We start from the raw sequence: 69,085 nt of genomic DNA, 5'->3' as shown, positions 1-69,085 counted from the left end.
TCTTCAGGCCCCCTTCACCACAGGAGAGGAGTCAGGGATCTCCCCAGTGCTGGAACAGAACCAACAGGCTTTTGTAAATCTGTAAACTCACCAGGCTAGACTTCGGGTCCCAGGAAGTGTCCTTGAAACCCTCATGCTGCCTGGATACAGCAAAGATGTGTGCAGGGTTTTCATTCCGCTGTCCCTGGAAATCTTTCCCTCTGCCCCCGTGCTCTTCCTGTTGTCTCCTGCTGTTCTTCCCCGCTGAACCAGCCAGTTCTTTTGCTTTGTATGTGTTCGCATGCTCAGCCCATCCCAAGAGATAAACTAACAAAGAGATTCATTCCATGGGGCTAGCCTGGGCCTGCTTGGGGTTGCGGGAGTGGATGGGCAAAGCTGCAGCTCCTTGACAGAGCTGCTGTTCCAGAAACTGTCCCAATAGAGGTTGGATTGGAGCCTGTCACCCACACCACCCAACTTAACTCTGACTAGGCTGGAGCTGGTAACCCAGGACAGGTTATATTTCTACCTGTTAGGTAACTGGTTGTGTCAGCTCTGTGGAACAGAGGCAGTAGTGATTGTTCCCTCTGTTGGACGTGTGACAAAAGTCAAGACCTAGAGAGTTCGGTGGTTTTGCCAAAGTCTGTAACAAGTCGAAGCGGAGCTGGTCACCGACTTCACTAGACACAGTTGATGCCTCCTTCCCAACCAGCCTAAACATCAGGTTCGTGTGCATGAGAGATTGCTGGGAAGCTAGCGGCAGGCAGGGGTGTTCAGAGGTGGGAGCGTGCCCAAAGAACGGGGCGGTGGATGGTAGCCAGCTACACAGCAAAGGATATAGGAGCCAGATGACTAGAGTGTCCTGAAGCTTACAGCGTCTCTCACTGTACATCATGAGGTTATGAGTCACCACTAGAACTCGGCCTGTTCAACTTCCACCTAACCCATGAGCCATGGGTCCCCTGGGACTCATGACCAGCTCCAGACCTGGCCCATCTAAATGGCTCAGGATTAGTGTCTAGAGCTGTTCCGTCCTCTTGGAAGCTTGCCCAGGAGGGAGCGGATCTCCAGGAAGTCAAGGCTCAGCCCAGCATCATCAGAGGGCATCCCAGTCTCGCTCTTAATTGCCATCGAGGTGGTCAGGACAGCAGCCACCGACTGGCCCAAGAAGAACCTCCCAGCCTGTCATGTGGCTTCCTTTGGCTTCCCACACCCTGGTCCTTGCTCAGGTCTACTCTGTCCCAAGTATGAAGTAAGTGTATACAGCTCATCTTCTATAAGCCTTGTTACCCAGTCTTCCTTGGGGCTAGAACTATGGCAGGTAACCGCCAATCAGAGGTATTAGAAGCATAAGGCAGAAGGCCATCTGGTCTCCTCACCTGACCCTCAGCTCCCACAATACGATTCCTATCATTGATCTGTGGAACCCCTGATACTCAAACCTGATAGAGAAGGAGGCTCAGGGCCAACCTTTGCCCCACAACCTGCCCACCTTCCTCCACACCTGGTACTAGTATAAACAAGGGCACCCAAAGATAACATCCCTAACCCCCATGGTACATGTATCCAGCTCACTCCCCAGTCAGGCCTACGAGCACCTATCCATCTTTCCCAGGGCCGCTGGCAATCAAATGCCATTTGAAGGGACAGGAATCCCCTCCAGCCAGTCTCAGTCCTCGATGGGGCCCCTCCCAAGTCACTGCAAACACTCTGGCATCTGCCTGGGCCTGCAGAACCTGGCCCTGGGACCTTGAGGCCAGACCAACGCGGTGGACCATGCGTCACTGGGTGGTTTTGTTTTAAATGACTCTGATGCATAGCAAATGAATTTGCCTTCCCCGAAAACCCCTACTCTTTCTTTTTAACAGCAGATGATTTTGTCATTGAGCCTTTCTACTCTATGAAGCAACGGTGTTTCCTACACCGTGAGGCAGAAAGGTGCACAAAACTGTGACTATGTATCTATTTTCTCATGTGGTGGAAACCTTGGGCTGCTGACATGAGGGCAGGCAAGCCCTGGCTCCTATAATCATCACCATCTGTGGCCTGGTCCTGAACAGTCACCGGCCAGTCCTTGTTCATGTGAGGAGGACACATGTCTCCAGGGTCCATGTGAGAATGGCTGGAGTTAATGGCCACACCCCAAATGCCCCAGACAGGTCTTGCCTACGTCCTCAGAAATACGCATCAGACCCTTAGCATCCAAACAATCTGGTCTACTACAAAGCTCTCTACTGATAAGAGCCGCAAGGGCTCAGAGTCAGAGTGTCTTCTGAGACACCAAGCCTGGGTTAGCCTCATCGCAGTAATGCAGAAACATGGATAAGCTGTCCCTAGTCAGAACGACATAGAAAATGAAACTGTGGAGAGCCAGTTACAGGACTGGGGAGGTGGCTCAGTGGGTAGATAGATGCCTGTTGTGCAAACGTGAGGTCCTGAGTTCAAATCTCCAGAACCCATGAAAAGCCAGATGCTGTAGAGCTGGTAACTATGATCTCAGAACTTCTGCAGAGATGGGAGGTGAGGACAGGCGACTCCAGAAGCTGGTGGGTCAGCTAGCCCTGTGCGTGTATACAGAAGTAAACAAGAGACGCCCTGCGTCAAACAAGATGGAAGATGTTTGTCCTTTGATCTCCATATGTATGCACACGCATGACCACACTTGTGCACATGAACATGTGCACACACATACAAACACACACACACAGTTTAAAAAGGAAGTCCTGCTTAAAGCTACAGAACTCAGCACTCAATCCAAGCCCCGCCTTCATGCACAAGTCTCTGAGTGCCCGTGTACACCGCACAGACATATGTAGATATTGCACGTATACACACACATGGACACACGTGTTCAAATCCACATACATGCTCATCAATAATCTACCTGTTGTCACACTCAGTGAGCTCATCTGCATGTGTGAAAGAGAGACAGGCAAGCCGGTAGAGACAGAGAGAGACAAAGAGACAGATGGGCACATACCCACACAGAGAGACAGAGAGAGACACAATCAGACACACACATGAGATAGAGAGACACAGAGAGAGTCACATACAGAGAGACAGAGAGAGGGAGACAGAGAAAGACACACAGACACACACACACAAGAGAGAGACAGAGACAGGGAGTCACACACACACATACAGAGAAAGAAACAGAGAGAGAGAGAGTCAGACATACACATGAGAGAGTCACCTGAGAGGGTCACAGAGAGTTAACACACACACACATGCACACGCACACATGCACGTTCAGAGAGACAGAGACAGAGAGAGGGAGACGGTGACACAGACACACACACACACAGAGAGAGAGAGAGAGAGAGAGAGAGAGAGAGAGAGAGAGAGGGAGCTATCAGAGGAGATCCTCTCCTTTGTTCTGTGCAGAGAGACGACCTTCTGATTTCGTGAGAGTAGAATCATAGCCTCCCTTCTGCTTCCTGTTAAACACAACTGGAGTGCTGTCTTAATTACTAGCAGACATCTCTCTCTCTCTCCCTCTCTTTCTCTCTCTCTCTCAGACAGAATTTCACTGTGTAACTCTAGTTGCCTTGGAACGCCTATGTAGATCAGTAGATCAGGGTGCCCTTGAACTCAGAGATCAACCTGCCTGCCTCTGCCTCCTGATTACCGGCACGCTCCACCATGCCGGGCCTGAAACCATTTCTTGGTCTAGCTAATCAATAATAATAATAACAATACTCTATACTACTAAGTCAGTTAAATACATGGGACCTTAGAGCAGCTGCTTGGCTGTCGAGGACCCAGACCCTGCCCCTTTTCCTCACTAGGAAAGGAACACACAGACTGAATAGAAAACATCTTCACGGCCCAAGTCTGCAGCAATCCTGTGCCTGATGAAAGCGGAAACTGGATAGACCCCTCCTGCATAAACACACAAAGTGGATACATGGTCTTGCATCTGTCTTTCCCTTTAAAATGATGCTCTTACAAACGCTTCTTGAGTTATAGCCCTAAAACACCACCTTCTAAGAACAGCGGTGTTAAATCAGCTGCCTCTTCAAAAGTCGGTTGTCACGAATCAACAAACACGCACAGGACAGCATGTCAAACACGAGAATGGAAAGAAAAACTAAAAGCACCCAGTACCGCAGAAGTGCTCACCCTTTCCCACCCCAGGGGCTCAGGAGAGTTTCTGGTCCCGCCTCTGCAGCTTGTCTTCACCCTCAGAAGCCAAGGCCGCCAAAGATGCTGACCGGCTTCCCGGATATAATCTTGAGCTCTCTTTCTCCCGTTATACTGTTTGTTTATGTCCTCATAATCCACTGAACCAGTCAGTGAGAGGTTAATGAAAATTTAAAAAAAACTTTATTCAGAGGATGAACACATGGGAAACATCCAACGGCTGCCTGCCGGCTGTGCTCTGCTCAGTCCCAGACACCTGGATCCACCATGGAGTCTGAGCAATGACCTTCAGGTAGAGCTCCTGCCCAGTACCCTTCTTCCCACAGACCTGGTGGGACCTGGGTTAGGCTGTGAGACCCAATGGTAGGTAGCACAAGGCCCAAAATGCTTTCCCAACGCTGACCAGCAGGGGACTTGAGAGTTCTTAAGCACTTTTGCACAAGTCCTGGGAAGTGGTCGTTTGTTTGGATTTTGTTCCTTGGTTTGAGACACTACTAACTCTGTGGCACACGGTAGCCTTAAACTCACAGCAATCCTCCTGCCTCGGGCCTTGCAAGTACTGAGATTATAGATGTGATATTCGGCACACTTTAGTTGTTATGAGACTTGACTGTGGGCCTATGCCCTAGAAGTCTTCATTTTTGGTCCTTTCTTACTTCAAGGACCAGCACTTTCCTTCCTCAGGAAGTCATGTTGCAGAGCCCACCAGCAAGCTTAAACCCGGGCACCACAAAGGCCTGAGAGTTTTCCCCAAAGTCAGAAGCTGCTTAGTCAGCTCTTTGTTGATACCCCACCCTCGCTTTCTGGTCACCTCTTACGTGTTTATGTAATATCAGGATCCAGATTCTCCTGGAGGGGCTTGGAGGGAACATAGACTTGGGGTTCCACAGGCTATGTCTGAAAAGAGTCCCTATCGAGCCTGGAGGCCACGTCCCACACTGAGGAGAGGCCTTGCTCGCCCAGCCTCTCTGAATACATGGAGTCCTTCACTATGTGATTCTGGAAAGTATGTGTCGTGGGGGAGAGAAACTTAGATCTTTAAAAACTACAGAAATTTAAAAAAAAAATCCCTCCTTTGAGTCATAGTCTTTCTGAGCACACATCCTCCTGTGTCCCCTGAAATCTTTTGGTGCCTTAAAAAGAAAAGCAGAATCTACCAGAGACTATGCTGTGGAATGCACTGCTGTGCCACCATAAAGCCAGGGGATGCTTCATACATGGGGTGCCTTAAAAGAAGCTACTGGCTATAGCAAGGGAAGCCTGGTTTATAAGCCAAGAAATGAGCCTTTCACTGTCTGGAAGAAGGTTTATCTATTCATATCGAGCATTTCCGATCAGCCTGCTTTTGTTCAACCTTGGTTGTAAACGTTAACCAGGCCTACTTCTCTCCCAGACTCTGCGGAGCACAGATCATCCCCATCACCCTGGCTGCAAGCTCCCCACATCCAAAGAGGTCAAAGCCAAGGCCTGTGCCACACGGAGCCCGCTGAGCCTTCCATGGTCCAGATGAACCTCCACATAGAGCCGTTCTCTATATCTGTGAGTTCTGCCCTCGGGGTCAGCAGGAGACTCGGGTCCGAGAGGGGACTTGTGGTGGGTCACTGTACAATGCTGCCAACGAGGCCAACGAGGGGCTTCTGTTGGAGATGGACTGTGAACGCAGTATGCAGCGACCATGTCCTCTACTGGACTTTTAAATCTGCAAAGCTACCGGAGGCTGGTTAAGTCATCTTTGGAGATGGCAGATGGCCCCTCAGTGCACCGAGTTTGGCCGGCATGGGGACTGATCCAAACCCACAGTCTCTGCCAGGGCAGAGACCGGGGCGACTCCTTCGCCCACAGGCATTGGCTCGCTGTAGATAGGGGGATCGCGGGGCGGGGAAGTCGCTAATCCGCCTTAGTGGAAGCGAAACACCGTGGACTCAGGAACCTGCAGAGGAAAATAAGAAAGAAAGGGAATCCCCAGCTGGGAAAAGCCGCCCTGGACATGCGCGTCGAACACCAGCGAAGCGTTGAAAGGAGGGGGTAGGCTGGAGGAGGCGGCGAGCAGAGAGGAGCCCAGCGTGCCCGGCACGGGCTTAGGGATCCCCGGTGCTTCGGCCCCTGAGGCTGGCTTTGGTCTCACGGCCAAGATGCTGTCGATGCTGAAACTCTTTGACTTGGAATCTTTAGGGGAGTCGCTGGGGGCGGGGCGCAGAGGGGACCCCAGACGGTGTACTGGGCGCTCGAGCTGGCCGCTCGCCACCGCTCCTGCGCCCTGGACTTTGCGGTCCGCGTCGGGGTCCTGAGGCTCAGGGCCCGGCCAGGGAAGGAGCACGGGCCGCGCTGTGTCTACCACCGGGGATTGGGAGCGATCCGGCGCGCGCGTCGGGCGTGCAGTGGCCAGGACTGGGGACCCTACATCGCAGCCCACTTCGGTCTCCGGCGGTTCGACCCGGGTGCGCTTGGCCTCCGGGGAACCCGCGGCGGGCTTGGGCTTCCTCTTCCTGCGCCGGTAATTGCCGTTCTCGAACATGTCCAAGCAGCGGGGGTCCAGGGTCCAGTAGCTACCCTTGCCCGGCCGCCCCTTCTCACGTGGCACCTTCACGAAGCACTCGTTGAGCGACAGGTTGTGGCGGATGCTGTTCTGCCAGCCTTGGCGGTTGTCGTGATAGAACGGGAAGCGATCCATGATGAACTGGTAAATGCCGTTTAGGGTGACCCTTTGCTCGGGAGCGTCCTGGATCGCCATAGCTATAAGCGCGATGTAGCTGTAGGGCGGCTTCTGCGGAGGCTCGATGCGGCCCGGGCCGGCCAGTGCAGCCGCAGGGGCGAAGGCCAGGGGCAGCCCGGGCCTCTCGGGGCTGTACACGTACAACAGCGGCGAGGCTGCCAGAGCGGCCAGCGGGGGACTGAAGAGGTGGCTCATGGCGACAGCAGCCTCTACACTCCACCGGGGAGTTCTAGGGACTTTGCCCCGAGCCAGGGCCCTCCTGGGGAGCCCTCCGTGCGTCTGCCCTGCGATCTGCCGCTCTCCCCAGCCGCTGCGCGTTCTGTCCCTTCTTCATGGCTTTAAAAATGTTAAATAATTGTTGTAAGTTTGCTATTATGTGTTGACTTAGCGCTGGAAAATAAATTGTCTATGATAAACAGTCCTTGTGTTCTCAGCCCACCCACATTAATTAAAATTTCATTGCTGAAAATCTCCCAGCTCTTCCCTCCACGTGTCTTTTTGATACCAGCCAATCGGTTTCGGGGCTAGTCTTCATTTGTTTATAGAATTAGTCTGTTGATAAGTCCGCCCACCCAAGTTGAATCAAGCTGTGTTTATTTGGAAAAATTTCCGGGCACCCAATATATAAACGCACTGATCTGATGTTTGAAATACCACGTCCACCCCTTGACGCTGTAAGCACACAGTCAGCGAGGCAGGATGTGGAGGGACGGGTGGCTCTCCCCAAGCTGGATCTGCTAAGCCAGAAAGGAGGGATGGAGATGGGGGGGGGAAGCAAAGGGGTACACTGTAATCTGGTCTTGGGGATCCTCCCACAAAAGATCTTTTATTTCCCCGAGCTTAATTGGCACGGTAGTGACAGCACCCTTCTCTGCATTTCGGGAGCTGGGAAGACACTAGACACACACCCCCACAAGGAGATGAGCACTCCCTAGGGGACTACTGTCCCAGAGGCCCCACCTAACGGGGCTCCAGGAGACTCAAAGGAGGGGATCTTAAGACCCCGCTTTTTCGGGGGGGGGGGGAAGCAGCAGACAGCTCTGGAAAGCCGAGGATGAGCAGAGTATCTGGTCCCTACCTCCCTATCTCAGACGAAGAACACAAAACAACTCCCCCTTAGAAAGTGGGGAGAGGAGAGGAAACAAGGTCCGGCTAAGGTTGGAGCAAGGCACGCCATAAAGAGGGGGAGGGTGGCAGCTGGCGAGGAGCTGGTGTTCGTGAATGTGGGTCTTTAGCTCCATATTCTGTACTTTCCTGTTTATAACAAGGAGGGGGGTTACAACAGCTTTACAAGTGTGCACAGCTGCTCCGTGATTACATTAAGCATTTGTAAAGCCTGAATACTGGTCCCCCCTCCCACCCAGGGGTGTAAGCATCCCCCACCCATCTTGTTTTACATTTAGCCACGTCAAGCTTTGAATCCAAACTCCTGAATGATGCTCATTCCAAAAGGGGCACCTCTCCAAGTGGCTCCCCTCCAGCCGGGTAGGAATCCAGGTTAACCTTGCGTGACCAGTCTATTCATGACTCTGCGCGCCAGTATTCTTTGAAAGAAAGTAGAAACTGTGTCAAGATCTGGGATAGTAGCTAACCGCCCCCCCCCCACCTCCTTAATTCTTTGTCAAAGAAGAAGGAAGTGTTTGGCGGTGTAGTGAGTAAAGAAATAGTCTCTGCCACCCACTGGATGGGAAAGACACACTGAGGCTTGGACCAGCCGCTAGTATTCATATGGCCTCTGAATGTGGACAAGTGGAGTCTTGACATTCCCACTCCAAAGGAAGGAATCGAGAATATAGCCTTCATGTTTACGCTGTCCTAGCATCCCACCACCGCAAAGAAGCCAGCAAGGAACCGGAAAAGTTTCACTCCTGCTTGGAAAAACAAAAACAAACAAACAAAAAGACAAACCGATTTCGGAGAAAGGTGAGCCCTCCCCATTCCATTTCCCTCTATGAGTTCAGCACGCAGCTCTGGTTACTGGCCTAGGTCCTGGGGGAAGACTGGCGCCCAGAAGGTCGGAGTGTGTTTCTCTCGGACCCCGGTCTTTCACCCGGAATACCCCTTTAATTCTGGGATGGAAGATGTGAGCAACCTCACCCTTGCAGCCGGTTCCCTCGCTTCTGCATCCCCTTTAACAGATCCAGACCCAGAATAAGCCGCTGTCACTGTAAACCTCCCTCCCTCACCTCCGCAGTCCCCGCCAATCCCAGAGCTCTCCAAGACCCCAAGTCTAGCGGGCACCTTCGACCCGTCCGAAAGGCGCACCCCGCTGCGCTGTTGGGGCACCTCTTCCAAACCCTAAGGCAAATCTGAGCTGGATTCTCAAGAAAAACACCGCCCACTTTAGGCGTGGGCCGGTTGCCGGCGGAGACACGCCCGGCAGGTGGGCGGGGCACAGACCGTAAAGGGGGAAAAGTCCAGCGGACTTGCACTAGCAGTTTGGAGGCGTAAGGCCTGCAGTTGGCAGCGTCTGCGGGAGACTGGAGTCGGTGCACCCGGTGCACCCGGTGCACTCCGGGGGCAGTCTGAAGCCTGGGCTCTCAGGTGACACTGAGCCTAACTTAGTCCTAGAGGGCCTGCTCTGGGGCGACCCTCGCGTAGAGGCATGGTCCAGCCTTTCCGGGGACTGCAACGCAGAGGACGGGAGTCCTCGAGTCTAGGAGCGGATGCGCCCTCGTGCGGAAGCTTAGTCTTCTGAACGCTGACCTGGTTGGGTGGGAGAGCCTAGGAGGAGTGGGTGTCGCAGAGAAAAAAAGGGGTTCCAAGCAGGTTTCTTAAGCGTTCAACCACCCCCGCGCGCACACACGCGCGCACACACACACACACACAAACACACACAGCCCGCTAAGCCCTCTATGTACTGGGCAGTCAGTTGGAGACAGCTACCTCCCTCCTTGGAGAAGAACCCCATGCTTCTCCAAACCAGACGCCAGCAGAAATGGGCAGTGGTTTCTGCGTGAGATGAGGACAGCCAAAGTCCGCCATTGCCGAAACAAAGGGGATTTTCGCTCCCGGAGATTATGAGGAGGAGACAGGCCCCTCAAAACCCAGCATGAGAGCCAGGATCTTCTCCCACTGCCCCTGGGCACACCCAGAACAAAGCAGGCTTCCAAATGAAGGGACGACTGTACTCTTTTTTTTTTTTTCTATTCTGGAGCACCGGGCCTACCTATGATCTCACCTACTGTGCTATGTTTGGGGTGGGGAGTCGGACTAGTCACCTTAATGACAACCTAAAACCCATTAGAGACACTAGGGTGGTGTTGGCAGCAGCAGCTGTAGAATCTGATTTCAGAGCGAGAGCAGAATGTGGGGGTGGGGTCGGCCTGCCTCTCTGGCCTTTAGGTAGTTCACAGCTCACTGGGCCTTGGGCATTTGCTAGCACCTACTATGTGAAGCCACCTCCTTTCTCCCACGGGTATACTTGGTGACATTGATAATAATTGACACACATGGGAGATCTTTATGCTCTCCCGGCACTCTCTATGAGAGCACAGACAAACGCAGACAGACAGTCCCTATTCTATCTATTGCATTAATAACTTTTAAAGACTTATTTTATAGACGGGTGATGCACATCTTCCATCTGAGCACTCGGGAGGCAGAGGCAGGCTTGTCTCAGTTAGTTTGAAGCTAGCCCCGTCTACACAGAGAAACCCTGTATGGGGGTGTCCCCTGTATGGGGGACAGAGCATCATGACTAAAGCTTATTGAGCACCACTGAGTGCTGTGGAATTGTGTGATATGCTTGTATTAAATCATTTCACCCCTAAAACGATAAGAAGCCTTGAGCAGCTTGCCACAGCTACTCCGGAAGCTGAGGCAGGATGATCCCAAGTTCAAGGTCTACCTGGGCGTCAGTGAGTTGATAGCAAGTTGGGCCACCTCAGTGAGACACTGTCTCAAAATTTTAAAAAGGGGGGGGGATTAGGGGGGGGGGTGTCACTCAGCTGCTAGAACGTTTGCCTAGAACTCAGGAAGGCGACATAAACCAGATAAACCAGACATGCCGGGCCTATGCCAGCAATCCCAGCATCTGAGGGGTAGAAGCCGGAGGATCAGAAGTTCAGAGTCCATCCTCAGCTACATGGTGAGTTTGAGGTCAACCTAGGGTACATGAAGTCCTGTCTCAAAAAGGAGGGTCTGGGGCTGGAGAGATGCCTCAGTGTTTAAGAGCACTTGTTCTGAAGGAGTCTGGCTTTCAGCATCGCCATGGGAGGAAGGGGCGTGCTCACAAGCACCTGTAACTAGTTCCAAGGACAGAACAGAAAAATAATAAATGATGTTTTAAATAAAGAGGTCTTAGGGAGAGTAATGTGACACGCACACACACACTCACATGCGCACACAGACATACATACACACACAAAAAAATAAAGGAGGAACAGTTGTTATTCCCATTTTTTTTTCAGACTATGAAACTGAGGCTTGTCGTGTTAACTTATCTCAGTTCTCCCACAGAGACTTGTCCCAAAGACAGAGACAAAATCATATTATAACAGCCACCCTGTAGGTGGCACGCAGGACTCCTGTGGAGAGATCCCTCCTAACCCTCGAAGCTGATGTGAAAGATAAACCTGGAGAATCCACCCATTGCACAGAACATGAAACTGAGGCTAAGCCACAGAGAACTCCCCAGCTAGTGACGACCAAAAAGGAATCGGGAGTCACAGTTTGTCCTCAAAGGTGGAGACGGTGAGGCCCGGGTGCTCAGGTGACCTCTGGAGGGTGAGGAAGAGCAGAGAGGGAAGGAATGGGAGAAGTATGCAGCCCTGGTGGTGAGAGCCTCAGAGCACCCCTAAATCCTCACTGGAAGGCTTTCCACTCTTCCGCTCTTCTCCCTCCCCTTTGGAAAAGGCTGAGCGGTGTCCCCCCTCCCCCTTCTCCCGCCTCACTCTCCCTAGGGTGCACAGACCTAAGTGGGGCCTTTAGAAAAGAGAGGCTGGATCTGGTCAGCTGATGCTACGTGGGGCCCAGAGCGCAGAGCAGGATTTTCCAAATGACATATTTATTTATAGAGCACCTTGTTCGCAGCAAGGATGGGACTGTTCCCAAGGAGGCTCCGGGGCGCGTCCACTACCCCACCGCGAAGCCATCCAGATAGGCAAGATAGATGGCCGCATCCCTTCTCCGAGCGCCAACGGAGTTAAGAGTTGGAACTGTCCCCACCCCCACCCCAATGACAACACTATTTCACAGTCCTAAGAAATATCACCTAAGAAACTGTTCCCAGAGAATGGAATGAAGTTAAGACGTTTATGGAGCCTGGAATGTTGCTGGGGCTTCAACTGCAGACAGACTGCCCGGGAGGCAGAGCGCCTGAGGAGGAGCCAGGCACCCTGGGCTGGAAAGCCGTGGCTGTCTGGCGGCCATCTAGGCTCCTCCGCAGCAGTGGCCAGAGGCTGAGGTCCGAAACCACAAGGCCATACTTCCGTGACAGACAAGGCAGGTCAAAATCTCCCACTACAGGGCTCTACCTCTTTGTAACTCCGCTACTGCCCCTCCCGGCTCGGCTCTATACACTCTCCCGCGGCCCCAGGATGAATTTGTCTTAGGAAGACAAACAGACCCTCAAAAGACAAGGCTCCAAAGTAGAACAATACCCATGGCATGTCTTTCTGTGGTCATCCCTGCACAGGGGTGTTGAAAGGAAGGCTGACTCAAGGTAAAGGTACGCGGTGACATCTTCCCAGACACTGTCCCCGATGAAGGCCGGTGGCCGCCAGCCTCCTAATACTCTGGAAGCATGCTACCATGCTACCGGCTTCTTTGCATGCCTGTCTCAAAAGAGCAAACATTTCAAAGGCGTTGGCAGTGGAGGGTAGGCAAAGAAGACGGGCAGGGAATGCTTCTCAGTTTGGGAAAGGATTTCAAATATTTGGGGCTGGATGGCTCTCCGGGACAGATGGCACTCTGTGGTTCTGACCCAGTCCGCCACCCCACCTGAATCAGACTTTAGATGTCTCCATTCCTAGCTGAGCCACCCACTGACCCATCTTCGGGCCACACCTGTCGGTGGGAGTGTTCAGTGGCAGGTGGCACAGCAGTAGGGGTCCGTATGGGGGGAGCCCTGCAGGCTGGGAGATCCCAGTGCCTTCTCAAGACCCTAGTCCTTGTGCCGCCTGTGAAGCATTTTCTACACATCTTTATTCATACTTGTCTGTTTGGGTTTGCAACAAAGTTGGAGATTCCTGCCCCACCCCCACCTTTAGATTTGGGAGCGAGAACAAGGATGAAGGAGAAGACAGCAGCCAACAGACCTCTTTGGCAGGGAGGGCGCTGGAAACTCCTTTCTGCCATGTTCACCAGCTTTTCCCAGATCCAGGCAGGAGGGCCACAGGAGAGAGGACCTTGAAGGGGCCATGAGGCAAGTACTGGTATCCCCCAGATGGACCCTTCCTTTTCAACTCCTTCTAACTTTTGGTCTTCATTTACGTCAGTAAAACGAGGGTAAGACTGATGAACAGGTCAGTCTCAGGATCCCTGGTGGTGCCCAGGTGACAAGGGTCCGTGCTTTGAGATGTAGGAGTTGAATTCCCAGTTGGACACATCCTGGACCAAAGTCATCCTCAATTTCTTCATTTGCCGGAATCAGCAGGCCACCTGAGCCAGAGAGCGAGGGTTGTGGCTGCAGATCCAAGCTGGTTTGGGGAGAGGTCCCGGTAGGGACTCTGCTGGCAGGCATTTCTTGAAAACTTCAGCCTAAGAAGGCAATGATGGACCAGAGGGTCAGGTGTGGAGGGCTATCGTTGAAAGTGAACCGTGTTTGATCAGTGTCCCTGGTTAAGGCCAGCCGGGATAAACCCAAGTGAAGGTTTCCGCCAGTGTCTCTGGGTTTGCTTTCATTTTTATCTCTGCAGTTTTATCATATCTTTGCCCGGCCGCATCGGCTTCTTGAGTGCTGGTTATCAGACAAGGCTGTGTTTGGGTAGAGATCAGAATCACTCAGGCAGAGAGTTGGACGGCTTGGGCTGGGCACTCCAGGACTTCCATCTCGGAAACTCCTTGCCCCGATTTCCTGGAATGCCCCGGATTGGATTTGCCAGGGACAGAGCAACCTGAGATAGACCCGTATACGGCCAAGAACAACCTGTGTGCCCACAGAAGTTTTAGTCGAAAAATTATCCAGCGTTCAATAGTGGGTGTTAAAACCCCAATACTGTGACCCCACCATGCCTCCTTGCTGCTGGCAACATTGCTGGGGTGGGGGTGAGGGATTCTGAGTTTATCGGAAGTAGAGATGAAGCCCCTAGTCCTAAGGTGCAGAAGGCTGGGCCGAGCAGAACTGCTAGCATTGAGCTCCGTGCAAACCTTAGGAATCTGACCTTCTGGTAACTATCCTTTTCCTCAACTGCCCCATGGAAGCAACACCCTAGACCAACTTTTCCCAGGGCTGTATTTTTCACACCGCTGCTCTGGGGAGACCTGGGAAGAAGCCTCTAACATAACCTGTGTTCCAAGACAAGACCTTGTGTAGGGCCTGTTGGGGGGGGCTTCTCTCTAGCTACCTGCTCCAGAATGGTCCTCGTTAAAAAGCCACCTCTTTTCTTTCCCTGGGCCAGTCACAAGGCACCAGGAGTTCTGAATCTTAAGATGGGGGCAAGCTTTTAGGGAGGCCCCTAAAACATCTGGGAAAGGGGAGAGCCAGCTGGCTCAGAAGCAACTCACTTCTCATGGGGCAAGGCAAGAGGTTTGAAGAGAGCCATGCAAAATGAAACCAGAGTTGGGAGGGACCAGAGATCTGACCCCTTTCTAAGCTATCTGCTCTGCTCAGGAACCAAGATATACCTGGCCTGGGCCCTTCCTCTGCCTGCCTCCTCCATGGCACCCCAGTCCAGCCCACAGTCTCCCCACTTTATGGAGGATAATGAAGCATGGGCCATGTTCTGGCATCGCAGGTTGAAAGATTGTCTTACATATACGGGAGCATTACCAGGATTTAAACCTCCCCTAATTCTATTTCAAAACAGCACAGATACAAAACTTGCAGTTTTAACAGTAACACGATATACGTGTTACAGTGGCCACCGCTGAGCTAAGCAGAGGACCTGCAAAGTCCCAGAGGACCTGCAAAGTCCCCCCCCTTCCTGGTTAACATGTTCTGTGCAGAAAGAACTCTCATGAACAGTACATGTTATGGACTGGGGTGGGAATCGGTGATCTGCCCAGAGTCCAACACACAGGCCTGCAAGGAAGTTGTATCTTTCAGGGAGCAGATAGGTAAGAGAGGGACAGCCCCCCCCCCCAGGTACATTTAGCAAGGTTTGTCCCGATTTGCCTTCCTTTTCTTTTTTTTTTTATTTTAAGAAATGAGATATCAGAATCAAAAAGAAAAATAATCTCCCTGTTATTCAGCATGCTGAAAACCAGAGCCATTTTGGTGCTAAAATACCACATGCTCTTGAGCAGTTTGTCTTTCCACCGCACTGGGGTAAATATTTAAAGCCCAAATTGAGAAATAAATCGGACTGAAATTCACTTCTAATCTGATCCCAAAGCTAGCCATTAAATACCAGAGACCAACACTCTCTGCTTGTTGCTGGCACACTTAAAACCCCAACAGGAGCAAGAAGTCCGCATCTAAGGAAATGGAGGGAGCGCAGGAGTCACCCAGGCTCCCGCTACGTTGAGGTTAGCAAGCTGCAACCCGTTTGTCCTTTCTCTGTTTCTCCCCTAAAGAGAGGACAGCTGGACACAGAGATAGAGTGACACCATTTTGTTTTGACAATTGGCAACAGTTTTCTGCATCCCACAAAGCATTTCGTTAACAGGCCAGCTCGCTGCCCTCAGGCAACCCTGTCCGTGTGTGTGGAGAGAGAACAGTTTCTCAGATTGCCTTGAGCAGGAAAAAAAAAAAAAAAAAACAAGGATGGGATATTTCAACAAATCAAGAGCCCTTTCTATTAGTAAATTAGAGCTCCATTGTCCTGTACATGCACCCTTGTACCAGGTCACCTGCACCATAAAAATAATCACAACTGGGTTTACTACATCTTCCCTTTTAAAATTCAAGAACACAAAGACACTGTCCAAACTTTTGGGCAGAAAAACAACATGGGTTTATTTTAAGGTAAATACAACACTGAGATCACATAAGACAAACACAGACGAAAGTTGAAATTTTAAAGTCTTTTTGTGTGTTTTAGGAATACTCCAGATGGCGTCTACTGTACAAAGCCATGCACTTCCTAAATTCAAAGTATCCAATACTTAATTCCGTTATCCAACAACAACAACAAAAAAATAAATAAATTATTTTCTTGTTTTGTAAAAGATCTACAGTTGGGGAAAAAAAACTATGTTTTATCATGGTACTGTGGGGAGAAAAGACCCACACAGGTTTCTTGAATTCAATTTGGCAGTAACGGTTGGGCAAGATGAAACCTTATCCAGTGGACACAACTTTAAATATTATATTAAAGGCTCTGAGTAACATCAAAATAGCCTGGTTACAAATCCGCACTCGTTTACAGAAGGCACCTTATCCGGAGAGACCTCTTGCGCCCGTGGAGAGTCTCCACAGAAGTCATTAGGGGTCCCTGTGGGGTTTGGTCCATAAACTAATCCATTAAAGCCCCAAGGGGAGCGGGCGCAGCATCCGGGTAGGGGAAGGGGACTTTTTTTTTAAATCGGTATTTCGTTTTGCTGGGCTGTATCCCCCTTAGAGGGACTCGCTGAGATCTCAAACTGAGCTGCGGATAAGTTACCTGCGAGTTGCACGGAGCTCTCTGCTCCCGGGTCTGAGAGAGGGGCGCGTTCCGTCGCTTTCTGCGGCTCCGTCGAAGAAGGTCCCATGGGGAGGCGAAGCCGGTGCGGGCCTGGGGCTGGAGCGGACTGGACGCTTCAGTATTTGGTGCAGTCGTAGGAGTAGGGAGCTGCATGGCGGTAGAGGGACGGCGTAGCTCGGTAGGGCAGCTGACAGCTCGCATTGCTCACCTGGGACTCCCCGAGGGTCGAGTTGTCCAGTCCTAGCCGGTGTGAGTTGAACATCTCCCGGACATTGGGGAAAGTTTGCTGTTGGGTCGCGAACGTGTGGCCGGGGAGGTGGCTCAGGTCCCCGCCGTGGTTCAGATACCAGGAGGTGGCCTGGGTGGCGGGCTGCGGCGCGGGAGGGGGTTGCGGGGCGGGCGGTGGCGCCTGCGGGTGGAGGTGACCGTGATGCTGGTGGTGGTGGCCCGAGGCCCCCAACGCGCCCTCCTGACCTGCTGCGAGGTTGAGGGCGCCGAGCGGGGAGCCGGGGCCGCTCGGGTGGTCCGACAGAGCCTCGTCCAGCGCCGGCGGAACGCACACGTGCGCTGGCCTCTCGGCCCCGGTGTACAGGCTCATGGCCCGCATGCTGCACTGGTAGCCCGCGGAGCCCGCAGCCTCCAGACCCTGTGCGCACGGCTGCGCGTAAGCGGCGGGTGGCGCTGCGGCGTATGGCAGCGCCAGCGGCGGCACCACCAGGCCAGCGCGCGCGGCCGCTGGGCTCAGGTCGCCGCCCGGAGGCGACGTGCGCAGTGTCATGATGGTCTCCACGCTGAAGCCGGGCAGCCCGTTGGGTGCCGCGGCATGGTGCTCTGGCAGCGAGCCATCTGGGGAGCCGGCGGGTGTGGAGGCTGCGCTACGGGGGCTGGCTTGCAGCGCGCCCTCGGGGCTCAGCGTCTCCACCTTGGTGATGACCGGCAGCGCGGGTGACGCCGCCTCGCTCTTGACCACCACTTTCTTCTCGGCCTCCTTGGGCCCGTCAGCTACCGGGGTCCCTGTCGGGGCACCCTTGGCCGCGGCCGGGGGCGGCTCCTTGAGATGGGCCCGCTCCTCCTTGTCCTTGGGCACGTCCTTCTTCTTGAAGCGCCGCCGCCGCCGCAGGAAGCTGCCGTTCTCGAACATGTTGTAGGAGTCCGGGTCGAGCGTCCAGTAGCTACCCTTGCCCGGCTTCTTGTCGTCCCGCGGCACCTTCACGAAGCACTCATTGAGCGACAGGTTGTGGCGGATGCTGTTCTGCCAGCCCTGCTTGTTCTCGCGGTAGAAGGGAAAACGGTCCATGATGAACTGGTAGATGCCGTTCAGGGTGATTTTCTTCTCGGGCGCGTTCTGGATCGCCATGGTGATGAGCGCAATGTAGCTGTAGGGCGGCTTCACCAGGTCCTTGGGCGCCGCGGGCTGGTGGTGGTAGGGCGCGTAGGAGCGGCCCATGCCGGCGCCGTACTGCTCCGGGTGGCCGGAGTAGACGCCCATGGGACTGGCCATGCCGCCGTAGCTGCCCGCCGCCCGGTAGTAATTTTGCTCGCTCAAGTAGGGTACCACTCCCAGAGCGTTGGGGTCCGACACCGAGTAGCGCGCCTGCATGCTGCGTCCCAGACGCCCGGCCTCCGCCTGCGCGCACCGACTGCGGCCCGCGGCGAGCGAGGCCCGGAGCAGGAGAGCAGGAAGGGAAGGAGCGATGCGAGCAGCCCCAGCTCGGGGCAGCCTCGCAAGCCACGCGCGGAAGACGCCGGCGCTCGGGTTCAGCCGACCGGGCGGATCAGCATCCTGAAGGGCGCACCCCGGGCGGCCCCGCTGGCCGCGCGCTCTCGCCCCGGCGGGTGGCAGCCCTGAGCTGGCGGCACAGACGCCACGCGCGACCGTGGAGAGAGACCAGCCCTTCCGAATGCTAGAAAAGAAGACAGCGGATCTCGGGGCCCCACCAGGAGAACGGCAGCCCGAAGCGTCAGCGAGCTGGGGTCCGGAGAGGCTGCGCGGCCGAGCCCGGAAAAAGAAGCAAAGTCCCTTTTAGGGATTGGGAAAAGTTTCAAAAGTCTTCTGGCTCAAAGCGAGTTTTTACTTTCTTCAGGCCGCGCCCCCTCCAGGAAGTTTGCACCAATCATCTGGCAGCTCAGGGAAGGATGGCGCCAATCAGAACGAGGAGCGCCTGAATCCGTCGGCTCTAAGACCCAGTTGCTCTTAGCCAGCTCGCCCCCCACTTCCCAACCCCAGCTCAAGTTAACTTGAGGACTTTTAAAAATGAGTTACATCTTATTAAATTTTATTTTATTATCACATTTTGTTTAACGAGACCACGTGTCCGGAGCAAAAAATAAAAACCTATTCCTTTGCAAAATAAGAAAGAGGTTTAGTTTAAAATATAAAATCGAATTGATGATGTTGGGCAGAGATCTGCCTCCCGAGACCTTGTAAGTAGGAAAGAGCCTGAAGATTGTTTTTCTCATTAATGGGTGAAGAGGCTAGAATAATTAGATTTCTTAATTATCGGGGGCCTAGTTGTAATGGGTTCCGAGCAAACGGACGGAGCGTGCACAGTCTGTGATAAATAACCCACAAGACGCTTCCAGGTCGGAGTGTTGAAGAACCCACAAAGGAGGCCGGGTGGTAGAATTCGGTTCCTCTCTCTTTCACGACGGGAAGGAAGGCTTGGTGGGAAAGCCAAGCCGGGAAGGTAACACCTAAGGAGCAATTGATCCTCCTGTCTTCGCTGAGGCTTAGGTGATGGATCTACGTCCTCCAGCCCATTTCGTGGGGTTCGGGAAAGCGCAGGGACCCAACGGTTGCTTTCCTGGGCTCCTCTCCCGCATAGAGGGCTAGCCTCCCGTGCCATCCATCCCGGCTTCTCTCCCTTCTCCCCACCTACGAAAGCGCTCCCCGAAGGTTTGGACAAGGCAGCCAGCCTCCCCTCCCCCGGGAGCTGGTGTCCCTGTTCGCCGTGGGAAGCCCCAGGCCTGCTCTCCACCCCAGTTTCGCCACTGGAGACGCAAAGGATCGCCACACAGTGTAGCCTCCGACCCGCTTTCCTAGTCGGTGCTGGGCCCAGCGCAGATCCCACTCCGCGGCCAGCATCTCTGGGAGCCTGTAAATTGACTATATTTCAGGCTGTGTGTTTTACTGAGTTTTCATAAGGTCAGCTGAGGAGCAAGGGCTCCTTAGAGGGCCTGGTAACTGAAGGATTTTTTTTTTTCCGTTGCCAGCCTTGACGCACAGCGACACCGAGTTCCCCGACCTTCAAGCGTGCTCCTTCCCTCTAGGAATCCCGGGGACAGTTTGTTTATTTGTGGACTGGTTATTTATTCCTTCAACACCTCCAATCGTCATCGGATCCCTGCTCGGCCGCTTCTTCAGAAGCACTGAGACGGCCCTACGGAAAGGCTCTGTGCCTCGCAGAACCTTCTGGAAGTTGTTGGTCCGGTTGGGTAGGGAAGAAGGCGACAGATAAAACATTTGTTTCAGTCTTTCTCTTCCTCCGACTCCCCCCACCCCCACCCCTCGTTAGATTTTTCGGCAAAAGGCTGTGAGAGATTAGAACTCACTTTTTCAGCTCTGACTTTAGTGGCATTACACGACTTCTCATCGAAACAGCAAAATAAGTATTTATGTGTATTATCTTTGACTCGATGACCAGAAATTAAAGGACAGGGCTGCACAGGACCCCGTGACCTGGATGGAGGATCTTGGGAAACACACTTTTGTGGCTGTTCTGAATTTTTTTTTTTTGGACTAATTCCTTTCCCCCTTTAAGCTGCAAAATAAGGCTTCCCGGGTGCAGGTCGGGTGCAGATCTGGGTAGGGGGTTAAGCCTTCTCCTCTACTCTCAGGGACCCAGTAAGAGTTATTGTTCCAATGGTCCTTAGTGTATTTTCATTACCCCCCTCCTTTTTAAAAAAAAAATACTGTGACAGAAAACGTCTTGCCCCTCATGAAATTCGTGGCAAGTAGTGTTGAATTTTTCTCACGATGTCGCTAAAAATTCCACTCATTGATCAAGAAACACCCCCCCCCCCGAGGCTTGCTGGAGGGGCACAAATTAAGCTGCTTTTATGAGGTAGGTGTGTGTGTGTGTGTGTGTGTGTGTCCCCGTGTTAAACAGCTTTATCAAAACACAGGGCAGAAACCGAACGCTTCGGACTATGAAATCTAAATTGGCAAAGGCCGCTTTCTGCCTCCATATGCCCAGATCGAAACCAGTGTCTTCTTAAAAGAACTTTGGTTTAATTCTCAGATGGATCGACCCTCGCCTCCTCTCCGAAAGAAAGGGTGAGGGCTCCGGGAGAGGCTCAGAGAAGTCGTAGCGATGTTCCTTCGCTCTGGACCTGGGCTTCGGGCTTCTGTGGAGCACTGAGAGATGTTTGTTCCGGTTTCTAAAACAACACTTTGCACACACACACCTGGACTTGGCAGGAACCAGGTCCGGCTCCGGCAGCCTGCAGAGGCCTCGGCTCTCTAAGACTTGCTACATTCTTGCTTATTGCCTGTTCCTTCTCTTCCTTGTCTTGTTGTCAACGAGTCGAAGGCAAATCAGACCCCAGAGAGCCCTGTGTGTTTGTCAAATAATAAGCGATGAAAAGGGCCGGGAGGTGCCTCCCCCGCTTCCCGCCGGCCCTTCTTCCTCGGCAGGCGCCACGGCTTCATCACCTGGAGGCGCCTGGCGAATACTCCGTGGGTGATGGTGCCATCTTGAGGCCGGTTGTGGAGCTACAACGGAAAAGGCGGGGGGCGGGGAGCGGGGAGGAGCGAGGACAGCCAGACAGGTTTGGTTCTAATGAAGGTGCTGACACCTTGTGGACGCCACGACGCCTTGCACTGCAAGAGTAAAGCCTGCGGAAACCCAGAAAGAAGGCAAGCTTGGCTTACAAAAAGCCATTTTCCGAATGAAGGGGCTCTGAGCTCGAGCGTGGCAAACATGGCTCTGGCAAGCCTTACCCTTCTCTCTCATTCCCTCAGCCTGGCTAAAAACCGTTGGATTACATTCCTAAAGCTAGCCCCGAAGGTCTATTTTCTTATTTGGCCACTTCCTCCTCCTGAGGCTGACTACCAAGGTCCAGATATCAAAGTTTTGAAGTCCTGAAGTCAGAAGTTCCTCTTGCTTCACGTAATTAACATGCCCGGTCAAAACATACCACAGCATCCTGGCCCGTTCTAACACAGGATCCCCCCCTTCTCTTCTTTAAAGTTATACCTGCAAGGTCACTGGCTCCTGTTTCTCTGCCAGAGACAAAAAAGCAGCCAGTTTAACCTTTCTTCTCCACCCATTAAAGAATTTCTTTGTGAAAACAGGTGTTTGGGTGTGGTTTGTACCTAATCCGGGGTCTAGGAGGGCGCCCCCCACTGGCAGGGTCTCTTTCACTGAAGCTTTGCCATGTGTTGAGGCTGAGAGACAGAAACATCTTTGAGATTTCTAGCAGTTTCGAGAGAAGCAAGGAGGTTCTTCCACATGGCTGGCTAGAAGGCTGGATTCACCCCACCGGGTTGTTGAACAAATTGGCTACTACTTGCAGAGGTGTGTTGTGAGTGCGAGTTGGGAAGTTGAGCCGAGAGCTGTTCAGATATGTGATGAAAGGTCAGGTCTGGAGACTTCTGCCTTCCAGGCCCAGCCTGGACCAAGGCAGACAAGCCAGAAGCGATTTTGTTCTCAACTCTCTGTTCAGAATCCTCTGGGTCTGGGAGATGCCTTCAGTTTTAGGAACCAGATAGCAGAAGAGTCCCAGGTTCCCAAAGGCTTCTTGAAAACTGACCTGTGGGTTAGACATGGGCAGAGAAACCCACTTCTCTTAGAGACAGGCTCTCACTATGTAGATCAGGCTGGCTTGGAACTCACAGAGATACACCTGGTTTTGTTTTCTGAGTGCTGGGATTAAACGTGCACACCACGCCCCAGCATCAGAGCTATTGGTTGATTTATTGGTTGATGAATTGAGATAGCATTTCTCTGTGTCTGTGTGGCCCTTGTTGTTCTGGAACTCTCTGTAGACCAGGCTGGTCTCAAACTTAGAGCTCTGCCTGCTTCTGTCTCCTGAGTGCTGGAACTAAAGGTGTACACTACCACCGCCTGGCCACAGAGCTACTTTTTTTTTTCTTAAAGATTTATTTATTCCATGTATGTGAGTACACTGTTGCCCAGTAGAGGGCGTCAGATCCCATTACAGATGGCTGTGAGCCACCATGTGGCTGCTGGGAATTGAACCCAGGACCTCTGGAAAAACCTGTTATCAGGACAAATGTCTCGGTCCTTGATGGATCCTAACCCAGTTTAGTGAGAATTTTCCAGAAGTTGCCACGGTAAAGGAACTGATGAGGATAGGAGTTGCAAAGGACAAGAAAGAGCCCAGAGACTCCATGCCATGCTTGATGCTATGGGGCAGAAAGCTAACAAAGGGCAGGTCTGAGGGAATCAGAATCCAGAGTGTGCCCTGGACAGCCATCTTCCCCAGGTTAAGATTCCTGAGTGAGATAGGAACTGTGCTCAGGTAAGAACAGGTCCTGCCTGTAGCAAGCGCATGTCAAAATATTTAGGGCTGATGTCACAGCCTCTGCAACTTTTAAAATATTTGAAAGGGGTTGTGCCATCGAGCAGAGCAACTGCCAGGCACACGCTGCCCCGTTTTCCATCCCAGCACTACAGAAGAAGACAGGGAGAGAGGAAAGAGAGAAGGAAGAGGGGAGAAAAGGGATGAAGGAACAAAGGGAGGAAGGGGAGGGAGGGGGAGGAAAGGGGAGGGAGAGGGAGGAAAGGGGAGGGAGAGGGAGGAAAGGGGAGGGGGAAGTAAGTATTCAACCAAAGATGGGTGGGATTTTAGCCTGTTTTCCAGCCTGTGATACTCTGACAAAAGAAATTTCAGCACACAGTTCCTCAATTTGCAGAAGCGGTGGCAGTGGCAGCGTGGGGGAGGGGGTACAGGGACAGGGCAGGAGCTGCACACTGTAGCCACAGTGAAGGGAGCCAGGACACCCATGGGTGCTGGTGTTCATCTCTGCTTCACACAGTCCAGGATCCCTGGGAATGTGATGCCCACAGGGTTGGGGTCCCCCCCGAATTAATGCCTCCAAGATAATCTCCACAGACAAGCTCACAGCCCCCTCTCCTAAGTGAGCCTAGAGTCTGTCAACTGACAGACAACACTAAGTATCACAGCTGGCAGGAGTAGGAAGCCGAGCCTCATAAATGTAGCAAAATGTAACAAGATGGGGGCTTTTAAAACTTAGGGCCTCCCTTGTAGCAGCCCTGCGATTTTTCTGCATGTTAGGAAATTTTCAAAATCAAAATATCATTATAACTCTGAAAATAGAACAGAAATATAAGAGAGAGAGAGAGCAGTCAGTGAGCTGAGAATGTTCAAGAACCTTCCAGCATCCCCTCTCCCACTGTTCTGGGATTTTTTTAAAACTCTAGCCATGAATAGTTGTGTCGTTGTGAACCCCTGTGACTCACCCTCCAGGCTAAATGGGCTTCTGTGGGAGCCTGCAGACCCTGACTGGAAGGTCAGAAAAGAGAAAGGTGCTGAGGTAGACATTTTGATCTGGGATTCAAAGCCTCTAGATTGAGGATTCCTAGCTCTGAGGATGAGCCACACTCAAACTCCCTAATTTGGACTGGTAACTCAAAGTGGCCACAAGGCAGATTCTGGGACAATAAGATGCTCATGGACTGGGGAGAGCAGGGGCAGAGTGAACCCCTGGGGATCAAGCCACTGCCTGGACCATAGCATCTGAGTTACCTTTAGGAGTGATGAAGCCAGGATCACCCTCACCCTGCATCAGCCAAGGCCCTCTCTAGCCCCACTGCACCTGCTGAGCCTTTGGTCCATCACATTCAGGTACTTGCTCTCTAGCTACCGGACCACCTGCCTCCCCTCCCCTCCACACATACACACCCTCTACCCTGTTCCCTGTTTTTTCAGCTACACCACGCAGTGTGGTGGGATCTGCTTGTATCTGCTGCCGGGCCACACACAGTAGCAGGAGAGGACATCAAGGCAGGCTAGACCCCATGCTGTTAGGAATTCTTTCTTTTTTTAAATTAAAAATGTTTTTGCATTTATTTGGGGGAAGGGGAGATGGACCAGGTTGACTGTGTTGAGGTCATAGGGCAGTTTCCAGGAGACAGCTCTGTCCTTACACTATGTAGGTCCTGGGCTCTGAGGTCTTGCCTCATAATCCAAAGTAAATAAACAGATGATTGTTAAAAAATCTGGTAGAGAGGTGTTTTCTCCACTTCCAGGGAAACATGTTTAATCTAAGAGAGGACTTCAGGAGACAGGTAGTCCAGTGTCCTTGCAGAAGTGTGCTGGTCAGAAGCCTGGGTCACAGTCCTTTCTCTGAGGACAGTCTGACGGTAATGACAACTCTAGAAACTAGGGGATACTGGATGGGACACAGCTGTTCCCTCTATACTGCACTCTCCAGTCAGGGGAATTGAGAGTTAGAAAGGGCTCAGTCGGTAAAATGCTTGCCTTGTAAGGAACGCCCATGCTAAAGAATAAAAATAAAAATCTGGGTATGTCAGTGTAGACCTGAAAATCCAGCAGAGACAGGCAGATTCCTGGGGGTGGGTCAGGAAACAAGCTGGGTGGCTTTTGAGGATGTCACCAGCTTCCTCACACCTCCACACATAGGAAGCACGACTCCAACACACACAAGAAGACAGAAAGAATATGCAAACTGAGGTGCGGTGACACTGGGCTGCAACCCTAGCACATGGAAACTTAGGAGGCTGAGGCAGGAGGATTGTGAGTTCAAGGTCAGGAAAGACTACAACCCTGTCTCAAAACACCTAAAGGAACAGGAAGAGGCAGAAGAAAAGAGGAAATGGGAGGAAGAGGAAGAGAAAAAGGAAGATGGGGTTGGGGGGTAGAGCAGAAAAGCAAACGTTTGCCAGGCATGGTGGCTCACAACTTTACACCCAGCCCTTGGGAGAAGAGACAAGTGGGGCCGGGATTTCAAGGCCAGCCTGGTCTACATGATGAGTTGTAGGGCCAGCCAGGACTGCATAGTCAGATGCTGTCTCAAAAAAAAAAAAAAAAAGTGTACCAGTCATTTTGTCCCATTAGTGGGCAGGAAGAGCAGAGTGCTAACAGACTCTAACCCACTGAGGAATCCGTGAAGATGGCAGCTGTGAGGCCACCTATCCCATCCCAGGGAGGGGGCAGTTCAGAGAAGCCTTGCCTCTTCAAGGTGCAAAGAAAGGCAAGCTGCAAAACAGACAACAGATCCCCACCCCCATCAGAGGCTGGGTGCATGGGGCTGGGCGGCCACCGGGGACATCCTTAGCCCAATCAGATGTTCCAAACGCACAGTATGCTGACTACAAGCAAACACCAAGCAGCTTTGGTCTCTTTCTAAGCCACCTACCTCCACTTCTCCTTGCATTGGGAACACACACACACACACACACACACACGCACACGCACACCTGGGAAGACTGGAGCCAGATGCCAGAACCGGCATGACCACCAAAGCCAGAGATGGACAAAGGCAAAGCTCAAGTGGGTGTATGTAAATGACCACTGAGGAATCAGAAGCCTCCAGGCCTGGCACTTGTTGTCTGCGGTCCCCTGCTTACAACGCTCTTCATCTCGGGAGTGCCTTTTCTTTCCTTAATAAATAGTCTTTATTTCTATGTCTAAGCACGTGTTCCTGGTACAATTCTTGGTACAGGAAGTTGGAAATCCTAGATCCACTCCTATATACAGCTTTCCTTGTTAACCTTGAATTTCAAGTGCTGTTTCTACAGCTACTATACGTACTTGCATATTTAAGATATACATATATATATATCTCGCATGTGATATATATATGACCCCTGTAGTTTTTTGTGGGCATGATGTGTGTGTATGCGCTCACGACACAGCACAGCTTGTGAAGGTCAAAAGACAACTTTAGGGAGTCTTTTTTTTTTTTTTCCTCCTGCCACCCTGTGTTTTGGTCCGGAGGATCGAACTCAAGTTGTCAGGCTTGATGGCAAGCGTCTTCACTCGCTGAGCCATCTCGACGGCCCTATCAGTGTTATATGTTCCATGCGGTACAAATGCATGCGTGTTGTGTGCGTGTATGCCCCGGGGCAGTCCTGGGCATCCGCGTTCAGAGGCGGCTCCAGTGGTGGCTTCGATCCTCTAAGGCGTCCGAGGCTACTGCTGGGAACCCCAACCCCAGAACGGGATCCCCGCCCACTGCATCATCCACGCATGCCTGGTTACTTAGCTTCAGTGCGCATGTGTAGCACGAAGCGCGGCTGTCTGACGTCACTAACGCGCCGGGATGCGCTACGGGGGCGTCGCTCGGTGACGTGGTAGCCATGGAGACCCAGGAGGGTGAGAACGGAGGGCAGTGGGGAAACCGAGGCTGGGACGGCGCGGTCGTCCACGTGGTCCGCATGCGTGGGGAGGACGCGGCTCCACCTGTTACGGCTGGGACGCCGAGGCTGACAGCCGGGAGGGAGGGTCAATCCGCCCTCGCCCAGCCGGGCTAGGCAGGTTTAAACCAGCCAGGGCTGGGGACGTCGTCGCGCAGCATTGAGCACCTGCCCGCGCTGCAAAGCGTTTTCAACAAGTAGGGAGTGTGTGCACCAGCCACAAAGTGTGGAAAGCATCCATTGCTGGACAGAGGGCTCTGCTGGTGCTAACGCTGTGACGCCTTCACAAAGTTTGGGGCTGGAGAGGAAGTGGGGGGGGGGAGAGAGCGAGGAGAGAGATTGAGTGAGAGAGAAAGCGAGAGAAAGAGGAGAGGGCGGGAGAGGGGAGGAGAGAGAGAAAGGAGAGCGACTGAGCGAGAGAAAGGAAAGAGCTGGAGAGGGAGGGAGGAGGGGAAAAGAGGAGAAAGAGAAGGAGGAAGGAAGGGAGGGAAAGAAGAGAGGAGTAAGAGAGAGAGGGAGAGATGGGGAGGGAGGAGAGGAGATACATAGAGCGAGCAGAGCGAGTAATGATTAAGAGCGTTTGTTGCCAAGGACCAGAGTTCAGGCCCAGTGAGCCTGTGTGGTGGCTCACAAGTCCAGTTCTCACAAGTCCAGTTCCACCGGAAGGGACCCAGTGCTCTGCGGCTCCTGCGTGCACACACACCCACCCAGGTTACTGGCGGTGCACATATACAATAAATACATCTTTGGTTTTGTTTTCTTCGAGTCAGGGTATCTCTGTGTAGTCCTGGCTGCCCTGGAACTCACTCTGTGTTTCAGGCTGGCCTCGAAATTAGAGATTCGACCTCCTCTGCCTCCCAAGATCTGGGATTAAAGGCATGCGCCACCAAGGCACCAGCCATAAATAACAAGAAAGACAAATGTACTTTCTATACACCAGTCTTGTGAGGCTTGTAAGGTCATTTGTAAGGGTTTAACAATTTAAAAGGACAGGCTGGGCGTGTGGCTCAGTGATAGTGCTCTTAGAATTCTTAAAGCCTCAAGTTTGACCCACAGGGCCACTAAATAACTCAAAAGACGACCTTCTAGCTAGACCCAGTGGCACACACGTAATGCTCGATACTTAAGGACTTCAGGTTCAAGTCCCATCTTGAACAGAAAGACACCCTACCTCCAAAAGGTGTGTAGCTCACTAGTAGAGACCTTGCCTGGTATGCAGGAGCCCCTAGCACTGCAGAGAAAAGAATACAAATTAATTTACGGCTAGGTTTTACAGTCCACTGCAGCTTCCTAGCAGAAAGGAAGGCACTTCTCTCAACTGGTGAAGGAGCTTGAGGGAAAAACCAACATTTTGGGTGTTTTAAACTGGTCCGATTCAGTCACAAATTCCGGTGCAAATGATGTCACTCCAGCAGGTATACAAGTGCCAGCGTGCATTGTGGGATGGTTTTTTATCAGTACGTCACAGTCCTTTGATGTCATAGGTGTCTCCAAGCAAAGCATACGTGAACGGATTTGGGACTACATGGAATCCCATGATATAGCTGACTTTCCCCGACCTGTCCACCACAGGATCCCCAACTTCAAGGTACAGAAGTGTTCCTGGGATTGTTAGAAAGGGATCAAGCTATTCATATCAGTGACACAGATCCAATGCTTTCTGGTGGGATGGATTTTGGGGGCACAGTGTGTGGAGGCAGAGTCCGGAGGGTCTGGGGGGGGGGCACGTGGTGTTTTGACGAATCCTACTCCATGACCCCTTGGGCCATGCACAGTCTCTGAGCTGGCGTCCCTCAGCCACTTAGGGAGGGGCTTGTGGAGCCCACAGAGGGAAGCCCAGCCTTTAGTACCAGCCCTGGACCTCAGTGTCCTAACTGTTCAAAATATAAGTCAACCCGAGATGGCTACTGCTGATAGTTTGCATGGGAAATAGTTTGCCTTAAAGAGGCAGTGTAAGACAGATGCTGGCTCAGGCTGGCCATCCTGGCAGGCGGAGGCAGGGGGATCAGGAGTTTGAGGTCATTCACAGCTACATCGTGAATTGGAGGCCTGACTGAGCTGCAGAAGACCCTGAAGAGAGAGGGAGGGGTGGGGTATTGAGAGATAGGTTTTGAAAAAAATTCTGAAGTGCTTTGTGAAGACATACCAAGGCCCTAGTGGACTTAAAACCAAGCATCCACCAGCACCCTATGTTGCCTGGAATTTCTCCTTACATTGGCCTGGCTCTGGTCCTGACCGAGCCTGCTGCAGACTGGAGGCCATCCCTCCTTTGTGTTCTGTGGGAGACAGATGAACATGGAGTTCAGGGAAGAGGGCGGAGGAAGCACAGGACCTGCTCAAGGTCTCAGGAGTGAATCACACAAGGCCTCAGGCCGTCCTGCTCCTTGACTGGGCAGTGCTTACAGGAGCTCCGTTCTCTTGTGGAAATCCAGCCCGATTCTGCCCTTGAGACTTGTGCTCTCTTCAGAGTTTTCTTCCAGTAAAAACTGAGTTCTGGGTTAGCCCTTTCCACACTGTGCTCTTTCTGTCTCCTTGGGGGGATCTGGCCTCATGCTGGGCTGTGATGCCTGGGCCAGACCTGGCCCGTACCTTCATGGTGACACGCAGTCACGTCTACACAGGGTGCTTCTCATGCTGCAGAGCATTTCCCTCACCTGCACGCTTTCAGTGTGGCCAGAACCATTAAAGTTAACCCTGATGCTCCTCAGAGGAACGCCCGCTTCCTGGTGCTGGAGGTAAGGGTGGCACTGTGTCTGCCTAACTAGGGGTCCTACCTGGCTGGCCAGAGCATCAGAGACCTGGAAGTCTTTGCTGGGACACAGGAAATGAAAGTGGACCCTGATAAGCCCCTGGAAGGTGTCCGCTTGCTGGCACTGCAGGTAACTCCACTTTCCTAGGCTGCCCTCAGTCGTCTTCCTGATGCGTAGGCACAGTGTATCCAGGTAGACTGAGCCATGACTGCAATTCACAACAGTCTGTTTCTTCGCTACATTGTTACTGTTCTAATTCCTCGAAACAAAAAACTCCTCAGATAGAAATCTGATAACTTTGTCTCCCAAACAGAGCAGAGTCTGGGCACACATGTGCCAGCTGCCTCTCAAAGCAAAGGGAGCATTGACTTTCACTGCTTTATAGCATATCCGTCTATGAGAAGAGACCGTGGTGTGCGTTTTAATGTTCCTTCCTCCTAAGCAATTATAACTTAGAGCAGTCAGAGTGATTAAAGACAGAGCCGCCAAGGTGTCATGGAAGGGCACGGTTCACGTAATGTTGACTGTAGCTCTGCTGAGCCAAGTCCGCTGCTGCTCCAGTCCCACGGGGCTGCTGTTGGCACTGCATGTCAGGCACGGGGCTTTGGAAATCCCCCTGTGACCGCCAGAGGCTGTGTGTGTGTGTGTGGGGGGGGGTGACTCGATTGTCTCCCACTGGTGTCTCAGTAATACAGAAGTCTCAGCTGGGCAGGATGCCTAACACGTGGTCCAGGGAGGAAGGGCGTCGATGTGGGGCTCCTAAGCAGTTCTCTAAGCAGAGCAGGATTGAGCAGGATTTGGCCCATGAGACTGCAGGGAGAAGCAGGGAACCGTGACTGATGGGGGTGGCACAAGGGATGGACACTCTCCTGTCCTGTCACCTGCAGTCCCCATGTGGCCCTCAGGGGATCCAGGCAGGAGAAAGGAAGCCGTCTGGGTCTGCTCAGGTGTTGCTCAGCCCATATCCCTTTCCTCCTGCAGTGGGGAAAACATGCGCCCGCCCTGTAGTTGACTGACTGTCTTCTCCCTCCTCAAAGAGCAAAAAAACACTGCTGGTCCCAACACCAAGACTGAGAACAGGGCTGTTTAACAAGATCACACCACCTCCTGGAGCCACCAAAGACATACTGAGGCGATGTGCCACCTCCCAGGTGAGTGCTGGAACCCCCCCCTTCAGGGACTGTCCCACAGGGTTCACACACAGGTGTGAGAGCAGACTCAGCAGCTCCATGGGAGCAGTAGATCCTTGAATGAATGGGTGGACTGACCTGGAGAAATGCGTGTTAGACAGTTGGCACTCTGGCGCCCTCTTGTGGTGGGTTTGGCGCTGTGCACCTGTGCTGGCTGGAGCAGCGATGGCCCGATGGCCGTCTGCAGAGCAGGCTGGGAAGCGCCTGTCATTTGGAACCGCTGACAGGAGCCTGATTGCCTGTCACCAGACACTTCACAGTCCTGATAAAGTGGTCTGGAGACACACTTGAGGGATGGAGAGCCAGGGTTTGCATCTTAGGTAAAATGACACTTGGTGGCTTTTTAAAGACCCACAAACCCCATGTCATTTCCATAAAGGGATTGTTGTCTGATTCTAACATGTAGCAGTTGATTGATTCACCATTTGCTCATAACTTTTCTTATTGAAGAAATAGAATTGTCGGGGTGTGGGGGGAGGCAACACCTGGAATGTAAGTACATAACAATGTAAAATAAAATAGACTTAAAAAATAGAATCGTCTACGGCTTACAAAAGTGTGTCCACTCTGCTAGAAAGATAGAATGTGTGTGCACAGAGGGCTGGAGTTGGTGGTGCACACCTGAAATCGGCTGCTGGGCAAGCTGGAGTGGGAGGATTGCTGTCCAAACCTGCCCTGGCCTCACAGCAACACTGTCTCTCAGAAGAAAGATTAAAGGGAACTCTGTGTGTGTGTGTGTGTGTGTGTATATGCAGTGTGTGTATATGTATGGGTGTATGTGTGTAGGTATGTATGGTGTGTATATGTGTATGGTGTGTGTGTGTGTATGTGGTGTGTGTGTGCGTGTGTGTATGTATGTATGCGTGTGTGTATGTGTATGTATGTATATGTGTATATATGTGTGTGCGTGTGTATATATGTGAGTATGTGGGGGTTGTATGTATGGGTGTATGTATGTGTGTATGATGTATGTGTGTGTGGTGCATATGTATGTGTGTGTGGTATGTGTGTGTGTGTGTGTGTGCGTGTGTGTGTGTGTGTAGTGTAGTGGACCTCACTAGAGCTCTTCTACAGATATATGAGGCCCCGTATCCCATCACTGAAGAAAATGGGGAAAATTTTTAAAAAGAAAGAGGGAAAGTAAGATGAACCGCAGTTCTGGTGGTGCTCAGTCCCATGGCCGCAGAGACGGCCTGGTGGTGCTCAGTCCCACGGCCACAGAGAGGGCTGGCACAAAGGGTGGGTGCTTCGGGCATGCCCAGCCATGTGCTTTGGACAGACCCACACTGATCTTGCCAGATCTCCAACCTGCTACAGAGGCACAGTCACTCAGACTTTATAGAGACTTCTGATGATCTGGACAGGTGGTTGCACTTGGGGAGCATTTCCAGAAGCAAGAGTGCCTGCATGAAGGCATGGCCACACGGGGGTACCTACTGCACTAAAGTGCATAACCTGTGGCCTCATTTCAAACCAGCATCCTGGTGTCCCTGTCCGTGAGGAACCTGAAGCTCCTGTGACTCCCCAGGGTCTGTCCTACTCGTGTGTCTCTTACCTGGTGCTCAATAGGTGCTCCTGATGGTGCTCACCTGGTGCTCCCGGTGATGCTCACTGGCATTAGTGCTGTGGGACTCTGTGTGGTCAGTGCTGCCCTCTGGCCACCTCCCTGGGATGGGGACTGTAGGAGACTCACCCTCTGATTGCTCCCAGAACTGGCTGTCCCAGGACACTGCCTCCTGGAGGGTGGTGTGGAACCCAACCCCACTCTGCCTGCTCAGAGACTATGAGCTCTTCACGCTTCCCTCCCCAGGGTGTGCGGAACTTCAGCGTCCCAGTGGGCTTGGATTCCAGTGTCCGCGTGGATTTAGTTGTGGTGGGCTCTGTTGCTGTGTCTGAGAAAGGTAAGCTAGAGGCAGGCAGGCAGTCTGGATGTTCCCGAAGGCTGCCCGGTGACCTCCCCACTTGCCACTGTCCATGCGGAGAACCTGACGTCTGTGACTCACGCAGTCTGGAGCGTCCCCACGGGCATGCGTGGAGGCCCACTCATGATTGGAATTATCCAACATTAACTTTTAGCAGACTGATGGTGAGCGGTAATCTCTCTCCTGCCTTTAGTTTTGGTTTTTAAAGATAGAGTGTTGCTGTTTAGCCCAGGCTAGCTTACAGTCTCCATACTGTGTCCTTATATTCTCCTATACTGTATATTTATAGTCTTCTTCCATCAGGTTCCCTGTCCTCCTGTCCACCTCCTGCAAGACCCCCATGCGTGTGTGCCACCATGGAGGACAATGGCTCTCAACCTATGGGTCGTGACCCCTTTGGGCTCACATAACGGCTATCATGCATGTCAGATACATTGTGATTCATAACAGTAGCAGAATTACAGCTAGATGCACCACTGAAATGACTGTACGGTCGGGGGTCAGCACAACACGAGGAACTGTGTTAAAGGGCTGCAGGGTTAAGATGGTTGAGAACTTCCTTCCTACCTGTCTCCTGCCTCAGCTTGCCCAGCCATGTAGTCCACACGTACTGTCTGCTGTCCTCTGTCCCTTTGTCTGTCTTATTCTTTTGCGTATGCATTTCTGACTGTCAAGGGCTCAGGCAGGTCTCAGTCTTAGGCGTCTTGGTGGTGTGCTTGCTCCTGAGTGATGCTGCGGTGGTACCCAGACTCCAGGCAAGGAGAGCCGAAGGCCGGTACTGCCTGCTCACTGCTGTGGTCCTTTGTTCTTCTGCCTGGATGGGCCCATGGCTGTGAAGCCCACTGCAGCCAGCCCACCTTTCCATCCGCCTGTTCTTCCCGGGACAGGAAGACCAAACCTGCCTCTCGAAGTAGAGCTCTCTTCTCTGTTGTCACACACTGACTTTCCGTTCTGATGGCAAAACCTTCTGCCCTCTTCCGAGTCAGCCTCTGAGTGCTGACTGCCGGTCTATGCCCTGGCACCCGGCCCTGCCTACTGCTTTTCAGGGTGTCTTGCTGTCATGACAGCCTCCCAAGTGCCAGTGTGGTCACTCCACGTGGCATCTGAGGCTCCCTCTCTCACTGTGCATTTTTAGCATTGGGTGCCTGTGGTTCGTGTTCTGGGGCCGCCGTGGGTTGCAGTGGACAAGAGGAACTCTGGGATCTTGTCTTTCCACGGAGATCTGACAGGAACCCACTTCCGCTGTGCCCCCGTCTTGTTTCTTAGGCTGGCGAATTGGGAAGGGAGAAGGCTACGCTGATCTCGAGTATGCCATGATGGTGTCCATGGGAGCCGTCCACGAGGGGACACCAGTCGTCACGATTGTCCACGACTGCCAGGTACGTCCTGCAGACCTGTCGCTGGCCTCCTTGCCAGCTACCCTAGGAGTGGGAGCCAGAGACACCTGCTCCTCCTCATGCCTGCCACTAGAGTCGATTGTCAATGCGGGGTTCCTGCTGGGCGGGCCCTGCTGTCACCTGACTGTCAGCTCCCATCCGGTCCAGGTCGTTGACATCCCTGAGGCTCTTCTGGAGGACCACGACCTCACGGTTGACTACATCCTCACTCCCACCAGGGTCATCACTACAGGCTGTGCACGCCCAAAGCCAACAGGCATCATGTGGTCCAAGGTGGGTCATCCCTGTGGCTGACATGGTGTACTGTGGTGGCTCTCGTGGTACTGTGGCGGCTCTCGCGGTGTTCCTTGTGTGTCCTGGCCGCTGTCCACTAGCCTGTGCAGCTGGATATGAGCATTGCCAACAACCAACAACTTTGAATGGTATAGCCCGAGTCACCTCTTCAGGCTGAGTCATAGAGTCTTCTTACCCAGAAAGCCGTGATCGGGAGGGAGGGTCACCTCACTGGGGCTCCCCTGCCGACGGTTTTCATTCTCTCTCTCTCTCTCTCTCTCTCTCTCTCTCTCTGACTCTGTCTCTGTGTGTGTTCACGTGTGTGCATGTGCAGAGGCCAGAGTTCACCCTGGACATCATTCCTCAGGGTATGCACCACCATGACCTGCAGGGTTTCCAGTTTTTGTTGGTTTTGCAGCTCTGTGGGGTTGGACTTACGGCCTTGTGACTCTGGGCAAGCACTTTGCTGCTGAGCTGCCTCACAGATCTTTGCTTCTTTTTTTTTTGGAGGCAGGGTTCACTAGGCCTCTCAAGTGTCAGGATAAAAAGCCTACACTGCCAGCCCCAACAAGGGATTGCAAACTTCTCAGTGATTGACATGCGAAAGTCAAATCTGTGTTTAGTTCTTGGAGGATGGAATGATTATCTTCTGTGTGATTAACAATTAGCATCTCCATTTCACGTGGCGTGTGGACAGAGCTAACAACCATTCCTAATTGGCAGCCAGGAAAAGCAGGTCCATGTCAGCCTGGGCAACAGTACACCCTTGTTCTGTAAGCCCAAATGTGAGCAGCTGGGACATGGCAGAGCCAATGGGGTTGGGATTTGTAGAGAAGAAAGCCAAGCCACATTGGGCGTCATCACTCCCTACTCAGAAGAGACTGCTCTAGAGAGGAGTGATGCCTGGCTTCATGGTAGACTGAGCATTGAGACATGTCATCATCTTGAGCTGCTCGGCTTCATAGGAGAGCAACCTCAGAACCTGAGAGCTGACTGACGTGCATACCCTCAGTGCCCATGTGCTGGTCTGCCTGCCTTCCACTGTCTCTGCAGGTTGTTGGGATATTGTGGCCATTGTACCAACCAATTAGGGCCACAGGTGGCCTGTGCACAGCCCCATAGGCTGGCACTGAGCTAACTAGCTGTTCATTTAGCAATTTGGTGGCCCTTCTGCTAGGGAGTGCTGCACAAATCCTGCTCTATGTCAGACCTACCTAGCTCAGTTCTTCGACCCAAGAGATACTCGTAAGCTCGTGAAGGACTCCATCCCAGCCACAGGCACAGCAGAGGGCCTCACCCTCCTGGAGGTAGGCAGGGAATTGCCCTCTGTGGCCTGTGTGAATCCCAGTGACTCCAGGAGCCTCTTGTGAGTGGGTGGTCCACAAAGGAGCCCGGGCTGTTTGTACTTCCTGGGCCTCAGGAAGGTAGAGGCCTGTTCCACCCTCACTATGGCACACGAAGGGCCAATCTGGACAACTTCAGAGTGCCGGGATCTCATTCAGGCTGACGTGGGGTCAGAGCTGCAGGTTGGTGACTTTTGTTAAGCAGTGGAATCCAGTTCTGGCAGTGCAGGCTTCTCATGCTGACACCCTGGATGCCGAGGCAGGAGAATGGCAGGTTTGACATTCAGACAAGCCCGAACAAAAGGATAAGGCTTTGTCTCAAAATAAGAAGTGGCCGGGCTGTAGCCCAGTGGTAGAATGCTTGCCTAGACTGAGGGCCTGTGCTTCACTCCAGTCAGTGGCGTCTTCTCTCCCTCCCCAGAGCCTGAGCTGGGCCCCTCAGCATCCTTCCGTGCATATTCGGGGTATGGCATTGCCAGAATTGCCTCTGAGCGTGTGGGCGTGGCCTTGGTGTGACTGCCCCCTGGACACCCCAAGACCAGCTGTGGCTGCTTTCTCTTCCAGGTCAGCTGTGAGATGCTTACGAAAATCCCAGTGCTCAGGAGCCTCCGTGAGCGAGAGAAACGGGCTGGGAAGGATGTCGCTCTTCAGGCCGAGCCTGGCAGCCAGCAGCCAGCTCCAAGCACTGTCAGGAGACCCCAGGATAGACCACAAGCAGGTTTCCGAGGAAGGTCCCATAGTCCCCTGCAGGGGACGGACACCCAACTAGCTGCCACTGTGTGCGTGGGAAACCTGCCCTACAATACTCGTGTGCGTGAGCTGAAGGGAGCCCTCCAGGAGCTGGGGGCAGTGCCCCTGAGGCTTACCTGGCAGGGGCCACAGCACAGGGCAATTCTACACTATACAGACTCAGCTGCTGCCCAGCAGGCTGCCTCTCTCCTACAGGGCCTACGTCTGGGTGCCAACGCCTTGAGGGTGTCACTGGGGCAGCAGAGGGATATGTGACCTGGCGAGCTGCCCCCAGCAGGAGAGTCACACCTTTTCTGCTGGGATGTGTGTGCCGTGTGACAGTTTGCCATTGGTGATGACCTGCTGCTGTGTAAGGCTCCTGCTCTGTTCTTCCTGGGAAGAGACCTGGGTAGGGACTTCCAGGATGCTGCAGGCTCTGGCCCATTCCAGTTCTGGGTCTTGTGACGTCCACGTGATCTTCTCCGGGTGCAGAAGGTTCAGGGCAGAGCAGACCAGACAAGAGGTAGACAATGGAGACCTGTTTCAGGGTGTTTGAGGACGAGAGCCGAGACCTGCAGAGAAGAGGCCATGCCTGGCAGGGATCGAGGGCATGTGGCAGAGCCGGGTGACCTTGCGACCACTGGAGAACCTCTAGCCCATCAGAACAGGAGTGGGAAGGGTGGGGCTTCTGCCCTGTGTTGTGTGCATGCATGGTGACATCTACCCAGGCTGCTTAGAGCCACGCTGTCTGTCAGGTGAGGATACGAGGAACATGGCTGCCTGTGCTCTCCCAAAAGCACTTGTGCCATTGATCCCAAGGAAAAACATAAGCATTTAGGTGGAGAGTTTATTTTGTTCAAATCTGCATGCCTGGCAAGTTTCTTGTTTTTACTGGGTCTTCCACAGTGTCTGTTAGCACCGTCCTCTGCCCCGGAATATTCATATAATTGTACTCATATTAAAGGAAAAGAATTTATGATATACATCTTCTTGCAGAGACCCAGCCTTAGGAAACAGTTCAGTAACCACCGCTTCCAAGTTGTCACAGGTGCCGTGAGGAGTGGCTGAGGGAAGCAGACTTGGGCTGTGCTGGCCTCTGCCTGGCCCCACCTCCCACTCCACAGCCACCCCATCCTCACCTGTTCTGCTCTCCTCAGAGTTCTGCCTGCCCCCTTGTGTCCCTTCTTACCGCTGATGTCCCAGGGGACAGCGCCTGCAGATTAGCAGTGTGGAGCTGTCTCTCCCCTCCTGCTGCAGACCTGCAGGGCATGAGCAACTCAGGAAATCCACACTTTACGTGAGCTGGGAGCTGGGAGATGACCCTTACTCAAGAGCCAGCCAAGCCTGAATCCCACCGGTGTGACTCAGGCCTCCCAGATAGCGTGGGCCTCCTGTCCCTTGTTGCCAGAATAATCCAGATGTGTTGACACACAGTGTAAGCCACTTGTGCCTGTGTAAAGTGTGTAAGCGCTGAAGGCCAGGTGCCCTCAGTCTAAGCCCAGGTAGATGCTACAGGGCTACCCCGTCTCTGTGCCTTTGAGGTCTGGTTCTCCAGATGACGGAAGCCACAGGTGACGATGTCACTGCATTCTTTGTCACTACAGTTGTATAGCACACATAATCAAAATGGACAGAGAGCTGCTGTCAGGTGCTGAGGTGACAAAGATGCTGTAAATGTCGCTGCAGGGTTCTGGGCCTCTCCACGCTTCCACTCATGGTTTTCCACTTTGCCAATAGTGGAGACCTGGGCAGAAGGATGACTGTTTGGGAGAAGTCGTCCTCAGGGATGCATCTCAAGCTGGCTGGCTTAAGTTGGGTAACTGTCACTGTGATGAACCACCATGACCAAGGCAACTTGGGAGGAAGGGTTTATTTTATTCACAGTTCCATACAACAGTTTGTCATCAAAATCAGTGAGGCCAGGAACTCAAGCAGGGCAGGAACCTGGAGCAGGAGCTGATGCAGAGGCCATGGCAGGGGCTGCTTACTGTTTGCTCCTCATGTCTTGCTCAGCCTATTTTCTTATAGAACCCCCAGCCCAGGGATGACCCTACCTACAATGTGGTCTGGGCCTTCCCGCATCAATCATAAGAAAATGTTCTGCAGGCTTCTCTGCAGCCTGATCTCATGGAGGCATTTTCCCAATTGAGGCTCCCTCCTCAGACGATTCTACCTTGTGTCAATTTGGCATAAAACTCTCGAACGCACTGGCCTCTCTCTGTGTGTGCCTGCCCTGCATCCTGGCTGTCCTGAGAGCAGAGCTCAATCTCCTGCCGGGACAGACTGATGCCTCAAGCTGAGTAAACCCTTCTGGGCATCTTGAAGAACTAATGCAGGACGATACAAACCAACAGCTTTCCTTGCATCCATTATAACATAACTTCTAGAAACGGAACAGCAGGGCCTAGAGACATGGTATAGCCCTTAGGAGCCCCTACTGCTCTTCCAGGAGACCTGAGTTCAGTTCCCTCCACCCATGATGACGTTACAAAGCTCACAAGCACCCCTGGCTTCAGCTACAGGAATCTGATGCCCTCCCTCATCTGTTCATGACTATCGCGTACCCACACGCATGCACACATGTGCGTGTATGCATACTAGCATTAAAACTAAGTAATTGAGACTGGCTGATGAGTTTACAGAAAGTGGTTGCAGATCCGCAGAAAGATGTCAGTTCCAACACGGCCAGCAAGATCTCAGTAGACGCTCCTCAGGGAACCAAGAAAATAGAGCATCAGGAATTGTTACCCACAGGACAGAGGACAGCAGAAGCTGGCCTGTGGTCTCCCACGTGCACACACATGAACGTGTAAACAGAATGAAGCCGGCTGGCAGAGGAGCTTCCGGGCAAAGACCTACCCAATGCCAGCTTCTAAGCCCCAGCCTAGAGATGAGAGGTGGTTACAAGGTTCAAACGTCCCGGTGAGGTTGCCTGCATCCCTTCTGCCCTGTGTCCTGTCCTGGTGAAGCCACACTTGCTACAGACGCCAGGGTACCCCAGAAGGAGAGGCCAGAGTAACAGCAGTCATTGTTCTGAGGAGCCAGATGGAGGCTTGAAGGATAGAACTCTGGAGAAGAGGCTGCCGAGCCGAGGGGTCACTTTATAGTTCTTAAATTTCTGCTCTGTAATAGAACACCATGGCCAAAAACAACGTGGGAAGGAGGGGCTTATTTCATCTTATCTGTCCATATCAGTCCGTCCTTAAAGGAAGTCAGGGCAGGGGTACGAGTCAGCTGATGCAGAGACCATGGGGGAGAGCCACTCCTCGAGGCTTGCTAAGCCTGCTTTCCTGTAGAGCCCAGGACTATCAACCTAGGGGTGGTACAGCCCTCCCTGTCAGCCATCGACCAAGAAAAGGCACCAAAAGCTTGCCCATGTGCCTGTCTAGTGGGGACATTTCTTCATTTGAGGTTCCCTCTTCCAAAAATGACCCCAGTTCGTGTCGAGTTGGTGTAAGACTAGCCATCACATTAGGAAAAATGTGTCTGTCAGGCACCCACAACAAACACCCACAGATCACCCCAGCACTCTGGATGGCCTGGCACATGAAAACACATTTAAAGGCACAGGCCTGATGGTCTTCTGTGGCCTGAGATTAGTTTTCTGTCTTTATAGAAGGAGCCAACACAGGCTCTCCTCCTGGTCTGATGGTGGGTTCTGGACAGCTGGGATGCTGTTACCCCACATCCCAGGCACCTGGGCCTGATGCCACCTCCTCCGGGTCCCCAACACCTGGCCTGTTTGTGACGCTTCTGAGGTTGCTGTTCCACAGCCCCAGCAGACGTAACCAAAGGCAGCCATGTTCCTGCACCTTTATCTGAGTTCTGTGACTAGCACCTCAAATAGAAGATAAGCCCTCAAAGAGAACATCAATTTTATTAGTTATTTTGGATTTTCTTTTATGTTCTGTTTTTTTTGAGACAAGAGTTTCCTCTGTGTAGCCCTGGTTGTTCTGAAACTCAATCTACAGACCCGGCTGGCCTCAAACTCAAGATCCGACTGCCTCTGCCTCTCACCACACTCAGCTTCAAATTTCCAAAATACTAGAGGCGTTCTACAAAGTAGATCTGCAACTAGACCCACATATATGGGCTACAGTGTAGGCGACACCCAACCTGTGGACCTCAGAACTCTTTAGTGGGCAATGCCTGCTGATCTCACACACTTCAAAATCCCTTTCCTTGCAATTGGACTATTCTCCCAAGAGCTCAAAGTCCCCTTTGGAGCTTGGTGTAACTTCCTAGGAAATGCTCTAGCCCTTCCCACCAGAAGCCATCACCCCCCCAAATCTGGCTAAAGTCATACCATGTTTGTCATCTGGAGACCAGTCCCATGCTGTGGTGGTGCTGGACTACCCTGTGGAGAGGACCCGGTGCCCAGCACTGCCAGGACCATGTGCCATTTTGGAAGAGATCCCAGGCCAGGCGGAGGAGCCCTGAGGATCTGGTCCTACTGAGGCAGCCATATAGCCTCATGAGTGAAATGACTTATGGTTAAGCCCCTGAACTTGGGTGCAAGTGTTTTTTCCTCAGTAATCAATCCTCACCTGTGGTCACAGATGGTGATGGACACAGGTAGCTCATCAAGCATAGACCTGTATTTCCGCTGAAGAATGGCAAGTCACAGGATATAGGTAGAGGGTTCATCCTAACCTCTGTTATCATTGTGGTTGAAGGTCCTCTGCTAGCTGAGTCCCAGAAGCCAAGCAAGTTGCTCTTTACCCCCCAGTGAGCAGGATCAAGCTAGGGCCATTTGGCAGGAGGGAAAACCAGCCCTTCCCTATGTGATGACTTCGGTCTTCCTACAGCAGAAGAAACATGGGTCTGGGTCTGTGGCATGGGCATCAGTCACCCAGTGTGCTGGGCCCATCCAGCATCCATCCTGCATCCTTCAGTTCAAGCCTCTCACCTCTAGGCTTTGGTCGCTGCCCTTTGGTGCTCCTGTGGTCACACTGCAGGTCACAAGGACTCTGTAGGTCTTCCCCATCCTTCCCAGAGCCTCAGAGAGTCTGGGTCACCCAGGATCCGCCACAGAGACGTCCAGACAAGCAGATTTAGGTAAGGAGCTGCACTTCTGTTCCCTTGCAGGGACAGGGCTGTCTCCTGTGAATGGAGTCCTTTATTTTCCAGGGCTATAAATCCACAAGATTGAAATGGGAGCTGACGTGCGTCTGTGTGGTGTAGACGTCCCATACTTCGGTGGTTGGTAGCCGTAAGCATCGGCCTTGAGGTGCTGAGCTGTGGGTAAATCTAACATGGCTCCCACCTGCAGGTCCAACAGACCCACCAGAAGGAGCAATTTTCCAGAGAAGGGTCTCAGACCAGAACTGGCTGACGTCCTGGAGCCTGGCCCTGTTGAATGGAAAAAGGCCGTTCCCAGGGGGAACACTGACCTGCCACAAGCCAGGCCTCCTGGCCAACCGGAAGCCACAGCAGCTTGTCAGAACACAGAGAACATTTAGTGGTTGAAGAATCCCAAGTCAGTGCCACACACTGCCTGAAGGGTGGGGCGGGTTTGCAGTGCCTTCTAGCTGTGTGACCTCAGACAAGGTCTCACCCTCTCTGTGCCTGAGTAAACGCTTTTGAGACTTACAGTATACTTCTCAGGTCACCAGGCACCACAGGAGGAAAGCAAACAAAGTTAGAAAGAGGCGGATCGAGGAATCCACCCAGTGGCCCGGAGCCCTGGTACGTCCGTCTGTTATCTGCTCCTCTTGGGGCCACGGGGTCTCCGTGTGCAGGGCATGTGTCCACAGGCCGCAAAGCTGCCTGGGATTGGGCTGAAAATGATGCAACCTTCCACTTTTCTGAAGCCCCATTGTTTGTGCGACTAGGAAAAGAAATTAATTCAACTTCCAACAAAAATAATCCATCTCCCCTAAGCTCCCCTAAACCAAGGGCCTTGAATAGGGTCGAATCATCTGGGCACCTATGCTTGCCTCCCGGTGAAACCCATTTTCTGTAGTTCTCACAGTTCTGTAACGCGAACTGTGAGAAATGGACAGCAGGGGGCGCTGTCGCCTCGTGAGAGATAGGAACAACGTCCCAGGGTAGCCCTAGTGTTTCTCCGAGTGTTATCCGAGGTTCCCTCTCCTTTTCAAGGGGTCCCTAACCTTGAGCTCTCTCCCTGTACTGACACCACAACAAAGTGTGTCCTGTTGCTCCTTCCCCGCCCCTGCCTACCTGCTGCCCTGCCCCCCTGTGTAGCAGGTCACACACAGGTCCATCTCTCAGACTCAGCCCCACTACTGGAGCGGGTGCTGGGGGTCCAGTGAGAGCCCATGCCTGTCAGGCCCCTATCACAGAAACCCAGAGACATCATGTGCCTATCTAGAACATGCTTTCAGGACACATTCCCAAAGACGGACGAGTTGTCCTTTTTTTCAGGGACATCTAAGAACCTGGCATTCTTCCACATGGCCATGGCCGGGACACTCAGGGAACATGGGGCCCCTGCCTCCCTGGTGTGATGTCAGTAGTCTTAATAAGATGCTCAGAGAGGTTTGGCATATGGTCCCTCCCCGGCCAGTGCTGTGTCACCACAAGGGCATTGAACACCAGAACTATTCTAGAGCGGTGCTGGCTGGGTCTGCTCTGGCCAGGCAAACGGCCCACTCAAAGGGCCCTGCCTGTTCTATGGCTGAGTTTAGCTCTGTTCAGACTGTTCCACCTATTGTCTCCTGGGTGGCCCAAGCCCAGTGACATCCTTTCATGGGATCCACGTGAGCCTTCCTGGTACTGGAAACATTGGCAGGACCCTGGGTCTGCTCTCAGCAGAGAACACACACAGTCACACCTTGGTAATCTCACCTTCCTGTCGGGCTCTCCTCAAAGTTTCTGTGTGGCCAGCCAGGTGACTGTGGACACCAACTGGCAACAGCAGGGCTGTTCCGACCTGTCCCCTGTGAAGGAGTCCGATGGCAGGCATCCATGGGCTCTCAGTGTGGGTGGATTGAACAGCCGTGGCCACTCTTTACCTGTCAGATCATACTCCTCTCTGGGCTGTCAAAGCACACCAGAAATTATCACAGGGGTGGGAGTAGAGATCTATGGTAGATGGCAACCTAAGAGTGAGACCCTGGCTACAGAACCATTGCAGAAAGTGGGAGGGGCGGGGAGAAGTGGGCGGGGACTGGCTGAGGAAATCCAAGCAGGGGATAAAGCTCACCGTTAAAGCTCCACGGGAATCCAGTGACTGGTACTGCACCCTCCTCCCAGGATTGCAGGAAAGAAGGCCCCCTCCTCTCGTTAAGGAGACCCCGCATCTGAGAAACGGGATCAGGCAGCCGCACCCTACCGCTATCCACAGCATCTGTGGTCCTGTGTCAACTTTTGCTTGACATGTATTTCCACAGTACCAAGGGCTGGAGAAAGAAAGGGAGCGGGTGGGGTAGGGGGGATAGGAATGGCAGGCTCTGTAACTCTGGGAAGTCAGAGTCCTCGGGCTGGGAGCCGTAGCCCTTCTGGGCTCAGTGAGAAAGCTGGGCTGGATCTGGACTTCCTCATCACTGCCCTCTCCACCGACAATGGGTTATCCATCCGAACAGGTCAAAGGCTTCGGGGTCAGAAAACCCGGGGCCTGAGCCTCAGGCCCTGGTTCTTATTTTACCCTTGTCCTCTCTGAGTTTGGCTTTCATGGCTGGAGTGTGGGGAGGGGAAGAGTGAGAGCCACCTAAGGGGCTGTGGAGAGAACGAGCTGAGCTGTGGAGAGGGCTGGGCTGTGGGGATAAGAATGTCACCAGAATGCTGCCTGCTACCCTGGTCACCCAAGTTTCCCCCAAGCCGCCGCCGCTGAAGCCAGAGCAGGCAGGAGAGGGCAGCAGAGGCCAGACCAAGCTACCTCAGCAGGGATCCAGGGGGTTGATCTGAGGAAGACCTCAGGCTTCAGCCCTTACCAGGATTCCTGTCAATCTGTGGGGAGGACCTGTCAAGGGGTGTGGACTTTCCCTGTCTCTCCCTCAGGTAGTTACAGACTGAGACAGACTCCCAACTCCCGTGTGGTGGGTCTCACAGAGCCACTGGCATAAGTAAAGTGACCTTTCTTCTCTCATCCTGGGACCAAGTGTCAGAATATTCTGGTAGTCTGTGTAGGACTCTCAGGCCCAACTGGATGTTCATAGGAAGCACCCAAGAGGAGGCTCCTGGAAAGCGAGGATTGGTTCCTACTTGCTGCATTTTCCCCACCCCCCATCCTTACAGTGAGAAACCCCAGGAGTCCGAAGGCCACCCGTTCTCCCTCCTGGGTGCCAGGAAAATCTGTCCCCTTCCTCCTGAGCACGTCACCGCTCCATCTTTCTGGAACAACACTGTCAGAGAAGAGGAATTCAAAGACTAGGGTGGCTTGGTTTCCACAATGCCAGGTGGCCTCAGGGTAAGGACTCCAGGTCAGTATTTCCACTCCCTTCCAGGGACACAGTCACTGGTAGGGGCCTGGCAGGCAGGGAGCCAGGCTTTGGTGCAGTACCAAGCCTTCCCTGCCCTGGACCCTTCAACCCCAAAGAGAAAGGCTGACAGTGTATAGATGGCGCCTCTGTGGGCCAGGCGCCTGCAGGCACAGCTCACAAACCCTGTTGCCCTGTAGGCCTTAGGTGCTGCTGTCAGACCCGGCCTGGGTTCAGGGTCCGGGCAGTTCCTCCTGCCTAGGTCTGTGGGACCCAGAGTCGGGGCCTCCGGGATTTATACCCAGGTCCGCAGGAGGAGGTTGTGGAGGGGACTGTGTTTTACCCACAGGGCCTAGCTGTGTGACTCCCTGCGGCTTGTCCATCTCCATGCCTCCTGCCTCCCACAGCCTTTGCCTCTGGACAGTTCTGCAAGGGTCCTTGGGTTTTAACTAACGCACGCTCCCAGTGAGGTGAGCTGACAGTAAGCACTCACACACAATTTCGTGTTGAGTTTTTAGCCTGTGACCTGCAGGTGTCCGAATGCTTTCTTGAGCACCGCAGTGGGCGCTTCCCATCAGGCGACCCTAAACCAAAATGAGCCCTGGAGAAACCCGGGCGCCACCACAGTGGCGGCGGCGGGAGACCTCGGGTGGCTGCTAGGCGATCTTCCCGGCCTAATCCGGCCCTTCTACGCTTGCCTGGAGCCCGCCCTCCTCCAGGGGAAGGACGGACTTTCCCTCTCACCCTCCGGCGGCGACAGATCAGGCGAGAGGCAGAGCCAGGCCCCCATCCCCTGGGTTTTGGCCAGTTCTGCCGGGGCGACTCTGGGTGCCTTCTACCCAGCTGGCCCTGATGTGGCGGAGCTGGGAAATTCCACTGAACCCCACACAGGAGTCGGAAGCCGGGGTCCGCGGTGCCGCCGGGACACGGAATCAATATGGGCGCGGGAGCCATAGCACCGGTGGCCGCCTCCGGGCTCCCTTGTCCTCGCTGGGGCACAGTCTGCCCCGGGAAGGGAGGCGCCCCGGCTCCAGGCAGTGACCCTAGGGCCTGAGGGCTTTTCCCTGGACCTGCTTTCCTGCCCAAGGGGAGGCCTGAGGAGAGGCGGCCCCTGGTTTCGAACCTGCCCCAGGACGCGGTACGGGGAAAGCAGAGAGGCCGCAGCCCCCGCCCGATGCTCCAGCCGCCCTAGCTCCTGCTTTTCTCCCGTCCTCTTTATCTGGGTTTTATAGACAGCTGTTAGTTGGGGACATTAATTGCCCGGACTAGTTTATTGATAATTTTGATGTAACAGAGCACCGGAGAAATTACCCTCCCGTCCAGAATGTCAAGTCTTGAGAAGAAGCAGGTTCTGGGGCGCGACCCCACGGTGCACAGACACTGCGGTGGGTCAGGACCGCGGCACCAACAATTCTGTTTGTTTTCCTAGGTGGGTGGTTGGTGATGGCGATGGTGGTCAGGGGAGACCGGGGCTTAGCTGTTCGTTGTCTCCAGAAGAGGAAGGAAAAAATACGGTTTAAAGGGGAAATATGTTCCGGGAGGGAGCGTGGGCGTAGCCCTGAGCACCCACGGATGCTCCGTCTCTTCCTGACTGGGTTTTACAGGACTCCACAGGAGAAAGGCATCGGGCAATTAAAAAAAAAACCAAGTAGGCAAAATAAGTAAAAACAAACAAACAAAGCTTTGAAGTTGCTTCATTTATCTACAACAGAATGCAAGGCAGGCCAGGCTCGCCCCTAGAATGAAGGACTCACTGGGCTCATGGTAGCAGAAAAATTATGCATAAATATATGTAAAGACCATGTGTGTATGTGTGCACACACTTGCTTTTCCCTGGGATGAAGGTCTACATTTTTTCTTTAAATGTGTGATTATTTCTTCAAGCTAAGGAATGGCATTTAGAGGGACAACGGAGGACTCCTCTTCAGAAGACAGAAATGAAGAAAAAGTTATCCCTTCTCAGCTTTTACTCCAGCGTGAAATAAAGGATGAAGAGGGCCAATTGGGAAAGACAAAGTTCAGAATCACCTACATTTAATCCCACCGCCCAGAGCTGACACTCCTGAGGTAGTAACTAGTTGGTCTACTATTTCTCCCAAAAAACAGGCATTCTGATTTATGTCTAGCAACAGGAGTTTTGGAGGCCTTGTACAAATGTTATACATTTTTATTTTTGTTCTTTTTGTAGGAAAAAAAAATACACAAAAAGCATACCCTCAGATTGTCCCTTTTATACAGTGCAGAAAGGAGGTTTAAAATATGTGTCACAGATGCCGCACCTCTGCGGCCAAAATACTAAAAGGGGGGAAAGGGGACAGTCCTTCATATTATATATATTTATATAAAACATATGGAAATTTGTTTTTACACAGATTGGTCTTTGTTTCAAATTTACAATGGTTATCTAAAAAAACACACACACAATAATGACAACAACTCTACATGGCAAATATTGCCAACCAAGTCACACCATTAATACTGAGAGGGCAGAGCTACGTGGTGTTTTGAGTAAGGAAGTAAAGCAGAATAAATAGCAGGCTGAGCCCGTCTACCGTGTCAGAGCGCCTGAACTACACCGGCCAGATCGAACCTAGGTTCCCCCATCTCACTGTGTTCCTTTCTTTTCAGAGAGTCACAGTCGAGACAGAAAAACACCCAGGGGAAAAGTCAAAATGTAACTCCAAGCAAGGTGAAAAACAGACGCTGGAGGACGAAGAAGAAAATGGACGGCCGGAGGCTGGGACAGAGCTTCTCAGACACTGTTCTCTTTTTTTTTTAAAAAAAAGACAAACAGTGGCTTCAGGTATCTGTGTCATTCCCATAAAGATTCACCTGTGATTGCTGGAAGAGACCCCGGGTTGGGAGAGGGGATGCCACACCTGGTCCCATTCTCCTCCCCGGAAGGGGGAGAAAGATGGCTGAAGAGAGAGCTGTTCAAGACATTCTTTCAAAAAGTTAAAAACTAAAAGATAAATACTCAACCAAAAATAAAAGTTTTTGATGACTGGTCTCTCGTGTCTCTTTTTTTCTTAAAACAACTGTCCTTGGGTGTGGGAGGGGCGGAGAGACCTCTGCAGAACTCTTCCCGTGTATCTGGCTTCCCCGAGGACACAGGACACAGCACCTCCGTGGCCGCTTTCAATGGGGTTGAAAATAAGTATTTATTTACTGACAGCTGCACTGCGACCTGGCCCCACAGCCGCTGTTTTTTTAGAAATTAGTGAGGGAGTGGGGGTGGAGTCGCCAGCCGCTACTCCCAGTCTGTGTTGGGGTTTTCTTTACAAATAATCCGTTAGGGGTGGGGCTGTCCCTTTTCTCTTGCTGACGCGTTATACCTCCAGAGTAAAGCAGTTTGTGGCGGTGGGCTCCTGGTCCCTGGGCCGGCCAGGCTGGGCTGGAGGGCCTGTTGGCCTCACCTCACATCACACAGGGCTTGATGTCTTGATAGGTGACCTGCTGGTGATAGTAAGACCCTCCACCAGTAGTGTGCATAGAAGAAGAGGCCATGGCATTGAAAGAGAAGACAAACTCCTTTCTGTCACACATGCTGGGTGACTGCGAGTGATACCGAGGGATGCCTGTAGGGCAAGGTGACAGCAAGAGGTAGAAGCAAAACATTAGATTACACAGGCGAGAGTTCAGGACGCAGCCTAGAAGCCCCAACAAACTTGGGTGTAGCAGGCAGGCAGCTCAGCCTTGCTCACCACACTCCTCCTAGCCCCACTTCCTAGTAAAACTGACCTTCCTGGGGCTCACAGCCCTCAGCGGGGGACTGAAATAGCCCCTCGCTGTGGTTCTCTGGACCTGGACTAATAACTGGCTTTAAGTCCTGCTTGTGGGGCTTCCAGCGGCTTGGGCCTCTCCAGCCTGGACTCCGTGCCTGGCGGAGGGCTTCTTTGATTCGGAAGGGGAAGAAGGCCCAGGAAGCCGTTATGGCTTCTGATGCCCCAGAGCCTGGATTGCTGAGATTTCTACAGTCGCCACTTCCACCCTTGTGGAGCCAGATGCCCAATGCGGGGTCAACAGGATTCAAAGCCTGCATCAAGGTTCAGTCAACTGAAGAGTCCCTTGAAGGACAGGCACATGCAGGGGGGTGACCCTGTGGAAAGCTGGGCTACCAACTAACCACCTCTCTCCTCGGGTCTGCCTCCCTGGGGCCGCACTGACAGGTTATTTATGGCTATCCCTCTGCCCATTTTTCCTTCCAGAACTAGGCTCGGAAGCTGAAAGTTATCTTCTTTTTCAGTGGGGGAGTTCTGGGGTGGGCTCTAAGGGGTCTTGAAACCTGGATCCTCAAAGACAAAGAGCGTTGGGGCTAAAAAATCGGACACCCCCCCCAACTCTACCACACAAGGTCCAGCTTATGTCAGCACAAAATGCCCCTGGACTCACCAAACCAGGTTTCCTGAAGGGCCTGGGCTGGGCCTCTCAGTGTTTGGCCCAGGCCGCTTTGGGCCTAATGCTTGCTTTGGGCCTAACTCTTCCGTTCTTGCCTGACACAGATTTTTCACATGGGAAGTATCCGAAAGGTGGGCCCGCTGGCCAGGACTAGGCCCCTGGCTAGATACACAGGGCCTTTGCTAGAGGCGAAGGAACCCACATGTCCAACGGACTTAAGAGCGCTGGGGTCTAAGTCTTTTTGGTGTGAATGGGGCCTACCTGGTCAAGCTTGGGACAGGCAGAAAAGAGAAGCGAGAACCGAAACTCGACCAGTCTAAACCCGGGGTATCAAAACTGCGCTCATTCCTCAAAGAGAGAACAGTTGGTACCCAAAGGTCCGGTGGGCTGCTGCCTCCCCTCAGAGTGGAGGCTCGTACTCTAGAAGCATGATTGGCTCACAGTGACTGTCAAAGCACGAGTCTGGGGTTGGAGACCCCTGAACTCACCTTGCAGTTCCGCTGGCCCGTTGTGACTGTTTTGGTGCAGGTATGGCTGGTCCAGGGAGTGCGTGGAGATGCTGCCAGACAAGGGGTTGGCCGCTGGGTTGCAAGGGGACAGAGGCTGTTGCTTGATGTAGGAGGCCCCGCTGTTGAGAGCCGCGGAGGCCGCGGGCGGCCAGGCTGCTGTGGAGCTGGAGTAAACGGCGTGCGGCTCCATGACCCCGCCGGCGCCGGCCGGCAGCAGCGGAGAAGCGGGCACTGAGCTGTCGTGGTGCGGATACTCCCCGGCCGCAGAGCCACCGCAGCCACCCATGTACGAGTGGCCGCCGTTGGAGGGCAGGTGTGGCACTGAGTGGCTGGGCAAAGCCATGCCGTCCACGTTGCCCGCCAAGTGGCCATTCATCATACCCAAGCCGCCTTCCAGCGCCAGGCTGTTGGGCGCGCAGGAGAGGCCTCCGGAGCCCTGGAAGCCGTAGGTGTCGGGGAGGTGATTGAAGCCCAGGCCGTTCACCATGCTGTATACAGGCTTGAGCGCCTGGCATTTCCTTCGGAAGCCGCGCGGCCGCCGGCGGAACGAGCCCTCCTCGAACATAAACTCGCTAGCCGGGTCGATGGTCCAGTAGTGGCCCTTGCCCGGTCGCCCGAGGCCCTTGGGCAGTTTGATGAAGCACTCGTTGAGCGACAGGTTGTGGCGCACAGAGTTCTTCCAGCCCTGGTAGGCGCCGCGGAAGAAGGGGAAGCGCGCCTGAAGAAACTGGTAGATCTCGCTGAGCGTCAGGCGCTTGCTGGGCGAGCTCTGGATGGCCATGACGATGAGCGCGATGTACGAGTAGGGCGGCTTCTCCGGCCGCCGCACGCCGGCGTTGGTCTTCTTGGCCTTGGTGGGGCCCGCCGCCGCGGGGTCCATGGCCTGGCCGCCCGCGCCGCCGCCTCCTCCTGTGCCCCCGCCGTGCGGCGGCTGCTGCTTGTCGGGCGCGGACATCGGGTGGCTGCTGCCGCCGCCGCTGCCGCCGCTGCTCTGCGCCGCCGAGCCGGGAGGAGGAGGAGCAGGAGGGGAGGGAGGGGAGGGGGCTGCGCGGGGCGGCTGCACCTCTGCCGTCACTGCGGCTCCCGAGCGCGCCTCCCCCGCGCGCCCGCCCTCCCCAGGCGCGCTATTCTCCTCCTCCTCCTCCTCCTCCCTGCGGGAGGCCACGCGCATCAGGGGGCCCGGCACCGCCCCCCCTCTCGCCTACCCTCCCCCGTGTACGCTTTTGCGCCCCCGCAGCTTGTAGTGTCCGATCCCCCTTATTCAGTGGGCTCAAGCCCCCCCAGGTCCCTCCCCACGCGTCCCCAGCCCCCCCTCCACCCCCGCTCCGCGGACTGCGCAGCCCGCCCCGCCTCTGCCGACCTGGACCCGGTGCGCCGGTCCCCGCCTCCTAGGCCCGGATGACCGGGCAGGACACGCACCCGGGACCCCGTCTTCCCGACGCACTGGGTTGCGGCGGTGGCGGAGGCCTTGGGTCGTGACCAGCGCGGGCAGAGCGAGCGTTTGGGTTCTCGGCCCCCGGGGCAGGACGGCGTAAGTTCCCGAGAGGGACCGCCTCCCCTCACTCCCCGCCCTGGGAAGCGCTGCGCCGGCGCCCGGCGCTCCTCGGACTCGCCCAACCGCGCTGCAGCCACTGCCCCGGCCGAGCGCGGGCGGGCGGAAAACGAAACCGCAGGCGGCTTCGCGGGCGCTTTGTCTCCAAGCGCTGCAAGCGGGACCCGGAGAGTGGCTTCAGGTCGCGCAGTGCCACGAACCGCACAGGTTCCCTAGCAGGCGGCTCCGTACACTCATTCATGAAGGCGCACACGCGCGTGCATTAACACTCGCCCGGACCACATGTGCAACGATGCCTCCGAGCGAATCCGCAAATCACCAACTCAGACGCGGAGGCTTGCACCCAGTGCGCGTCCCATTCACGTTCCCCAGGGTACCCCAGGGAGCTGCCACTCTCAGATCTGAACTCACAGAGCAGACTCTCCTCGTAGCCCCCTCCCCCCACGCTTAACTCTGAAATCTGCTTAGTTGGCCCCGCGGCCCCGTGTCCCCTTTTACAAGCGCAGGTTCTGATTTCCTGAGAGATGGCAAAGTCCCGGGCAGGAAGTTTACAAGGCTCAACGTAAACACGTTCCGGGGGATCCTTTAATAATAAGAGTAGAGAAGCCCGCGGGCGCGGGGGGAGTTGGCCTGATGCCCCTATGGGCTCGGCCTGCCGCCGCCGCGGGGCCTCCGACGCTGCGCGCCAGGCCGGGTTCCGGAAAGCCGGTGGCGCAGACGGGGAGCGCTGCAGGGAGCGGCCCTGGCTGCCGGGTCGCGGCCGTGGAGAGGTGATGCGGGGCGCAGGACCTCTCAGGATCCCGGCTGGACTCTGCGCGCGCGATATCAGGTGAGTGTGGGCCTTCCGCAGCCCAGAAACGCGCGCGCGCGGGGCTCCCTAGTGGAAGGGAGGGTGACACGAGTTGGTGCCAGGGACCGTGGAGCAAGGCGGCTGCGCCCTGGCGCGAACTGTAAGAAGGGATGCGTGCGGGTCTTCTTCAAAGCCTGCTGGCCTCAAGTTTCTCTGGATTTCTGGTTCCCTGTCTCCTCCCCACCCCCACGCGTTCAGCTTTGGTGGTAGGCGCCTTGTCGCCTTCGAGGCGCCTGGCACATCTGTGCGAGGGTCTTGGGGCTTAGTGACTTAGGTTACTGCTCTGTAGCTGCCTCCTTTGGTAGGGCCAGGTTCGCAGGAGGCGAGAGTCGCCAACCCGGAACTTTCTCCAGGACAGACTTTAGAACTCTGTGGTCCAACTAAATAAAAAGGGCGGAAGGGGACGTGAACGCTTCTATGTGGTTATGTGTTCGTGCACATAGACGCTCTGGCAAGCCGGCTTCTGCGTCACGCAGTCGGCCTAGCCAGCATCCTTCAGAACCATCCAGACTGGCGTCCGCCTTCTCAGGGGATTTATGTACAGTTCAGGGGCCCCACCCTGGGACGACGCACCACACGTAGTCTGCACGCTGCTGGACTGTGCCTTCGCCCACACATAGCCACAGAATCACAAGAATGGGCCTTGTAGGCCAGGGCACACCCTCCCACCCCAGGCCACGCATTCCCACACCCCCAATTTTTCCTTTCTTTCCGGTTTCTTTTCCTCTCCATTATATTCTTTTTATGTCCATTTTATCTCCCCACTGGCAACTCCAGACCTGGGAACTCTAGGCTGCACCTCAGGGAGGGAAGTTCTCAGGTCACTACATATCTGGCCTTTAACGAGAAGTGAGCCGAGGAAGGCGTCCAATTTCTGAGCAAGCACAGGCTGCATTTTGCACGCTACCCCAATCCAAGAAAGTGGCAGCCGGCTGTGCCTCTGACCTCAGATCAAGGGTGCCTCCAAATCGAGGGGGCATGAAGCCCTTTTCCAAGTAGAGGATTTTGCCCACAGGTAATCTCCAGATCTGTCCTCTCCCTGAACTCCCACAAACCACACCGTCTTTCAGAAAGCCCTTCCCTTGGAGGCTCCTTAGGTTGTTTTGTAGAGAGGGTTCCTTTCCAGGGAAGGAAACTGAAGTCGGAGGTCCACTTGCCCTTCGGTCTTTAGGCCTAGACCCTAAAGCTGCCTGTGAGGGTAGGATCAGGATAGCAGTCGTGTGGCAGGTAAGAAAGGAGGCCCAGCAGCACGAGGCTCAGCCCAAATTCCCACTTTCCACTGAGGAGGGAGATGGAAGTGGTACCCAAGAGCGTAGAGAGTCCGAGAGCCTCATCCTGCAGCTTGGGCTATTCTCTGTGCAGTTAAACTACAGTTCTAGCAATGGGGGCAGAGTGTCTATGTGTGACACTCTGAAATCTCCCCTAAATCTCGTGGGGCTCTACCCCTTGCTGGCTGAACATGTCTCCTGGTCCCATAAACCATCTCCAACTTTTATAAAGTGTCAACTGCAGCTGGAGGGGCATGCATAGCCCTTGGTCATTTTGTGTAACTGAGTCTGACTTCAGGAGCCGGGTCACTATGCCTTCCTCCTGAGAGGCTGAGGGAGCCGCTTCCCCCAATATTCCACTCACAAATTAGGACACTCTCGGCCTTTTTGTTCTGAGCCAAATTTCTCCCTTTAATTGTGGCTCCAACTAAAGCACCCACTTCTTACGGTTGTGGCAGCGATGAGCTGGGACTACAGGAAAGGACGAATGTCATACAAAGTCTCCCTGGGAGCAGCCCCAGGGAAGCAGGGTCCGGGTCCATAGGGTGGTACTTGCTCTCAGTTGAAAATTCACAAGACTCCCTCATCTCAAATCAAATCCCTGCGCTAAGCACTGGCCTCAGGAATGCCCACATTTCGGGAAGGACGCCCCTACTCCCGGGCCCCCCAGGTATCTGCGCTGGCTAATTGCTTAAGTGAAGCCGCCGGCCGAGAGCGCGCCCGGCGAAACCCGAGCGCGGAACCAGATCCTGCTTCGGCCGTCGGGCCGCGGGCGCCGCCGACCACCCACAGCGAGGCCGGCCGCCCTGCTGCACATTAGCAAGGGCCGACCCCACGCGAGATTGCGCATCTTCGCATCCAGAGGGAGCATGGGGGACACGGGCCGAAGTGCAGGGATGGAGAGGGGCGTGAACGTGATGCGGACAATTCAGCCTTTGGTCACCAGAATCGGGGTGCCCCTCTGCCTGATGAGGTTGACTCGTGGGCAGAGTGCACGCGTGGGACAGGTTCCAAGGACTGCCCTGGAAACTTGAGAGGGAGGTAGATGTAGAGGGGTGAATGGCGAGCAAATAAATACCATGCGTTCAGCCCTGCTCACGACTGGAGGACCTGTGTTTGGTGTTTGGCTTCTCGTGTTTGAATCGATATTTGAAGAGTCTAACTGGGCAGGACTCTTTCAGTCTATCCACCGGCTTCGTTGATAGATTGCCCAACTAAAGGTGTGTACAAAAGGCACTGGTGATCTGGAATTCCAGCATTCAGGAGAAGTCAGGAGGATCAGAAGTTCAAGGTCGTCCTTGAATTTAGCAAGTTCAGGGCGAGCCTAGGGTATCTGAGATCCCTGCCCCTCAAATTAAAAAAACAAAACACGGAGGATACACCCTGTATGCATGAACAAAGCCTGTGTGTGAGGTGTAATTACACCTGCAGGGTGTAACTGCTTTAGGCACAGTGGAGAAATGTGGACAGGATTGTGTGTTACAGGTGGAATGTTCTACAGTGTTCTAAATATGTGCCCAGATGGTAGAATATTGTAACTCTGTAGGCCTCTGGGTGTAGAGAGTGCTGTGAGCGGTTTCTGTCGGGTGTAGGATATGGAGCCCTCAAAACACAGCGTGAGGCAGCACTTGTACGGGCTGGGTGTTCTGCCTAACCAAAGTCAGGGGACTTGCTCTCAGTGGAAAGAGGTGAGGGGAGCCGATGGTTCACCGAGTCTGAGGCCTGCCAACTGCTAGTCACCGTCAGTTTCTAAAACCTGTATCTCTCCTAGGCACTCAACCCAGAGAACAGGTTAATAATGTAGTTTAAAAAATAAGGCTATGGGTGTGGCACAATTGGCAAAAACCAACCAAACGGCAACAAAAACACAAAACAAAAACTCCAAAACAAACAAAAAATTCACTTGCCAGGCACGCACAAAGCCCTGGGTTCCATACCCAGAACCAGATAAATTAGACTTGGTACAAGCCTGTAATCCCGTCCCTTGAGAGGTAGAGACAGGAGGATCAGAAATCGAAGGTCATCCTGAGCTAAGAGTAGCCTGGGCTACAGGACACTGTCTAAACAAGTAAATAAGGCCAGCACTTGGGTGCCAAAGCCTGAGCTTGCTTCTTCCCACTGGCCCTTATATCTCAAAGCGCCTTTTTCCATGACGTCCTTCAGTGAAATATTCGATGGCACTGCAGTCCTGGAATTTACAGCTCTTCCCTGAGAGCCTGTCGGGAGCTTTCCCGTATGGTCAGATCCTGTTACTCTAAGAAGGCTAGGTTCTGACGCCCGCCGTTCCTAGGCAGCTCTATCTTTCCACAGAGGCACCCCAACTATCTCCAAACATTTTAGTTCTAGCTTTATTGCAGTTAGAGAGATGGAGAGAAGGATGTGTGTTGTGTTTGTGTGTGTCAGAGGCAGAAAGAGACTGAGCCACCAGAGAAGATTTCTGGGGAGGGATTGGAGCAGGAGGACACTGATCACAGAGAGGTGAGGATGCAGAGGGGTTTGGGAGTAGGGGGAGTCCCAGAGAAATTAGGACTGGGGTGGAGGACGAGGGGAGAGGAAGCCAACATGAGCTTCCAAAACAAGCCAATAGGAAAACACACATTAAATGTCAAGGGCCAGATACTTTTATTTTTATGTTGTTCAGGTTTAGGAGAGATCCAGTAAGACAGAGACCATGTACACGAACACAGCCTGAAGAAACACCTAGAGGGGAACCAGTTAAGCAAAAGAGAGCTGCAGCCATGAGCTAAAACGGTCTGGCAGGGAAACTGTCTCAGATTTGTTTCTTAAAAACCAGCCATTTGCAGCCAGCAGCCTCCTGGTGTGCAGGGCTCACTACCCAGGTGCCTGCAGCCTCAGCACTCTATGGCACAGCATGTTCAGCAGCTTGCAGGATGGGTGGGGGGGCAGCTCCGTTTGACAGCATCAAAAAGGGTGGAGACTGCCTTAGCAGAGAGAAACAAAGTCCATCCAGCAGAGGAGGCCGTCAAGAGAGGAGGGAGTTCACTTCCCAGCTCCCAGAAAAGGCCCAGGCTTGGCTGAAAAAGTAGGGGTGACACCCTCTTTGCACACGCCCTGCCAGCTACGGAGTGGATATTATGTGTGTGTGATTAATATATATTATATATATTAGATGTATATTCCCTCCTTTTATGTCCCAGCCGGGTTAGAAGGATTTATATTTGGGCTCGTGGTCAGACTTGCTTCGTGCATCCAGGTTTCAAGGAAGAACTAGTAACCTGGGGGAGAATGGCAGGGAATCAGAGAGGAACCGAGGTTAGAACATGGGATTGGGGAGCGATGGCCGACTGGCACCTGTAATCCAGAACGCTGAGACAGGAGGATCTCCATGAGTTTGAGGAAGAAAAGAAAATTGGGATGGGAAGTCAGTAGTATACACCTGGAGAGACTGGGGGTGCAAGTGCTCCAGACAGGGAAGACGGGGGAGGGGATGGGAAGGCTCTCATTGGAATGGGAGGACCAGGTGGAAGCAGAGAGTAAGGCAATCCTCGCAGAGAGGCTTGAAGCCCAGGCTGAGAACCTTCAGGAAGAGTGTGTATCTGCTGCAGGATGAGGCCCTGAGGGAAAAGGGGTGTGTGTGTTCACGTACCTGTGAATGTGTGCACACTCCTATGCCTTTGTGTGTGTGAGCACACACACTTGTGCATATGATCCTATGCTCATATGCGTGCACATGTACCTGTGTGCATTTCTGTATGTCTGTGCATGTGTGGTGTGTGTACATGCCTGTGTATGTGTGTTCATGTGCCTATGCCTGTGTGCATGCTCCTATGCATGTATGTGTGCACGCATACCTGTGTGCATCTCTGTGTGCCTGTGTGTGCATCTTTGTGTGCTTGTTGTGTGTGTGTGTGTGTGTGTTCTGGTGAGGAAGTCTCCTCTGGTTACCCACTGTTGGTACATAGAGAAGATCCCAGGGGCAAAAATTACAGGACTGTCAAGGTACTTGCCTCAGTTTCTTCATTTTGTCAACAGGATCATGTCTGCCCATCCCTGGGCTGCCCCCAGGATAAGAGGAACCTCAGAACTACAGTGTTCTAAGGAGCCTGGCGAGTCAGGGAGGAAAGATGCTGTAAACTCAGACCATGTGAAAATGTTAAGTGAACAAACACACATAACCACTCGGGCCCTGCAGTGAGGATTTATGGTTAGGTTTGAGTTCCATTGCTCTGTGGCTCAGAGCCAGTGGCGTTGCCTCTCTGTGCAAACAAGAACGAGGATACAGTCTCTCTTCTGTGTGGTTGAGAGGATCAGACATGCCAGTAATTGTTGGCTGGGGTTGTTCTTCCCAAGGTGCAGAGATCCCAGGAGCCTTGCTGTTTACAGGACTGAAGGTTGAGAGTTAATATCCCCCCTTTTGAGGCAGCCGCTCAAAGTGATGGAGTCCTAGCCTGGGCACGGGAGCTAATGGGAAGGAGGGTCAGAGGTGGAGGGACAGGCACGGGACAAGTACTCCTGCCTGCTTTCTGGGAGAAGCGTGTAGGGTCTTGAATAGAGCACTTCTCACACAGAGAAGCGGGTGCCAGCTCAGGTGCCGGCTTCTACGGAGCTAGTCTTGGCCTCAGCCCTGGGTGATCATCCCACTCTAGGGTGCTGTCTTGGAGCAGGCTCTCTCCCCATTCAGAGGCCATGATTTCCAGGCAGTGTAATGCGGAGATCACCAGCTTCCCTTCAGGGCTGTCCTGAAGACTGCAGGACAGCCTGGGGGGGAGCTCTGAGCACCTGCCAGCTCTGTGTGCTTCATGGTGGGACCACAAAGCTCATCCAAGAGTGAACAGGAAGGTCTCAGTACCCTGAGAGCTAGTTGAAGGGCCTTCCCTTCGGGATGGACGTGGAGATCCCTCCTGTGCTGCCAGCGAGGAGGACCTGGGAGATTCGATGTCCCCAGACTCTGCCTGGGTGGAAGGCAAGCTGGGTGCTGGCTGCTCCAGCTTCCCGCCACACATCTTTGTCTTCCTTTCTCTTTCATTTTTCTTTCTTACTCATTCTCTTTCCTTTCTTTTTGTTGTGTTTTTGGTTTTGGCTATTTTGGTTTTTTGTTTTTGTTTTTTTTTCCTCTAGCTGTCATAGAACTCGCTCTGTACACCAGGCTGGCTTCCAACTCAAGAGATCTGCCTGCCTCTGCCTCTTGAATGCTGGACTGAAAGGAGTCCGACCCTCGTTCAACTACAGTTAACAAAAGCACATCTCCAAATCCTCAATGTCCCGTTCTGCCTTCCACCGGTTCTCCTCTCCTAGCTTGGCAGGAGAGGGCAGGAGGGCAGGAGGGCAGGAGGGCAGGGTTCGCGGGCAGATGGGGGAGCTATAGTTTCCCAGCAGCACTTTCTGCTGCCCGTTTCTGAGAAGTGCCGGGAGGGGGTGGAGTGGGGCTGGCTGACCACCTCTGGAGCAGCAGCGTCCTCAGAGCCGACCCAGTCTTGCTCAGTAGATGACTCATTCTCCGACCTCCTTGTCTGGGGAGTTAAGAGAGTTATCGAGGCTTCTGTCGAGGCATGAACTTGATAGAGAAGGGCTTCTGAGCAAAGGAGCTGCTTTTTGGAGGCCAGAGCTCCCAGGTCCTGTCACAAACAGACCCGGGAGAGAGTGAGTGCTTAGGGATCAGGGTCTCCATCTAGGGCCTTTGCAGAAACACACCAGTACCCAGAAAGTCCCTTAACCCCTTGCAGTTTAAGATTCTCTCCCTCAATTCCTCCCGAATGTCTCCTCCTCTGCCCCCCTCCTCTCTTTGGGGGGGCTTTTATTTTCTACTAGCTACTCAACTTTCAAGGTGTTACCAGCCGGCAGTATTTACTCCCACACGCCTACCCCCCACCCAGCCTAGCTAAGCAAATTGACACACAAAACAAAAGGAGTCAAGCCCACCACTGAGCGGCTGGATAGCTCTATCCTTCGTTGTTTTTTTTTTTTTTTAATTTTACAATTTATTTTTTCAATGCTCAGGACCCCCAATTCTTCACAGTTTGATCACTTGCAGTCTCAAGTCACTGTTAGCTTTGAAAGGAATTTTCCCGCCTCACTCGTACTATGGGGGGAGGGAAGGGTTCCGACCCCAGCACCAGGGAGCTCCTACACCCCATGTTCTTAGTAGTTTTAATTAAATTCTGTCCCTGGCATGGGAGGATGTTCATAATTAGCTGCTTTTTTTTGAAAATATAAACGCAAACATATTTCAAATACTTCGTACTATCCCTAGGTCAGGTCTATTTGGAATCTTCCCTGGAGCCTCCCTTCTTTCTCTCTGTGAAGACCCAAAGACAGCTTTCTCGACTGCGGCCCTCTGATGGGGTCATTATTTTTCCTGCAAATTGGGCTGAGACCTATTTAATTCGCCATGAAAACCAACCTAATTAGGAATCGAATTCGCTCTTTTTCGTGGGCTTGAACGAGCGGTCTCTCCTCCCTCCCTCCCTCCTTCCCAGCTCTGAGGATTTCCTGCGGACTTTCTGAACTCCCTTCGTACGTAGGTGAGCGCCCTTGGCAGCCTCCTACCTGATCCTAAGTTTTTTTCTCTCTCTCCTTTTTAAGCAGCCAAGACCCACGCGATTCTATGAGTCTGTCGGGAAAATTTTTTTTTCCATCGTAGTCTCCCAGGGGGAAAAAAAACATCTCTCTGGCTGGCCTTCTTCGGCCGAGGCGGTATGTTGTTAGTCTGGATGTCGGAAGAGGTTGAGAAAGTGTTAGTCGCTGACTGAGTCCGGTCGGTTCTAGCCGGGTGACCCCAACAGCAGCGGAATCCGAGTCCCCTAGGGCAAGGCAGCAGGAGGGTGCCTGGCTGGTTCCTCCCGTTGCTCTGTGCAGAGAACAGTTCTTTTACTGCGGTTGGGCTAATGACGGGTCCTGATTTTGTGAACTCGGTGTTTATCTTCCCTCCGCCAGCCGGGGGAGGAGTGCAAGCTGGGGAAAAGACCCTCGGGCCCCAAATCCCCACCGTTCTCCTGGGGAACTGGCTGAGGCTGTCTTCTAATGCACCCCATCTCCACACATACCAGCTGGGCAGTGGCCGTCAGGGTTGGGGTTAGGGGTAGGTTTCAGCCTTTTCTTCCGTCCTGCTCTTGCAATAGGGGGGCAGGGAACCGAGGCACAGGGATACACATTAGCCACTTTTGGGGGACACACTTCAGCACCTTCTGCCTTGGACACCTCCTTTGGCCAAGTTCTGAGTACCCTACCCTGGGTGGGTACAGGCAGCCTCCACCCTGGGGCCAGGACGGGAGAAGTAAGGGTGCCGGGCTCTGCAGCCCGGGCTGCCTCTGAGGTGAGGTGACCGGGTCTGTGGATTGGGTGGGCTTCCACCTGATGTTGGACATGAAAACCCAAGAAGTGGTCTTAAACTGGGAGCGGTGGATTCGGTCATGAAAAATCCTTAGAAGGCACATCATGAAGGGGTGCTGTCACATAGAGGCTTAGCCTGAGCCTGTGGCAAGGCCGGCTTCCGACTCCACCTGCCCTGGAAGCCCCGTGGACTCTGGTTGAGTTTCCAATACTTTTCAATTTTCAGTTCCAGTGAGTGATCACAGGGCCCAAATGGAAACCAGAGAGCCCCTAACAGACCGCAGCTGTCAGTTACCCAAGGACCGCAGAGACACCACCCTTCACCCCTGCTTGCATTTGATCTGACTCCACCAAAAGGTCCACTTGCCATTGCCTAGCTGAGATCCCAGGCCCGGCCTTACCCACAACCCCTTCCCCCTCGGCCTCCAATTGAGGAGGCCTGGCCGGCTCCAACTCAATTAGCGCAAGGGCGGCGGCGGGCACCGGGGCCTGTGCGGCAAGGCAGGGAGCGTCCTGGTGGGCAGGTAGAGAGGAGCCGGCTAGCCCCGGGTGTTATCAGCAAGTGGCTTAATCAAGAATTTGAGCTGACAACTGCGCACCGCCACCCGGACTCCACCAACCAGCCGGTTGACGGTGGGGGTGAGACCCGAGAGGCTGGAGCACCAGGCTTCAAAGACGCCTGAGGTGCGGCGGCCTTGGGGAGGGGGGCGCCTGGCGACAACCAGCGACCCCGAGCGCCGCCTGGACAGAAGCCGGCGGGCCAGTGGGCGCTGGACCATCTTCCCGGCGAAGTAGGTGGCCCTGTATATTTTTGTTCAAGTGGTGTTTACGTTAATGGAAAAGGGATGGGGTTACAAACAGCCCGCGATCGGAGTCAGGGGCCGCTTGGGACTCTACACTGAGAGGGCTCTCGCTTCGCCTGGGGAGACTCAGCCGCAACCCCACCCAGAATGGGGTGCTGCTGCCGAAACCCCCACTCCAACAAGTGAACCTATCCATCTCTCCCGACTAGAAAACCCCTGCCGCCCCAAGTGCAATTGGGTTTACAGAGGAGAAAGGCCTTATTAAAGACCTAAAGGGCTCTTTCCAGAAGGGCCCAGGGAGGGGCGATAACCCTTCCCCTGCCACGCTTTCCCTTTCTTTTCGTAGCAAGAGAAATTTCCAGGAGTTTGACTCCGATTACTTCCTCCTCCAGAGCAGTGGTCTTTCCAAACACAGACTCGGTCCCCCTCCTTTTCTCTAACAACTGCGCCGCTGCCCTCCTTTCCTTCCCTGTGGGACAGCAGGATGGTGGCGGTGGCAGAATAGGTTTCTGTCCAAAGAGAACTCAGAATACAAAAATCAAGGCAGGAGCCACATGGTTCCTCTGGGAGGTGGGTGGTGGTCCAGGTAGGTAGGAAACCAGGTAGGTAGGCAGCTGCCTGAACCAGGACAAGAGGGCTGACCGACTTTTGCAGAGGTTTTTTCAGTCCCTTTCCAGGACAGCAGTTTGACTGTGAAGTCAGACTCATTCAGGGACTGTCCACCCAGCCAACCCAGCCACTCAGCTCAGAGCCTTGTCTGGCCTTTTCCTGGAAGATGGTGGACTGGGTAGTTAGGGTTATCTGACACACTTCCGCAGTTGTTCAGACTAGATGAGACCCGGCCTCAGGGGTGCTTGCGGGAGGAGGGGCCCATCAGCTTCCTACCTAGAGAGCTGGACATCAAGCCAGTTTTGGGGTACCATAATCTCCTCCTCATTTAGGGCCTTCTTCCCAGCTTAACATGAGAGAGCTGAGGCCAACCTCCCAAAGGAAGGAGAGAGGGACCCCGTAAGAAGTTCTGGCACGAGCCTGTCCTTCGATGGGGTGTTCAAGAGGAGAGTTTTGGATTTGAAAATATGTGTGTGTATTTACTTTTGAGACACGGTCTCACTTTACAGCCTATCCGCACCCCTGAGCACTGGCCTTAAACTCACTGGGATTCTCCTGCCTCAGTTTCTGAAGGCTGGGATTACAGGCCTGATGAACTAGCTCTCCAGGATTAGATATCCAGCCCCAGCTAGCTCACACACTCGTGGAAAGCACTCAAGGTCTTGATTCCTCTCCTCAGCCACCTTAGGCTGCGCTGGCTAGCCCCTCAGTGTCCCTACCTTCTGTAATGGAGCCAGTGACCCAGCTGGACTTTTGTTTCCTTTCCTTTCTTTTCTTTTCACTTTCCCTCCCTCCCTCCCTCCCTTCCTGTTTGTTTGTTTTGGTTTGGTTTTTGAGACAGTTTCTCTCAGTAGCCCTGCTGTCCTGGAACTTGGTCCATAGATCAGGTTTGCCCCAAACTCAGAAGGAAAACACATCCATGCCCCACTTGGTGGGCTTTTCTTAATTAGTCACCAGAAGATCTTGGGTGGGGAGGGAGGTGCATTGGTTGTACTGGGGGAGTGGCAGCACCTTGACTTTCCCCAGACACTTACGGCCCTAACCCACCAAAACAGAACAAAGCGGACATAAGTCACAGTTATTGGCAGCCAGCTGTCTTTCAAAGACTGTTCTTCAAACCCGTGGACTTGTTGACACCCCCTTGACAGGCTCTGGAGCATTGACACTGAGCAGCCTAGAGAGGAATCCAAGGGTGGTGCAGGGAGAGATGCAGAGCGAGGGGTCGGGAATGGGGAAACCTCTCTGAGGCTGCAGGCCAGGGAGGTTACAGCTCCGCGCCTACTTTCCTGCCAGGCTGTGATTGATCAGTGGACCGGCCACGCATCCGGCTCCTGGCCTGACTGGTGGGTACAGGTGCAGTCTGTATCCTGTGCACCTTCAAACCGTGTGGGTGTGTAGTCTGTCTGGTGAGGTGGCCAACCTTTCCCTTTGCCCCTGAGGTGCAGGAGCAGGAGGGTCTAAGAGAGTGGCCCCTCAGGACTAGGGTGGCCCTCATGCGGCCAGGCTGGGGACTCCAGGGTAGGTCCTGGGTGAGCATCCCTGGCCTCAGGCACAGCATTCTCTGTCACTCCACTTTCTCCTGGGCCAGGGACACCAGATGCGGACTCCTGAGTGTGCTGGCAGGGTCCCTTGTGTGAGCCCCGGCCATTTCTGCCATCCTGCAATTAAACCCGAGGTCAAATATCTCCTTAACGATGCTATCAGGCCAGAGCCTCATTATGGCGTATATTTAGCCATAAAATGAGGGTTGTACGGAGCAGGGCATGGAAATGACTGCGTTCTGGGAATGAGTCCTTTTAGCAGAAACCAGGGCTGTTATTTACCGCGAGGGCTAAGTACAGGCTGGGCTTTCCAGGCGACCCAGGCAGGAGCAGCCTGCTTCCAGGCTCTTCTGGCATTGCCTGAGCCCACCGCAGGCCTGGCATCTGCCTCTGAGTTGCTGCACCGCTGTGGACCAGGAGCCGGTGTTCTGATAAAGGCCCACCAGGTTTGCAGCTGGGAGGACTGGACACAGGGGGTGCTAGCAACCATGTGGGGATGGACAACATCAGCAGGCTGCTGGGCTGCCATGAGTGGGTTACCCAGCCCCTCTGGGCTCTATAGGGGAGAAGTCAAGCTTCTTCTCAGGACTCTTGAGAGGAGTTAAGCTGGAGAGCTGCAGGCCAGGGAGAGACTTCCAGAAGCAGGAAGGTTAGACTGGGGGGTGTGGCTCATTGGGGAGCCTGCCTCAAGTCCTCGGTTGCACCCATCATCAAAGAGGGGAGAGGTGAGAGGTATGGGAGGGAAGGAGGGGGAGGAGAAAGGGGGTGAGTAAAGAGTAGAAGGTGACTCTGGGTTTCTGGGAGGAATGTATGAGCAGGACCAGCAGCAAGAGACAGAGTAGAACTGGGGACCAGGGGAGAGGGCTGGATGTTGCCATCCATCAGCTCAGGCCTGGACTGAGTAGAGGAGGTTCCAAGTCACCCCCTTCCCGCCTCCTCTCTCACCCCACCACCCCGTGCCACACCATCCTGGGGACAGGTGGCCCGAGTGGACCCAGAGCCTTTGAAACACACTGAAGACTCTCAGTTTCAGTCTGAGGGACCAGGATTGTGTGGGCAGGAACAACCCAAATCCTGCCTCTCAGGAAGTGGCTTGGGTGACCCGCAAGCTACAAATATTTGGACATATCAGAGGAGAAGAGGGAGTCCCCAGTCTAAATGTTTGCCCAAGGTCTCTGGAGGGCAGATTAGTCACAAGACTGAACTCCCCCTACACACACACACACACACACACACACACACACACACCAGCTATGATCTAGAGGAAATGGGCTAGGTCCTCAGCCCAGCTAGCCAGGTTTCAAGCTTCTAGATCAGGCAAGATCAAACAAGACCGTCTACCTGTACTCCATGATCCTGCCTGGGGGTCCGGAGAATCTCACACAGTGGCGTGAGCTGTATTGGCTTCTAGGCCCTGCTTGCTGGGACACACACATGTTCATGGGCACACATGTAGGCGTGCACATAGCCTCTTGGCCTCCAGGACATTCCTGTTCTCCCTTCCTTAGCGCACATTCAAAACCCTAGATGGGGCTGGGCCTGACCTCTAGCCTTGGTGAAGGGAGACAGTTCTTACCAGCCTTTTCACATGTGTGCACACACGTGCACGTACACACACACATGAGCATTTTCAGGGCGGGTCACTGGAGCTCTGTGGTGGCAATACCATGTGACCCTGGGAAGGAAATGGTAGGTTCTCCACAGGGGTTTAGTCCCCACAGCCCTTTGAGGAAGGTTTCCTTAATTCTATTTGTTTCTCAGAATCAAAGAAGTGAGGTGAGGAACGAAGGGCTCACAACTTTCAACTGGGCTAGAACACGTGACCTCTGAGGCTTGTGTTGCTTTCAGTGTGTTTGAAAGGCTCTGGGTCCACCTAGGCCACCGGTCCCCAGGATGGTGTGGCACAGAGGAGGCAGGAAGGAGGGGGTGTGACTTGGACCTCTTCTGCTCAGCCCAGGCAGAGGGTGATGGGGCCTGGCCTGGGACCCGAAGTTCAGCCCTCTCCCCTGGTCCCCAGGTATCCTCTGCCTCTTGCTGATGGCTCTGCTCACTGTGTTGTTTAGGAGGCAGACAGAGGGTTTGTTCCCAGGAGACACAGATGCAGATTCTCCAGTGGTTCCAGATGTTCATCGCTCATCAGCATCAGAGGCTGTGCTAAGCCATGTTATCAGATGCATTCTCCAGTGCTCGGTGCAGAGATCTGAACTATCGCAGTGAAATCGGGAGTAGAAAGTGGTCTGAAGTTATGGTCCTGAACTGCCCAGGGCCTCCAAGGGGGTGGTCAAGGAACAGAAGACGAGGACCATGGAGATGACAGCTCTGCTAAAGAATTCCATACCTTGTCACCAGGCTCTGTGCCCAGCCACTGGACTCGGGCCACCTGCTGCTTGGATCAGAAGCCTGGATCTCCACATCCTCCCTAGTACCTGGGCTGTTCATTGCTGGGGCGGTCTCCCAATGACAGATTTGTTTCCCTGTGACTCAGTCCCCCGTTTCCAGAGCTGTTTTACCTCCGGCTGCTCCAGTAGGAAGGCAGGTAAAGTGCCTATTGTGGTACCAGTGCCTCAGGATGGAGCCCAGGCTTTATGTTCCAAAGGGTGTGTGTGTGTGTGTGTGCGCTTACGCGTGTTTCTTCTCTCTTGAGAGTGGAATTTCGGAGAGACTAGCTCAGAGATACTCAGCAGACTAAGAATAAAGCTCCACCGTGTCTTTCTGGAATTGGATTTGGCCCGTTCTCTTGCCTTCCCGGGATCATCACAGATTACCCGAAGGGAGGGTGAAGGAGGAGGGCATCTGGCCAGTTTGGCTTCTACAGCTGTGTGTCTAGGGGCCATCCCTGAGCAGCAGGGAGGCTCACAGAGGTTAAATAAGGAGGCAGGTGTCTGAAGAGAACAAGTGGAGGTGGAGCCCCCCCCCCCCACCCCCCCACCCCCGGGGGCTCACACTGGGGAGTGATGGAGCCAGGATCCAGACCAGGGGCTGAGCCGGTGGCTGAATCCTCAGAGATGCTGATGCCTTTTTATCACGTGACCTTCATGGGTTGAGCCTGAGCCTCCAAGTTCACTTCCCACTGGAAGGTGCTGAAGGAGTTGGGCTCAGAGTGTATGGGTGTTGAGTCCTTAATCTGTGCATGTGGTGACTGAGGGCTTCCAAGCACCTGGACTCAGAGTGTACATGTGCGTGTATGTCTGCATGCCTATGTATGAGCTTTTCATGCCTTTCCTGCATGCCTGTGTACATGTGTATGCACATGTGAATGTGTGTATTCTTTTTTTTTTGAATGTGTGTATTCTTTTTTTTTTTTTTTTTTGGTTTTTCGAGACAGGGTTTCTCTGTGTAGCCCTGGCTGTCCTGGAACTCACGCTGTAGACCAGGCTAGCCTCGAACTCTCGAACTCAGAAATCCGCCTGCCTCTGCCTCCCAAGTGCTGGGATTAAAGGCGTGCGCCACCACCGCCCGGCTGAATGTGTGTATTCTTAACCTGCGCTTTTTTTTTCTTCTGAGAAATTACAGGGTATGTCAGGACCAGCAGTCACGTTTCCATGGAAGCCAGCCCCACTCACAGATACAAGGTGAACCCCAGCCTCCTGAGAGGTGGGAATGGGGGCGGGGCAGAAGGGAGCAAGGCAGGCCTGAGCTAGTATGGCTGACGTTGGTCTCAGTGCATGGAGGTTGACGTACCACACTCACCTTGTTATGGTTTGTTCTTCTGTGATTAAAGAGGAATAAAATGGTCTTTTGTTTGTTTGTTTGTTGTTTTTGTCTTTTAAGACAGTGATTCACCATATAGGTCTGGCTCATCTGGACTTGTGTAGTCCAGGCTAGCCTTGAGTTTACAAAGATCTGTTTGCTTCTGCCTCCCAAATGCTGGGATTCTAGGTGTGAACTACCATGCCCCACCAAAAATTGTCTTCTTGAGTTGGTGCCTCATAGGATGAACTGGGGAGGTGTCTTAGATTCATCCTCCTCTCCTCTCTTCCCCTCCCCTCCCCTCCCTTTTTCTCCTTCCTCCTCCTTTTGTTTTGAGACAGGGTTTCTCTGTGTAGCTCTGACTGTCCTAGAACTAGATCTGTTAACCAGGCTGGCTTCAAACCCAGACATTCTCCTGCCTCTGCCTCCTGAGTGCTGGGATTAGAAGCCTGTGCCACTATGCCCAGCTGGGCAGATACTTTCTCTCTACCACGTGGGTTCCAGGGATCAAACTCAGGTCATCAGGCTTGGTACCAAGCTTAGCGGCTGAGCCTCCACCCCTTTTAAGGAGACAGGCTCATGGTGACAGAGGAAGACGTACCACACTCACTTTGTTATGATTTGTTCTTCTGTGATTAAAGAGGGATAAAATGGTCTTTTGTTTGTTTGTGTTTGTTTTTGTTTTTTAATTTTAATGGGCCTCCGCACCTATACACCCTGAGCCCAACTCCTTCAGCACCTTCCAGTGGGAAGTAAACTCCGAGGCTCAGGCTCAACCCCTGAAGGTCACATGACAAAAGGCATTAGCATCCCAGAGGATTCAGCCACCAGCTCAGCCCCTGGTCTGGATCCTGGCTCCATCACTCCCCAGAGGAGGGGTCGTTTCAGTGATGAAAGGTCTGAGATGTCTGGGGACGCAGGAGCTATCATGAGGCAGAACAGCCCCAGAGCCCCTAAAAGGACCAGCTGTGCCCTCACCTTCTAGCCTCTGGCCTCCAGAGCGCAGAGAAAATAGACTGTGCTGTTTAAGCTCCTGAGTCAGAGATAAATGGAGAAGCTGGTCCCAGGAAGCTGGCTGCAACAAAGAATCTAATTTCCGTGTATTGTTAGAGAAATGATCCAGTATTGTAAGTCATAGGTGACAGATAAAGTTCAAGGGCTTCTGTTGTTGTAGGATTATTACGTCCAATGTGATGGTAAAGATAAAACCCCACAGCCCGGGGCTGATTGGTTTAATTATTTTACTCCATTAAATAACAAATGTGGCCATAGCAAACAAGAGAAGTTACTTTTCTTCAAACCCACTTCAGTGATGAACTTCCCAGCACTGTGGAGACACCATGAGGCAGAGATGGGGGGGGGGAGTGTGGGTTTTGGGGTTTTGTCTGTGGAGTCTTTCCCAGAAATGAGCCCTACCATAGTGTGCCTTCATCCTTGTGTTGTTTCTGTCCTGCCTGGATTGGCTAGCTCAGTCAGTTCACACAAATTTTGCCTCTATAGAGTCTCCTTGTGAGTTTGGGGACAGATTATCTTCCTGTGATACACTTTAGTGCATTTTATGTTATGGTAGAACACCAGAGGTTTGGCACTTTATAAAGAGAAAAGTGTGATGCCTCTCTCTCTCTCTCTCTCTCTCTCTCTCTCTCTCTCTCTCTCTCTC

The 69,085-nt window shown here is 53.4% G+C and overlaps 4 protein-coding genes across 6 annotated transcripts; 1 reads left to right on the top strand and 3 right to left on the bottom strand.

The window, feature by feature from the left end:
* Positions 1-6,019: 6,019 nt before the first annotated feature.
* On the bottom strand, positions 6,020-7,030 carry Foxl1 (forkhead box L1). The gene has a single exon (XM_028752422.1). The coding sequence runs from the start codon at positions 7,028-7,030 to the stop codon at positions 6,020-6,022; it is 1,011 nt and encodes a 336-aa protein (XP_028608255.1).
* An 8,840-nt stretch (positions 7,031-15,870) lies between these two features.
* Foxc2 (forkhead box C2) lies at positions 15,871-18,601 on the bottom strand. The gene has a single exon (XM_028753861.1). It carries the CDS (start codon positions 18,161-18,163, stop codon positions 16,679-16,681), a length of 1,485 nt encoding a protein of 494 aa, XP_028609694.1. The 5' UTR covers positions 18,164-18,601; the 3' UTR covers positions 15,871-16,678.
* Positions 18,602-26,813: 8,212 nt separating this feature from the next.
* On the top strand, positions 26,814-37,519 carry Mthfsd (methenyltetrahydrofolate synthetase domain containing). Of its 3 annotated transcripts, none has more exons than XM_028753268.1 (8): positions 26,814-26,889; positions 28,415-28,518; positions 29,696-29,809; positions 30,718-30,831; positions 32,681-32,771; positions 34,059-34,171; positions 34,337-34,462; positions 36,370-37,519. In XM_028753268.1, exons 1-8 carry the CDS (start codon positions 26,874-26,876, stop codon positions 36,808-36,810), a joined length of 1,119 nt encoding a protein of 372 aa, XP_028609101.1. In that variant the 5' UTR covers positions 26,814-26,873; the 3' UTR covers positions 36,811-37,519. The 3 variants fall into 3 exon arrangements, with proteins under 3 accessions (XP_028609101.1, XP_028609118.1, XP_028609109.1); XM_028753285.1 differs by lacking the exon at positions 29,696-29,809 and adding an exon at positions 29,552-29,665; XM_028753276.1 differs by lacking the exon at positions 29,696-29,809 and having other exon boundaries at positions 36,370-36,810.
* Positions 37,520-46,971: 9,452 nt separating this feature from the next.
* Positions 46,972-50,784, bottom strand: Foxf1 (forkhead box F1). The gene is made up of 2 exons (XM_028753574.1): positions 49,802-50,784; positions 46,972-48,493 (listed from the first exon to the last, which is right to left on the bottom strand). Exons 1-2 carry the CDS (start codon positions 50,775-50,777, stop codon positions 48,333-48,335), a joined length of 1,137 nt encoding a protein of 378 aa, XP_028609407.1. The 5' UTR covers positions 50,778-50,784; the 3' UTR covers positions 46,972-48,332.
* Between the last annotated feature and the right edge of the window lie 18,301 nt (positions 50,785-69,085).

Source organism: Grammomys surdaster, unplaced genomic scaffold, assembly GCF_004785775.1.
Source record: "Grammomys surdaster isolate TR1022 unplaced genomic scaffold, NIH_TR_1.0 128, whole genome shotgun sequence".
Taxonomy (NCBI): domain Eukaryota; kingdom Metazoa; phylum Chordata; class Mammalia; order Rodentia; family Muridae; genus Grammomys; species Grammomys surdaster.
Note: the sequence above shows the minus strand (reverse complement) of the source record. Positions and strands in the feature narration are given on the sequence as shown.

Coding starts and splice junctions, on each gene's coding strand:
- Foxl1 (XM_028752422.1), bottom strand. CDS start 7,030: ATGAGCCACCTCTTCAGTCCCCCGCTGGCCGCTCTGGCAGCCTCGCCG.
- Foxc2 (XM_028753861.1), bottom strand. CDS start 18,163: ATGCAGGCGCGCTACTCGGTGTCGGACCCCAACGCTCTGGGAGTGGTA.
- Mthfsd (XM_028753268.1), top strand. Junction 28,519..29,695: donor ACAGGATCCCCAACTTCAAG/GTACAGAAGTGT, acceptor CTGCCTAACTAG/GGGTCCTACCTGGCTGGCCA. Junction 34,463..36,369: donor CAGGCATCATGTGGTCCAAG/GTGGGTCATCCC, acceptor TTTCTCTTCCAG/GTCAGCTGTGAGATGCTTAC.
- Foxf1 (XM_028753574.1), bottom strand. CDS start 50,777: ATGTCCGCGCCCGACAAGCAGCAGCCGCCGCACGGCGGGGGCACAGGA. Junction 48,494..49,801: donor CGGGCCAGCGGAACTGCAAG/GTGAGTTCAGGG, acceptor CTTGCCCTACAG/GCATCCCTCGGTATCACTCG.